The 69,290-nt window shown below is 50.2% G+C and overlaps 6 protein-coding genes, 1 long non-coding RNA gene and 1 pseudogene across 11 annotated transcripts; 4 read left to right on the forward strand and 4 right to left on the reverse strand.

Moving 5' to 3' along the window:
* Positions 1 to 2,848: 2,848 nt before the first annotated feature.
* Positions 2,849 to 4,080, forward strand: LOC120695557 (GDSL esterase/lipase At5g03610-like). Its single transcript, XM_039978776.1, has 3 exons — positions 2,849 to 2,900; positions 2,994 to 3,218; positions 3,326 to 4,080. The coding sequence occupies exons 1-3, from the start codon at positions 2,849 to 2,851 to the stop codon at positions 4,078 to 4,080; spliced, it is 1,032 nt and encodes a 343-aa protein (XP_039834710.1).
* A 1,355-nt stretch (positions 4,081 to 5,435) lies between these two features.
* LOC120692317 (protein YABBY 7-like) lies at positions 5,436 to 9,062 on the forward strand. The gene is made up of 6 exons (XM_039975588.1): positions 5,436 to 5,528; positions 5,639 to 5,779; positions 5,882 to 5,981; positions 6,075 to 6,123; positions 8,362 to 8,437; positions 8,574 to 9,062. Exons 1-6 carry the CDS (start codon positions 5,436 to 5,438, stop codon positions 8,610 to 8,612), a joined length of 498 nt encoding a protein of 165 aa, XP_039831522.1. The 3' UTR covers positions 8,613 to 9,062.
* LOC120692296 (pre-mRNA-splicing factor 18-like) lies at positions 8,939 to 12,346 on the reverse strand. The gene is made up of 2 exons (XM_039975567.1): positions 11,296 to 12,346; positions 8,939 to 9,556 (listed from the first exon to the last, which is right to left on the reverse strand). Exons 1-2 carry the CDS (start codon positions 12,202 to 12,204, stop codon positions 9,152 to 9,154), a joined length of 1,314 nt encoding a protein of 437 aa, XP_039831501.1. The 5' UTR covers positions 12,205 to 12,346; the 3' UTR covers positions 8,939 to 9,151.
* Positions 12,347 to 12,367: 21 nt separating this feature from the next.
* On the forward strand, positions 12,368 to 15,001 carry LOC120692307 (COMPASS-like H3K4 histone methylase component WDR5B). Its single transcript, XM_039975577.1, has 2 exons — positions 12,368 to 13,146; positions 14,514 to 15,001. The coding sequence occupies exons 1-2, from the start codon at positions 12,457 to 12,459 to the stop codon at positions 14,802 to 14,804; spliced, it is 981 nt and encodes a 326-aa protein (XP_039831511.1). The 5' UTR covers positions 12,368 to 12,456; the 3' UTR covers positions 14,805 to 15,001.
* A 436-nt stretch (positions 15,002 to 15,437) lies between these two features.
* LOC120695558 lies at positions 15,438 to 16,385 on the reverse strand. Its single transcript, XM_039978777.1, has one exon. The coding sequence runs from the start codon at positions 16,383 to 16,385 to the stop codon at positions 15,438 to 15,440; it is 948 nt and encodes a 315-aa protein (XP_039834711.1).
* Positions 16,386 to 16,849: 464 nt separating this feature from the next.
* Positions 16,850 to 22,454, forward strand: LOC120692322. Its single transcript, XR_005682575.1, has 3 exons — positions 16,850 to 16,966; positions 21,338 to 21,379; positions 21,491 to 22,454. It is a non-coding gene; the product is annotated as an uncharacterized LOC120692322 (long non-coding RNA).
* Positions 22,455 to 34,929: 12,475 nt separating this feature from the next.
* Positions 34,930 to 37,608, reverse strand: LOC120696203 (annotated as a pseudogene).
* Positions 37,609 to 38,756: 1,148 nt separating this feature from the next.
* Positions 38,757 to 42,933, reverse strand: LOC120692328. 5 transcript variants are annotated; one of them, XM_039975610.1, is made up of 6 exons: positions 42,184 to 42,683; positions 42,012 to 42,107; positions 41,518 to 41,636; positions 39,957 to 41,424; positions 39,684 to 39,874; positions 38,757 to 39,210 (listed from the first exon to the last, which is right to left on the reverse strand). In XM_039975610.1, the coding sequence occupies exons 4-6, from the start codon at positions 40,423 to 40,425 to the stop codon at positions 38,956 to 38,958; spliced, it is 915 nt and encodes a 304-aa protein (XP_039831544.1). In that variant the 5' UTR covers positions 40,426 to 41,424; positions 41,518 to 41,636; positions 42,012 to 42,107; positions 42,184 to 42,683; the 3' UTR covers positions 38,757 to 38,955. The 5 variants fall into 5 exon arrangements, with proteins under 5 accessions (XP_039831544.1, XP_039831538.1, XP_039831555.1 ...); XM_039975604.1 differs by having other exon boundaries at positions 41,518 to 41,732; XM_039975621.1 differs by lacking the exon at positions 42,012 to 42,107 and having other exon boundaries at positions 39,684 to 39,865; positions 41,518 to 41,732; positions 42,184 to 42,933.
* Between the last annotated feature and the right edge of the window lie 26,357 nt (positions 42,934 to 69,290).

The raw sequence follows: 69,290 nt of genomic DNA on the forward strand, positions 1-69,290 counted from the left end.
GCTGGACATGTTTTATGGTCTTGCTTCTTGCGGCATTGATAGCTGCAGGAGTAATGCGTGCTGCAAGGCAGAAGAAATGGGAATGACTACATATCACTCGAGTGATTTCTATTTGACCTTCAATCGAATTTTATTTGAATCAATCCAGCCATGCCATGTAGCTACCAGTGCCGGTAAGAAAAATTGAGTGAAAACCGAACCAGATTTAGTCTATTTTAATAAAGAGAGACCAGCTGATCGTAAAGACTACAAATCATTCGAGTGATTTCTGTTTCTATTGTGGGCCATGATGGGCTGTAGAACCAGTGACAAAATTCTTTAGGAACAGGTTATTGGGGGGATTGAGCGTGCCGGCCAGCAGCGGATGGTGTTCAGAAATCCTACTATTATTAATTGGACGTTCCTTTTAAAGCCTCCAGGCGAAGCCATCTAAGATTCTAGGTGGACAGTCTAAAAAATAGAGAAATCCTACAAAATCTCACAAAAATCAGAAACATCCGGCCATCAATTCGACAACTCTAATCATAATAGCCATTGGATCTGTTATCTTTTTTAATAAATTATCCACCTTTGCCATTATGAAAATAGACTAAAGTAACCCCCTAAACATGTATCTAAATTACCCACCTTTGTCATTATAAAAAATAATCTAAAATAACCCCCTAAACATGTATCTAAATTATCCATCTCTGCCATTATAAAAAATAATCTAAAGTAACCCCATAATCTACATGTAAATTACCCACTTATGACATTATAAAATAATATCAAATGACCACCTAAATTTTTATATATATTATCCAATGATAACATAATAAAAAGTTAAAATGAACCCCAAATATTAATCAAAATTATGTTAATATAATAAAATCTTAAAGCGCATCAATATAAAATTCTAAATTACTATTTCTATCATTAATAATAGTAAGATTTATGTTATTATTTATATAACCATACTACCTATAATGTGTTTGTCACCATATATTCGTGTATGAGAGAAGAGATAAGAATACAATTTTTATGTTGTTCACATAGTTCAAACAAAGTGTTCAGTTAAACACATATCAAACATATATGGAGGTGTCATGCAAAGTGAAAAAATTGTTAGTAACTAAACCTGTCACATTTATTGCAATTACATAATGATGAATATGTATTTTTGCAATATTGAATTAAAATATTTAATTGATTAAAGAGAGTGTGAGATAGATAATTATTATATATCTCTAACTAGCCCGTGCGGGGAGCACGGGTAGATAGACTAGTAAGTTCAAAAATAAGGGAGTGAGCGTTTTGGGGTGGTGTCTGCATTCAGCTTAGGCCATGGTGGCGTCTGCCGGCAACCACACGTCCACACATAGGCGGCTTTCACCAGCGTCGAGCACCCGGGGCCGTGCCAAGCGTGCTCGCCGCCTGCTCCATCCAGCGGTCATGCTGAGGGTGGAGGCTTTGGCGTTGGCGCGGCCGCCGGAACAGAGTGCTGTAGCTCTATCGTCGGAGGAGGCCCTTTTCCGCCGCCGGATTGCCCGTAGATTAGAAGCGGCCGGCGTTCGCAGCGGGAATGAGCGAGACGTAGGCCCATCCTGGAGGATCTCGCGGCGACGGCCGAGAGGTGAAGTGCGCCGCGAGCCCGGCATCCGCCACCGCCGCCGGCGAGACGAGCACCGCGCCGTGGCCCGTGGCCAACGGCAACATCGATAGGTGGGTGCGCTGCGCCGCACAGAGGCTGGTGGCCGTTGAGGCGTCGCGCGCGCTGACCAACCCCGCCGTGGTCTGCGTTGGACTCGATGCGAGGCGAGTGGAAGGCGGAAGGGACTCGCTACCTCGTGGTCGATCTAGGCCGTACAATTCCAATCCAATGGACAGTAGAGGTCCGGGGCGGACGGTATTTCATTTACCGTCCACCCGCGGACGGGAAATGAAACGACGTCCACCCCCGAGGTCGGGGCTGGGCGGCGCCATCGATGGCGACCACGCCGCGCTGAGCCGCTGACATCCACCGTGGGCGTTCGCGGCTTCCGCGCCGGACATGGAGGTCCCAGTGGCCGCTGAGCTGATGCCTGATCCACCGCAGCTGGCCGGTCGTTGCACACAGCCACGCGCGTGCCGGCGTGCGCGAGCGCGACACGGGGCACGCCCGGCTGGCCGGCGGCCGCCCTTCATACGCCGGCGGTGAATACGCCGAGATCCTACTGCTTCCATGGCTGCTCGGATGCACCACACCTACACACACATTGGGCATAGAGCGGCGCCGCTCGCCGTCCGCGCCGTGGTCATGCATGCACAGTACGGCTCGGCGCCTCTGCGGCGTTCATCGGTCGCGGGAACGTCCACGTCTGGAGAACCGCACGCGCGCTTGGTGCGCGATGCCGTCGATCATCTTCAATTCGCCGGCGAGTTGGGCACATACCGCAGTCGCCGCAGCGCGCGCGTTCGATAGCCAGCGCGGGCGCCGGCCGCCGGCCGCGAGGCGTTGCAGGCTTGAAGCTGCATCGCTTGCTAGTGGGGCTGCTTGCCCAGATGGACTGCACGGTCGAGCTCCCGCTGCTGTGCGGTAAGCAGATGTAGTTGGCGTCGTCCTAGGCAGTGTACCGGATTGGATTGCAATTTGCAAACGAGTTACAGTTGCCGCCGGATCGGACTGGGGGAAGTCCTGTTGCCATCGGACAATGCCAACAGCGCGCCTCCCAGCACGACTCGGAACTCCTTCCCGTCGATCTCCAATGATTTCGCGTGTATAAATTGCGACGGGCGTCGTCGTCTGGCACCACGAACGCAGCAATCGAAACTCTCCTTCGATCGAAATCGACGCAATCAGGCAAGCCCGCTCCTCGATCGGGCGCCCAACATGAAGAAGCTTCTTCTCGCCGCCGTCTGCGCCATCCTACTCCTGCTCAACGGTATGTTCTACTTGTTCTCGTTGATTTCACAACATCTTCTTTACTTTTTCTCCTTGGGCCATCCTGCTCAACAGTGCGCGTTGTCGTTAGCAGCTGGTCATGTGGAGTCCCGGCGCCATGGCGACAGCAGCTCCTCCGAGCGGCAGTACAAGCTGTTCGTGTTCGGCGACGAGTACGTCGATACCGGCAACTACCCGGTAGCAGACTTGACCAAGACGACGCGTGCGTGGTACTACCCGTACGGCAGCAACGACAAGGATCACGGCGCCACTCCGAGCGGCCGCTTCTCCAACGGCTTGGTCCTCCCTGATTTCGTCGGTGCGTAGTAATTAATAAGCTCAGATCGTGCAGTTACTCTACAAATTATTTATTAAATCTCTGGGGCTTTGAGCATTATTGATTCATATGTACGTGCACGCACGCAGCAAGGATTCTGGGGATGGACGAGTCCCCTCCGGCGGAAAGCAAGAGGGAGCAGGACGGCGTCGACCCGTCTGGCATGAACTTCGCCGTCGGCGGCGCCGGCGTGGTCGCGGGGACGAGCGAGGCTCCGAAGCTCGGCAGGCAGGTCGACAAGTTCAAGAGGATGGTCAGGCACGGCATCATCGACGACGACCTCACGGACTCCGTCGCGCTCATCGCCTTCTCCGGCAGACGCGACTACGAACGTTTCCACGACATGACCAACACCGACGTGAAGGCCGTGGCCCAGGACGTGACGGACAAGATCGCCGACGCCGTGGAGCAGCTGCTGGACCTGGGCGTGGAGAAGGTGGTGGTGACCACGCTGCCCCCGCTCGGCTGCACGCCGGGGCTGTCCAAGACCAAGGACGGCGTCTACGATGCCAAGTGTGACGGGCAGAAGGTCACAAGCATCCACAACGCGTACCTCGAAGAGAAGGTGTTCCAGTACAAGGACGTCTTCAACCTGGACCTGAAAGCCGCCTTCAACCGCCAGTCGCGGTCGAAGCGGTTTAAGTACAAGCTGGAGCCGTGCTGCGATAGCTTGGACCAGAGCGGGTACTGCGGGCAGATCACGGAGGACGGCGAGCCGCAGTACAACCTGGGCGCCAAGCCCGACAAGTTCTTCTACTGGGACGACATCAACCCGACCCATGCCGGCTGGAAGGCCGTTGTCAACGAGTTTGAAGAGTCCATCAAGAATTTCCTGCACATCTAGCTCCAGTCAGTTTGCATGCATATGCTTGCCAGTGACAATGCTCACAGTTAGGTTCTCAATTACTGGTTTCAGTCGAGTCTGTTACTCTGTTCTAGGTCTTTCTTTTTTTTCCGACGAACCAAGTCTGATCTAGGTTTAGGATGAGAGTTTTATGTCCAGCTGCTACAGTACAAATTTCTCGGTGAATTTTTGTTTCTATGGTCCCGGATTTCTTAATGTTTTTTTAGGCCAAGGTTTCTCTACAAGTGGTCTCGTGCGGATTTTGTTGTTTGAATAATGGTCACTACCAGCTCGTGGTTTCGTTTCTTTCATGGAGACAATAATAATTGTTCAGGCAGATGCTTCCTCCGATCGATCACAAATATGTCTATCATCAATCTAAATCAAACTTCTTTAACTTAGTTATCAATATCTGAAATTTCAGATAGATTGAACGCAAGATTGACTTTTCAATGGATATTGCTGCTGAAGGTTCAAAAAGTTTGACTTAGATTAACAAACTTTGTGACCAGAACTATGAGAAATTTTTTTCTACCGGGTAGAGTGAGATTTTGTATCTCCAACTCCAACGTTTATACTATAGCAAACTAGCAATACTAACATCTTCGGATCAGATTATTCGGTGTACGCATGCTTGAGGATCAGAACTAGTCATTCTGTCGAGGAATCTCCTTTTCAATAGACATACCAGGAATAGAGGAATCTTGAGAGTTGCAAAACACTGAAACCACGTAGTCGAGGAGCCCCTGCAAGGCAATCGAAATCTGAGGAGCAGTAACTGTTTTGCCAAACCTGCAGCACGAAGCAAACCGTGCCGTTTCCTCCATGACCCATTACGGCCGGGGGACCTCTTGCAGCGGCATGGATTTCTGAAGCAGAAGCTCGCCTGCACATCACAATGGTGTCCCGCCTTGTTAAAGCTTCTCTGCAGATCGACGGCGACTGCGAGATGGGCAGTATCGCACCGATTTTCACATGCCTGCTTCCGGTTCCCCTGATTAGATTTTACCTGAAAGGCTGAGACGATCTCATTGTGGCTTCTATAGTCTATGCAAACCTGGGCACTGTCTGGGACTCTTGCGTGAGACTGAAGAACTGAGAGCCACTTCACCTCATTGATTGCAAGCCCTGCCACTCACATGCTGCGAGCACATGTGTGCCTAATAACTTGCCCGGTTTTTGCAAAGATAATGTTGGATTACTGGCCGAGTTTATCCTCGTTTGGCGCTTACAAATTGAGACCCCCTTGTGCCTTGGTGACACACACCAGCAGGACAGAAGTAAGTAGCAGAGAGGTCACGCAGCCACTGCTGCCGCGCCACGCTCCGACGACGACGCTCGACGGCCGGCGAACCATGGCGTCGTCGGCGCGCCACCCTAGCTTCGTCGGCCTCCTCCCGGAGCGGCTCGGCTGCGTGCAGTGCAACTTCTGCGCCACCATCCTGCTGGTAAGTGGTAACAACAGCGACTTGGATCGCCTGCGTGCTCTGAAAATTAAAACTTGCCAGTGAGCGCACGATCTCTCACAGATACGGCCGTGCTTTGTCTAAACATGCAGGTGGGCGTGCCGTGCGGCGGCGGCCTGCAGCTGAGGACGGTGGCCGTGCAGTGCGGCAGCTGCGGCGGCATCCTCTCCGTCACGTTGCCGCCGCCCCCTCCGGCGGCGTACTCCGCCGAGCTACCACCGCAGGTCACCACCGTTTCTTTCGTGATCGACATGCATGAGCTCCCGTTGGGCGCCTGAAGATATAGTATACATCACAAACTCACAAACGCTGTCTGTGCCCGTCTGATGAAACAGGAGCCCGGCGTTGATCCGGCGCCAAGGGACTCGGACGAGAGCAGTGGAGAGGACAGGGAGATGGCTGCAGAGAACCATGCGTTCCCTGCGGTTATGAAACGTAGGTGACATGCAGTTTTTTTTTTCAGTCTTTTGCCTGCAGTCGTCTTTCGAGTCCACTGCACTTTAACCTTTATTTTGAAACATTTTGCAGCTCCAGAGAGGAAGCAGCGGACGCCGTCGGCCTACAACTGCTTCATCAAGTAAGAAATGCCCAGAATTTTTTTTTTGAACGAATGGCACTCGACGAGTGCGTTTCTATTGATATAGCAGAAAAATACAAAATTACGATTCTGGGAGAACATAACCAGGCAATAAAAAAAACCCGGCAGGTTGGATTGGGACATCAACACGCCGAACTCAACATACTCAACTAATCAGGCCGGTCGGATTGGAGCATCGACGCAGCCGCACAACTCAACACCACAGCAACTCCACGCGATAAATCAGCAGAAGCAGAGCTCGCGGCGCTCACCAAACCATCCACACTCATGTAGTTACCGAAAACTCCAGACGTGACCCCGCGTTGACAGAGAACCGAAAGATGCAGACCACACCGCACCGGGAAGACGGCCGCCATGCCGCTGCAACACCACCGACTACCTGACGGAGTGATACCACCGAAACCGGACCTCTTGTAGGCTGTCTCGCAGTCGCCACCACGATAACACAATGCGCGAGGGCCTCACCACTTCCGCCGTTGGACCTCACTCTCGTCACCTCGAAGAATCACCACGCGCGGGGGCCTTGCCACGCCGCCACAGTACTCCACGCCACAGTTTCGTTTTCTTTATTGCCGTCGAGGAGGTGAGCAATGTTGCCCCACATCCATGTCCCCATCAAAGCCGAGCCACCGCCGCAGGTCGGCCTCACCTACTTGCTTCACCCGCGCACGTAACCTCTGCCGCCATGCTAGGAAGCCGGAGATGTCGCTTGCGCCGTCTTACGACGATGTACCGCACCGGGAAACCCAGCCAAGCTGAGCAGCCCGCCGCGATCCGCTGCAAGCCAAGTCGTCCCATGATGCCGAAGCCGCCAGCGCCGTCCTTCGACGCAATCCCACACCATACTGACAGTTGCCAAGCAACGCCAGCCGCCGCGATCCGCTGCAAGCTGCCACAATCGACAACCATGTGACAACCACCGGCCGCCACCTTAGCTGCGAATGCCACCCACGAGAGCTCAGCAACACCCGTTCAACTCGCCACGCGGCAGAAAGGCCAACTCCGTCCGAAGCTACCGATGAATCAATGGGCCAGGAAAGTCAAGAGAGGCCTTAGAAGACGACGCCTACAAGGAGGACACGACGCCAAAGACGCCGCCTCCAAGGAGGACACGACGCCAAAGACGCCGCCGTCGCTCGTCTAGAAACTAGACCGGGTTGTCACCCCGAGAACCCCGTGTAACAAGGTTGTTACTTCAAGATGATGCTCCCAACAGGGAAACGACGCCCTAGGCGCCGCCGTCATCTCTACCGGCAAGAATGCCGGCAGAGGCTTTCGCCCGGAGCTTCCAAACCATCGCTGCACATTCATAGCTTGGCACTTCCGACCGTTGACACGGCAGCCCGTCCGGAGCGGCACCGCCGCCGCGTCTCCACGTACCATGCCGCTGACCTCCATCTCCGCTGCGCTCGTCGCCCGGACCTCCTCACTCGTGGCGACCACCCTTGCACGCACGCCGCAGCCCTCCACGGCGTGGCCCTCCACGGCCTAAACCGGCGCACCAACGCGTGCCTGCATAGGCCCCAGGGGCCGCACCACGCCGCCGGTGGGGCCCAGCCCGCCGCCGCCGCCGCCGGGCTCCTCTTGTTCCTCATGCGCAGCAGAAGAAGGCCTCGCCGCCGTCCCCAGGCCGGCCGGACAGCAGCCGCAGCTCTCCCGCCGGGACATTGGCCCCGTCAGCTCACCTGCCGCAGCACTCCCGCGGTTCGCAGCTCCTGCCGCAGACGGAGTTGCAGCAAGGCCGCCAACACGCCCGCTGCCGGACCGCGCCGCCACCCCACGCCATCGCCGCTCCGCGCCGCCCGTCGCGTGAGAGAGAGGGTCGGAGATAACAGATCCGGTGGTGGGAGAACCGGATCCGCCCGCAGCTGGCCGGAATCACGCCGATGTGGCTCCTGCCCGCCGCCCGGCCATGGCCGCAGACGCCGTCCCGCCCCGGCGCTGGAGGCCCCCACCGGCCTCCTGCACTTTCCACCAATTGCACAAGAGAAAGAGCAGCAGATCTAATGCTGTATAATACGTATAGATGCTTCTGATACACCGATATAGATGGCATGCATAAAAAGTATATATTTCACTGGAATTTGTCAGCGTATATAAACCAACAACTGGCAATATTTCTGATTGAAATTTTAGCATGGTATAAAGTATAAACTGCCTTTCAGGTGTGAGTGCGAGGCAATGGAAATGTTAACATGTGCTCAATCTGTTTCTCAGGGAGGAGATAAGGAGGATCAAGGCGACAGACCCTAACATCACCCACAAGGAGGCCTTCAGCGCTGCTTCTAAAAACGTAAGCATTCTTCAGCTGACTGCAAAGCTCCAAACTGTTTCTGCCTCACTAATTTCTGCTTTGTTCGTACATCATTATCCATCAAGGTTCCTTCATTTTTTGGGGGCAAATTATCATATGGATTGCTTCTATGCAGTGGGCTCACTTACCAAGAATCCAGCAGAAGGAAAACTGAAAGATCTGCTCCTGCTGCATACAGTTTCTAGATCTGCAAGCTGCAAAGAGGGATATCAAGACTAACTGCGACTGAATAAAGCAATGCTGTAGTCAGGTTTAGAGAAAGCAAGCATGATCCACGTTGTAGCTTCAGATGAGTTGAATCCCTGGACTTCAATGTTGTACATAAACCTATGCATGTGCTGCCAGAACTTACAACCATGTGATAAATGCAGTTTGTTTTGCATCTCTTATATCACCTTCAGTGTTGATATAATTAGGATATTATACCAAACCTATTGCCAGTAACACCACTGCAGCAGGACGAGCAATAGTTAAACACGGTTTTCTGAAATTAAGCTGGTTTATAAAACTTGCCCAACCAGCTCTAGTGGAAAACATGATATATTTGTAAGCAATTTGATTAACATCCATAATTCAGCTGCTGTTCCCTTCATGGAACAATACAGAAAAAAGAAAAGACAGGAGGAAAACTGAGGTTGATATTACACAAAGATCTCTAACTATATTTTTGATCCAAGCTAGCATATCAAAGCATCAGTCTTTCGATGCAGGCATCAACCGGAGCCTTTCCTCGGAAGCTTTACCCGAACCATTCTCCTCTGATAAAAGCGCCTGCAGGTCACTCCCATTTGCCAGGCTGTTGAACTCCACTGATTTCGAGGGTAGCGCAGGATAACGCCGCTGGCAAAGGGTCATTAGCCTCTTGATCGACTGAAGGTACTTGCGAGTGGTCTCATCGTTCATGATGTGGGCAACACTATTTGTGTAGATCTTTTCACGGGCAGAACGCTCATGGATACCAACCATAGTGACTCCAATGGGCCATGGTGCGTTCCCAATGGCCAGTTTGATGTATTGGTCCATTGCTGCTAAATAATCACGCTTCATACAGCATTCAACAATAACGAGCAATGCTTGACGGATGTCATCAGGAAGAACCTAAACACATTCAAGAATACCCAGTGTCAGAGTTGCCAAGCAGCTTAAGGAAAGACCTAGATAACATCAGTAGTAATCATAAAGATAATCAACATTCAGATGCGCATCAAGATTCTTTAGCTGATTGCAGAGCTATATCCTAGGTCAGAACCTATTTAACAAAAAAAATTTGGGACCAAAGTATGCCAGAATTAGAATCTGCACTAGTAAAGAACATATGTGAATGAATGAAAAACAAAGCTTTAAATATTTTAAGAAAAAGTGTGTGTGAAGGTAAGGCTTCAAATTTCACAAAACAATACTCCTGCATTCCAAAGAATTTATACTCACCAATTAGTAAATTTGACAGACAAAATGTGAGGACTCCAAATATTTGGGACACATCAACTGTCTTTGTTCGTTTGTAGGTACTCTTTACATCCATAAGAGGTCTACTAAACTTGCAAAGAATACATGCTGTAAAAGGAACTTAAAGTACACTCTTACAAGAAGTGTTTATTTTACTTATCCGACAAATAATGAGTAGCAGACAACTTCTGTAACGTCCCGCCTCCCAGAGGCCGGGCCCGCTTACATCTGGCAGCTTTCTAGGATATAGACTGCCCTCACAGACCAACACATGTCTTTTCTGCACACTTTGTCCTCACTCGTGCGCACCCGAGAAGTACTTCCCGGTCGGTCACCCATCCCGAAATTGCTCCAAGCCAAGCACGCTTAACCTCGGAGTTCTTTCGAGACCGGCTTCCTGAAAAGAAGTTGCAACTTGTTGGTATGAGTATCCTATTAATCCTATTAAGCCCTGGGCCGGAGTGTCACAACTTCACAACAAATGTAAATCAAAATTATTTTTCAAGAGATCATGAGATTAGTGTAAAAGTAACACACAGAATTTGTGGGAATGGCCAAATATAAATTGATCGAGAGTAAGTATCACACTGATTCAGAAAAAAACATGACTTTCTGGTAGTGGTATGTTTTGTGATGGCATAGATATTCCATTACTATATATCTCTTGCAGCTAGTAGTAGTGTAATCACACAAAGACACTGTTTTCATCTTTAGGTACAAGCCTACCAATCTTTATCTCAGTTACTTCCACGCAGTAAGTTTCATATACTAACAAAATACTAGTGGTGCAGACTGAGCTCGAATGGTTGTTGAAACCATGCAAATACAAAAAGTTTGTAATTGGTTGGCATCATCTTATCAGAAATTGTGGTTTTACAGAACACAAATTTTCATGTTACTGAAGAAATATCAGTTGAACATTTATATATTTGTCGGGGGTGGGGGTGGGGGGGGGGGTAGAGGCCAAACAAAATCATAGTATGTTTTAGGCTTTTAGCGTCATTATCTTAGTTCCCTCCAACATCTAAAAACTAGGTTGCTATATATGCTCTGAAATGCATTCCTGAAACAAGCAAGACATTTTGAAACACAAGAATCAAAATGATTTAAGCAACAGTTTCCAAATCTGATGACAACTATGCTGAAGGTTATCTATTCTTTCTAATCTAGCTTACAAGACCTAAAATTGAATTCATCAGTCATCACGCCAACTAGTTGCTCACAATCCTGAATTTTCCAGGTACACATCACTGAAATGAGCTTCGTTTTAAATTCTCATTCTAATTTACTAACTAGAATTCCGCATAATTGTTCCTATTTCAGGTGCGATCAAATTAATAGTACTACCGTCGAAGCAACCCACAAATGGGAACTCACATAAGAATTCATACCTTCTTCCTGCAGAACTCGAACAGGGGGCTGAGATACCGCGCACACTGCTTAAATGTTGCAACCATTGACTTCCCTTTTGCAGTCCGCTTCTCCAACTCTGACATCTCATCTAGCTCTTGGTTCCACTCGTTAAGCAGCTTCTTGAAGAACACCAAAATCTTGTCTTCGTTGCAAAGCTCCTCAAACTTGGTCCTCATCCTCTTGGAGTCCTTATCCGCATCTGCATCATCCCCGCTCCCCTTGCCGTCCCCATCATCTGCACTGTCTCCAGCAGCTCCGCCTTCACCACCATCACCGCCACCTACACGCTTCCCCTTGCCTTTGGCGTAGGTGTCTCTCCCTGACTTTTGCCGCTTGCGCATCTCGATCATGTCGCGGAGGAAATCGTTGGTCTGCCCCTCTGTCATGTCGATGTCATCGATGTCGTCTATGACGCCGGACTTGAGAATGAGCTTGAAGCGCGCGAGGCGGGCGGCGTCGTCCTCCCCGAAGAGCGTGACGGGCTCGCGTAGCACGCGGAGGCGCCGCACCACCTCCTGCCGCGGGAGGTCGAGCTCGTCGATGCGGCGCTCCTCGGAGAGCAGCGCCTCCTCCTGCGTGGTCTTCTTCGGCGCGAGGGCGGGCGGGACGGAGGCCGCCGCGGCGGAGGTGGAGGAGCTAGGGTTAGGGTTCCCCGCCGCCGCCTGGGCCGCGGCGTCGGGGTTGCTGGCGTCGGAGCCCGCTGCGCCCGCGGCGGAATCGGGGGACGGCGCAGATGCGCCGCCCTTGGCGAGCTGCTGGCGTTGCTCGTCGCGGCGCTTCTGGAGCTGCTTCTGCTCCAGCTCCGACCGCCGCACGAAGCTCTTCCCGCCGAAGTCGGCCGACGCCGCCTTCCGCTTCTTCTCCAGCTCCCGCTTCAGCAGATCCATCGCGCCCCGCCCAGACGGCTTCGATTCTCCGCGAGGCGGTGGCGCGGTGTTGCGCCGCCGTGCCGGGGCGGTCGGGCGGATATACTAGCCGAGGCCCGGTGTGTTTGACCGCAACCCGCCACCCCCAAATAAAGACGACTCCGACTTGTCTTCCGTAGCTTTGTGAGCTACTAATAACACGCCGCAGAGGATCCGGCCCGTTTCGCTTTCCCAATCGCGAGAGGAGGTCGGGGGCGTTCGCCGTTGCCGACCATGTCGCAGCAGCCGGCGCCGCCGCCACCGTATCGGCCGTACAGGCAGGTGCGGGCGGCGACGCCCCACACACGCGCGGTCTCCTGCGTGCGCTTCTCCCCCTGCGGGCGGCTCCTTGCGACGGCGTCCCTCGACGGGACGGTCGCGCTGCTCTCCCCGTCCTCGCTCGCCGTGGTCGCCGTCCTGCGCGGCCACACCGACGGCGTCTCCGACCTGTCCTGGGCCACGGAGTCGTTCTACCTCTGCACCGCCTCCGACGACCGCACCCTCCGCATCTGGGACATCCGCCCCGTCCTCGCCGGCGGCGCCCAGGCCGACCCCGCCGCCGACCGCTGCGTCCGCGTGCTCAGGGGGCACACCAACTTCGTCTTCAGCGCCAACTTCAACCCGCAGACCAGCTCGCAGGTCGCCTCCGGGGGGTTCGACTGCACCGTGCGCATCTGGGACGTCAAGAGCGGCCGATGTACCCGCGCCATCGACGCGCACTCCGAGCCCGTCACCTCCGTGCACTTCATTAGGGACGGCTCGATCATTGTGTCGGGAAGCCATGACGGGAGCTGCAAGATTTGGGACGCCAAGACTGGGGCTTGCCTCAAGACGGTCATCGACGACAAGAAGCCCGCCGTGTCATTCTCCATGTTCTCCCCCAATGGCAAGTTCATCCTCGTCGCCACGCTCGATGACTCACTGGTATGGCCAATTAATTCACTGCTGATTCACAATACTCATTTAGTGACCAACTCCTCATAATAGTATAAAGTCTTGTGATGAGATTGTCTTCATAAGCTCTAATCTTATTATAATCCAAGTTCAAAACCTTTAGCCTTTATGAATTGCAGATTGCTCATAGTCATTTACTCATTTAGGATGGGAGCTCCTGCTATTTTCTTGCAATATGCAAACCAAAATCCTACTTTTGGGTGTCTAGGTAACATTAATCCATTTTGATTTAGGTAACTGCGAATTCTAGATGGTTTTGTTCTGACTTCAGTTTCAATTGAATTTCTCTTGACTATGAACCAAAAGTTAGAACCCATCTCAACTATGCTGTTTGAAGCTACAGTGTAGATCTTCGCAAGCAGATAACAGATCTGCTCTGACTTCAAAGAGCAGCAATGCTATTTTATTCTTCCTAAAAGAAAATCTTCTTCGCAAGCAAAAAGTTACTTCCAGTCCTATAATTTACTATTACTGAGATGATCTTAGTGTATCTTTTTTTCTTCAATAGATGCCCAATTTTTTAAACCAACAAATACATCTACCAAATGAATAAGGCCGGCTCTTCAGGTGCATGACAAAATTTGTTTGTACTTCCATACTAGTTTCTGTTGATGTTATCTTTCTCTGTCCGTAATGTTTAGATGCTTTGAGTCTTTTTGAGCTGCAAGTAAACAAGGACACAATTGAAACCTTGGTTCTCCTGGTTGTTAAGGAGTTGATCAAATGGGTTGTATGTATAGCACATAACAGTGCTTGTATTGAAATTCCTCATACAACAATCATGCCTGCAATCTTGTTGGCATGGAAGCTGCATGTGCCTGCACCAGGGATGGGAAATTTAGATATTATTAAACTGCTACTGTCTGACATAATAAGTAAAAACTTTTTAGCCATAGCAAGAGAAAATTAATCCTAGGGTCATTGAATTTTAGGTTGATTCTAAAGCAATAATAGGAGGAGCAAGTTTTGAAATTTGCTTATTGTCTGGTTGTTCCCCTTCTTTGGTTTGCTAAATTTCGCCATTGTAACATATGTGCGCATTTAACATATTGCCATGAACATTTCAAGTGAAGCTTATGTGGAAAATTAGCACCTGTCCTTGATCTAATTTGATCCATGACAACTACAGCATATAAATGCCCCTTCGAGCTTCATGTATGCTGGTTAATCGCATTTTATTACATATTTTCATGTCATGTAGCTGAGAAACTTTATGTTATGTTTTATTCAAGATGGTAATTATGCATTTCATTCGATGCAATGTGATCAAAGTAATTTGTTCAAAGTTTTGGGTTGCTGGAAATGTGCTTCCTAACTTTGTTCTTGACACCCTGCAGAAACTATGCAACTTTGCTACCGGCAAGTTCTTGAAGGTATACAGTGGACATGTGAACAGAGTATACTGCATCCAGTCTGCGTTTTCCATTACAAATGGGAAGTACATTGTCAGTGGATCAGAAGACAACTGTGTGTACATTTGGGATCTGCAAGGGAGAAATATCCTTCAGAAACTGGAAGGCCATACTGACACGGTCATCTCTGTGTCCTGCCATCCAACAGAGAACAAGATTGCTTCCGGTGGCCTTGATAATGATAGGACTGTGAGACTATGGGTTCAAGACAGCTGATGAACTTGCAAAACAAAAATTGTAGGGATAAGTAGCTCGTGTGAACTTTGCTCAAACTGAAAGCAGCACTTGTCATCTCATTGAGAAATCTGTTGGCTTCCCTTGGGTCGGTATGATATATTTGTGTAGATTTATGAACATACATATCTTGACAAGTAACTAGCAATGTGCTCCTTGGGAAAATTAGGTTCTGAACATCTGCCCAAACTGTCAACTGCAACAACTTCTGATCGCCCAGTCTCCTTGTCATAGTTAGAGCAACTCCTGTAGGACTACTAAATGGGCTGTCATCTCCATATTTGCTCGGTGGCTGTAAAAAATGATCTCCAGCAGGCCTTCCAAATGGGCTGCTATTTTGGTAGGCATTCCAAATTTCTCCCCCCGCCTCCAAATTTGGAGGCCCTCTATTTGGGCTGCCAACTATGGGCCCTCTAGAAGCCAATTTACTCGGCCTGTTGGAGTGGAGTCCCATATTTAGGTGAGTACAATTTAGAAGTGGGCTTTTAAATAAATATTTGCTCACCCAAATTTAGAAGCCTTCTGAAGTTTTCTCTTAAACCGTGCTGGCGGCAACGGATGGCAAGACGGTAGAGATTGAGCGATCCATGCCCATGAACAAGGCGTGCCGCCCGCTTATCGCAAGCCGGGTATGGCCACCATGTCTCTCTTGTCCAGGTTCACCCGGTACGCCGTGTACCTTCCACAAAAGTTAGTGCTGGTAGGATTCAGCACGCAGTGGACAAGGACCAACTCTCCGTCCCTGTCGACGAGGTGTACCATGTCTGACCAAAGAAACCCGCGGGGCTTCAGATCGACGGCCGCCACCAGCCGCGGCGGCTGGCTCGCCGTGGCTTCCAGCACCGAGATGCTCTCGAAGGTGACGCAGTAGAAGCGGCCCGCGAAGGACGCGGCTGACTTGAAGTTTCCGATGGGTCCCAGCTGCGTCCAGCACTCGTCACCGGGCCTGGCGACGGCTACAGCGGCATTGCCGTAGTGGAGCGCGACCGTCGAGCCGCCGGCGAGGCCGGCGCTCCTCACGCGGAAGGCGTCCGTTATCCTGTAGGCATTGGACGCGCTCGTCGGGACGAGCAGCGAGGTCGCGCGCTGCCCCGTCAGCGGGTTGTGGAGCTGGACGACGAGGCCCTCGGCGGTGGGCCCGAAGAGGTAGTGGCCGTGGCGGAGGTCCGGGAGGCGCACGTGGATGCACTCGCCGGTCGAGGCGTTGAGGAAGGCCCGCTGGCTGCGGACGACGGCGTTGGAGGAGGAGCGCCGCGGGATCATGGCCCACCGCCGCGGGTGGAACCGGGGGTCGAAGACGTCGTGCGCGCTCGGGTCCGCGCAGGACGCGCGCCACGCGGCGCACACCGCGCGGAAGCGGACGTAGCCGGCGACGTCGTCGGAGAGGACGCGCTCGGCGATCAGCCCCGCCGGCCCGGGGCTCAGGTCGTTGGCCCAGTCCCTCCGCCTCCTGCAGTGGTGGGCGAGTCCGGGAGACCGGCAGAACGACTGTGAGCGCGCGCGTTTCGTTCGTCGGCGATCCTTGTCTAGCAGCTCCTGGTGGTGTGCGGCACTCGAGGCCATGTCCAGAAACCTATCCGTGTGCTGAGAGAGGCTTGTCGTACGCCGCGGGCTTGATGAGCCGTTTGGTCACCAATGGTGGTTTCGCTTCTACTATGTTACTGCCAGGGACTGTGTCCGTCAGAAAGTCGGATCAGAATCGGGGAAATAAACCGATGATGGAAGAGGAGACGGACGCGGCTACAAGCAAACATGAATACATGACTAAACCCTCGTGCACAACTCGATCTGATCTTTACACTCCTCGTCGTCAAGCAACCCAGAATAAGCTTTTATAATATCAGATTTACTCTGTGTCAATCAGTTGAAATTTTGTTTATCCGTCAATCGATGTTCTGGTGCGTCGGTTTTGAGGTCGGCGGCTCTGCTTGATTCACGCGATGCGTCTGTCTGTTTTGGTGTACCCGTTTGGGTGATAACGGGTGCGCAGTGCGCTTCGCTTGCCCCCCCCCCCTCCTTCCTATTCACTCTCTTTTGTCTCCCTCCCGTGAGATGCGAGTGCCGAGTGGCAACCGGGGGTGATGGTGAACCGGGGTCCCGGAGCAATCCCGTCGCAGCAACACCAGCGGAGGTGCACGGCGATGGTGCAGCCCCCCCCCCCCCTCTCTGTTCTCTCTTGTTGCTCTCTTTGTGGTTCTCTTTGGTTTTATGTGGATTCGTGCTGCGAAATTGATTCGACCTGTGGATGAAGGGGAAAGGTGGAGTCAATTGGCGCATGGTTGTGCTGTGGATTTGTGATGCGAAACTTGATCTCGTTCATGCTTGAGATTGATTAGGGTTAGGTTTTCACTGTGGATTCCTGGCTTGGGACTTGTTTGTTCGGTGGATTATTGATTTGGCGTTACATGCGTGTATGTGTGCAGAATCCAGGAGGTATGGGCAGGCATGTGCCAAATCTTCGATGGTTGAAATTTAGTAGCCTTCGAGGCTTGCTTCCCCCTGCCACCACTTCCTCACTATTACCCACAATCGGTCACTAGTTGTTCATGGCAATCCTATCCCATTTTCCTTGTTGAGTTCCTTGAAATTTCAAAAAAAAAAACAATGCTAACTTGTCTTGACGCCCTAATATCAGTGAAACTTATATTTTTGTGTTTTGTGAATTAGCAGTAAGAATCTATACATAGCAAGATTTTTGAGGTGGTTCATTGGATAGAGTCAGAAATGAGTATACCTCTTTTGTTGTGTGCTAAGAGCATGTCTGATAAGTGCACAGATAGAGAAGAGATGAGAGAGCTCTCCATTTCGCTAACAATTTGCTAACCCTTCTCTATACTTAAATAGATACAGATGCCAAGTTTGTTCTCCGGCGACCTTGATAAATGACAGCAGCATTATCACCACTTTAAGGGGAGCCCATTCATTTGTGTCATTTACTTTTTTATTTCCAATTTATTTAGACCTGGGCTCAGTTTTTTTAGTATTTGCATAACTGACCTGATTTTTTGAGAGGCATATGAGGGAGCTGGGTTTCTGATTATGTTCCATTTGTAGTGAAGTTAGGCTACTGCAATTGTGTGTCAATTAATTTTTGCATAAGAGTTCTTCCAACTCATTTTGGAATCTTTTCTTATACCTTTTATTTTTGTGTAAAGTGCCTTGTGCATAGTGTAAGATGTGTAGGTGACAATATAGACTGATTGGTCCCTGAATATTTTCTTTCATATTATAATGTCAAAACTTGAAAGATTAATTTGATTTATGTGTGAAGTGAGCTCCATATCAAGGAGAAAGACAGGTTGTCCGACAGCAAACTAACATGATATGTTTCATGTTATACTTCGATCCAATGCCTATTGAATTTTTTTTCTTTGAGAGGATCATCTGTCCAAGTCTGGCTCTCCTTTCCCCCAGATTTAACCTACCATTTTCATAATCTCTCTATTCTTTCTGTTTGTGCCTCTCAGTAGTTTGCATCACTACCACGTGTGTGTTCCAATTATAGCTCTTTTCATAATTGCAATATCATGTGTTTGGTTTATTTTAAACACATGATGTTAAACATCATGTATTTGACCTACTTATCTGGGATTTTAAACACACGATTTTTATTAAGTGGTGTTACTCAATCACACCAAGCATTATTAAAGTATAAGTTGTGCAATTTTTGGAGCCAGAGTGGTGTAAGTTTTATTCAATTAACATAGCTTTTTTGAATAATTATTACCATTATATTTTTCTATGATTATATCTCCATCGTTATTTCATTTTTAATATGAGTACTTTCTTCACCCCACATGTACGACCATCCTTTTTTTCTTGTAAACATTAGTTATATCTTTTCAAACATTGGGCTGCATGCTGATATATGCTAAAATTGTTAAGATCATGTCGATATCATTGCCTTCACTTGCATCTTGAATTATTTTTATCACTATTATTGTAGTTGGCAACTCAATTATTATTTTATATATTTTAGGTTCTCATAAGCTCTTTGTTTTCGACGGTCTTCTGGGCACTTGCTTTTTGTTTTTGCACCCGCAATACCATGGTGTTGGTGTGTGATTGTCTGATTGCTGATATACACTCTACAGTGGATTAATGACTAGGTATGAAATTTACATATTCTCCAAAGAGGCTAGCTCTCGAACTGATGTTTCAAGAAGACATTGAGATTACACACATGTATCTTATATGACAGTTTTTGTACTTTCAGATGGCCAATATTTTGCAGCTATGGTAACTGTTTTGGCCTCTCATTTTTTTTCTCTGTTCTTTTGTTTGATATTATACTCGCTCGATATAGATGTAGCTGCTGGAACTTTCAGTATAGAGCTGCTGAAATCTAAAATGTATGATGTATCTTCCTTACTTGCTATGAGTCTAGGAACAATCATCCCTATCCACCTGCTGTTTTCCCAGAAATGTGAACTGTAGTCAATACCAATGACCAGATATACTATGTTTAAAAAATACTGTGGCACAATGAGCTTCATTGTGTGATTGTGTGTATGTGTGATTTACAACCCCTTGTTCTCAAAGCCCTCATAAAGTGTGCATTACTGTGTTAGGTAGGGTCAGAGGGAGATTGCATTTCTGCTTGCTTTTAGCCTAGTGGCCAACAACAATTTTTATTTCTGTGTTTGCCATGTTAAGAATCTGTACTGTTCATACAAGTCATGTTAAGCAAGTAAGCAGCTAGGACATTGTTTTTGAAGAGAAAGTCCACCCCAATTGCCCCCCCCCCCTCAGACCGTACATGATGAGTTAAGCATTTCGATTGGTGGCAAAATAATCTCAATAACTTTGATCATTATTTGCTTGGATATTAAGTGTTTATAGGGATGTATTTGATTATTAGTTCACCCTGCAGTTTGAATATCTAAATTTTTATTTTTAACTATGATTTCGCACTGCAACTTTTCATAGTAATATATGCATCCTATAAGCTTTTAAGTAACAAAACATGTATATACTTCAGATATATACAAACCACAAATCTGAAGTTTGGGATTTTGTGCAGGCTAAAAGTGTGGGCTTCCTGAATTTTAATGTGATATTTTTTAATAATTTTGCAATTAAGTGCAACTAATCAGTTTTGTTACTATGAAATGTGCAGTTCCTTTTTTTTGTTACAAGCGATATAGTATAAAACTCTAAAATATTAAAATGATAATAACATGGTCCTTCTTTTTAATATATTAGGTATAGTGATGTAGTTCCTGGGACCATGATATAGTTTGTAACATATTGTATTACAAAGGAATGAGTAGTTCCCTATACAAGTGTTGCATCCTTCATATAGTCTGTAACATTATAATTTTTCATGTACATGTTTTCCATCATTATTAATAAGTGAACCAACATAATTATAGTGTTAAGATTCGAGGCAGGAACTCTTGCAGTTGGAGAAGCTATATATAGGTTTCGTGTTTGTGATAATGTCATTTTTCTTCTTGATGAGATTGGCAACATCCTAATGAACCCTTGGTTTGCTTATCAATTAAGCAGTATATTTTCAGTGGTGAATATTGATGTATGCTAGTTTTTTTGTTAATGACAATTTGTGCATAAAAAATTATAAGTATCTAGATCTCGATATTTCATGGTGTTATTTTTTTTATTTTTGTAATCTCTAAAGATAATGAATGTACCCCTTTATCTTCTGTGTACTGTATGTGGCCCCTTTACCTCGTGCTTCTTGTTAGAGTATATTGGGATATCTCCAGATATGGTAGATTAGGATTGTGTGTCCCGACTTGCCTTATCTCTAAGGGAGGCTTCTTGCCCCCTAAGCAATGTACTCCTATATAATCCGCCCATGAGGCTCAGCAATACAATCCATCCATTACACCAATTCTATTCTCCCACACTTCTACTTTCATGTTTCTTTTTGGTGCGGAGGCCAGAAGGGTTATAGTTTTTTTTCTCGTCAATTTTTTTTCATAATGGTGCGCATGATGTTACTAACCATACTTCCTTTTGTTTTTCTCCCCCTAAGCAGATAAAAAAAAATCACTCCACTGCAAGTCTGTGTGGGGTCCTTGTTCATGCAAGCAATGCATTTTTTAAATTATATTCCCAATTACATAAGCATGTTATGCTTACAGAGAGTGTTTTTGGTTTATCTCGTGCATGCTTGCTGTAAATTTTTATATCGACAAGGGTATAATCAATCTGCTTTGATTCAGTCTTTTGTAGTAGCCTCTGTTCATATATGCATCCTTATGAACTTTTATATAGTCTCATACTTTTTTTGTTGGTATGTGCATCTCCTTTTTGAATATTTATCTGCTATTTTGTTGTGATGATGCTACTTTCTAATACCTTTTTTTTTAACTGTCTACTTTCTAATACTTGGACGTCTTTTTGTTTAAAACGCAATTGCCTCCCAAAATTTCAGTGCATAATATGTGTAAGGTTACTTGTTAACAACCAGCAAACAAGTAGATTGTGTTAATTGCTACCTAGAGGCTTCCATCCAAGCTACTAATCCTTTTTTTTCCCAATTTAAGATCGCCAGCTCTATTTGGCGAGCTGTGGAGGAGGAAGCCAATGTAAGCAGCAAGTGGCTGCTCTTCTTTTCCCTAGTTTTGTGGTGTCTTGTATTTTGGGTATCAATTAACTATAATTTGGTTATTGTGTGATCAAATGCCTTTGTCAACCAGGAAAAGGAGATATTCAGCATTGGTCCGCTGTCAGTACTGATGATGAGTGTCACGGACAATACCCAGTTTTGTAGATTTCAGCTATTGAGATATCAGTTTTACCTCACAATATGGTCTCCACTTTCAACTGTATGTCCATCACTCCATCTGCATTTATTTTTTTCTACCAAGTGCACAAATGTCGGTATTCTTTTCATGTAGTTGTGTTAGCTAAAAGTTCAGTTAACCAAGGTGTGCACAGTAGGAATTCATTGTATCATTCGCAGTTGGCTTGCCCTAAAAATTATATCATTATTAACTATTAAGGTGTGTGACCATACTTTCTGTACTTCCTAGTGTGATAATTACTGACATATATCAACTTTTAATTAGCTTAGTCATCAGAGTGAGTTCAAGTGTTCAACTATGTGCAGCCTGATACTCACTTTAATAGAATCATAGGAGAGGCAGCTCTGTGTTTTCCCAACAAGTTACACCTCCAACCGGAAGTGATGTGAATTTTCCCACTCTGGACTCTAGCTTTCGCTTGTAAGCATATTTGTGTATTACTTTGTTGGAGCAACCCTATTTGGTAATGTTGTTTTTTTGCTTCCAGTAGCATTGCAATGATTTAGATTATTTTCTCATGTACAAGCTAGAATAAAGCAATAGATAAGATTTGGTGTTTCAGTCTGCAACCACATAACTGGGCCAATCCCAGCAGAAGCTCGGTCTCTTCAGCAACCACATTATAAGGTGCAATCTCTTAATCTGTGGCCCTCCTTGGAAGCCTCAAGCCTCCGATAATTGCGAGTGAAGGTGGAGGATACGCAAATTTGTACATTAAATGTTTGGATAGCTGTAGTAATTAAATTTTAATTGTAAGTTTTGTTGCAAGCCACAAAATTCAACAGTAATATTTTCATCTATCGTGTTCCAAAAAAATCAGGTAATGTTTTTTATTTATTGTGTTCCAAAAAGTTTACATGTAATTATATTGTCTTATATTGTCTGTTGTGCTCCAAAAAACTTACATGTATTTTTTTTGTTTGTTGTGTTCGTAAAAAAGTTGCATGTAACCTTTTTTTGTTGTGGTTTAAAATTATTTGTTATGTTTCAAAAAATATATACCTTTTCATTTGTTGTGTTCCAGAAAAAATAAAAAAATTTACTTGTAACTTTTTTTAGTGTTAGGGGAAAATCACAAACGAAACAGGTAACTGGGCTTTAATGTTCTGTAATGGGCCGGTAACAAACCCCTTAGCAGGCCTCCAACCGAATAAAGACCAGGATCATAAATATTAGGGAAAAAGTTAACAGGTCCACAAAACCACAAAAAAAAACCCACAAGTGCGTCCGATATAGCTGTGTTCTCCTAAGGGGTGTGCTACAGTAAATTAGGGGTCCGATAAACAAAAGCTAGCACAACAAAGTATGGGCGCTCGGTAGAGGCATTGCTTGACGATCCAATGGGTGATTGATGGTTAGCTAAATTTCAATCGATTGTTGTGGAGACGGATCCTTATAATATAGCACCGTAAAATGTTGAACTACTATTGCAGTAACAAATAGTAAATGCTCCTAGTAATAAATGCAAGCATATCTTTAACAATGTTTACTGAAAATATATGGAGTAAGCATTTCAAATCATGGGCTAGTTATAACGCACGTAGCTCCATAAAAGGTTGGCATTGTCGTCCTCGCCAAACCTGACTTCGGCGGCGCTTTCACCGAGGAGATCAAAGGTGAGGATCGTGTAGAAGTGGCACACGTCGTAGACGGTGTCGGTGCTGATGGACGAGGAAATCTTGGCGGACACCGACACTGAACGACCATGGGAAAGGAACAAGGCTTGTCCGCCCAGCCCGCGCATCGGCACCACGTCGCCCGTGTCCAGCTTCGCCTGGTACGTCGTGTACCTCTCCTCGGAAGGGTCCCGAGGGTAGCCTCCGGCGCGCGCGGCGTTCCGGTGGACAAGGATCAGGCCCCCGCCGTCGTCGTACACCGGGCACATCCAGTCCGCGTGACTCCATTGTCCGCCGGCCAGCCCGTGGTCGGCGACCGGCGCCAGCCGCGGCTGCCGGTCCGCCGCGGTCTCCACCACCGAGATGCTCTTGTGGGTGACGCAGTACAGGCGGCCCCCGTACGGCAGCACCGCCAACGGTGGCTCGATGTTACGGCACGTGAGATCGAGTTTGACCCGCGTCCATCGCTCGTCGCCAGGCTTGGCGACGGCTAGTTCAACGGCTAGTTCACCGGAATTGTACAGGAGCGCCACCGTCGAGTCGTCGGCGAGGCCCGCGCTGTGCAGAGTGATGAAGAACCTTACCCTGCCGTCTACCCAGTCGCAGCGTGTCAGCGGCATCGTGTCCGCTCTCGGGAAGTCGGTGAGCTGCCCCGTGAGCGGGTTGAGGAGCTGGACGACGTGGTCGCCCTTCCGGCACAGGGCGAGGAGGCCCTCGGCGGTGGGCCCGAGGAAGTAGTTGCGGCGGAGGTCCGGGATGCGCGCGTAGACGCACTCGCCGGTGGAGACGTTCAGGAAGCGCCGCCGGCCGCGGTGGTTGTTGGCAAGCGGGAGCATGATCCACCGCCGGGGGTGGAACCGGCGGTCGGCGACGCCCTGCGCGCGCGGGTCCGCGCAGGACGCGCGCCACGCGGCGCACGCCGCGCGGAAGCGGATGTAGCCGGCGACGTCGCTGGAGAGGACGCGCTCGGCGATCAGCCCCGCCGGCCCGGAGATCAGATCGTTGGCCCAGTCCCTGCTTCACGTACGCCGCCGCAACAGGTGCTCCGATTCAGATGAACATAACATCGATGGATAACGGAAGGCGATGAAGATTTTACGATCGACTAGTAGGGAAAGCAACGCGTACCGGTCCGAGTGGAGCGGCGGCGAGCCGGGGGGCGCCGCCGGCGGGTGGGCGAGCATGGTGCGAGCGCCCTTCGCAAGAGTATCCTCCGGTGCCATCGTATCCACAAGCGGTGGCGAGGCGTGGGCGTGGCGGCCCCGTGGTGCGCCGCCGCCTCCGGGCCTCGGCGTTGGAGTCGTTTGAGGTGAGTTCAATTGACATCATTCTACTTGTATACGAGACTAGGGGAGTATGGTCTTGTTTGGCAATCCTAGAATTCTAGCACGCACAAATCCCGAAAAAAGAATTTCGCATGCATGAATCACTAAATGAAGTCTATTTGCAAAACCTTTTTAGGGATGGGTGTAACTTTTCGCGACGAATCTAATGACGGTAATTAATCGATAATTAGCTATAGTGATGCTACAGTAACCATCTTCTAATCGCGCGGTCAAAGGTCTCATTAGATTCTTCAGGGTCACTAGCGCGGGGGTTCTGAAGTTGGTTTTGTAAACTGGCTTTGTTTGACACTGTAATTAGTGGTCAAAGTTTACTATTCATTACCAAACCACAAAACCAAACAAGGCCTATCTCACTCCTATCTCTGCTCCTAAAAAACCTGAACAGAATCTTTCAAAAAAAAAACTGAACAGACTACTCGTCCGTTGCGACCCTCGCTCCCCTCCCGCTCGTCAGTCCGCCGCGCAACATCCAGCCTTCCGATCCCAGACTGGCCATACTCGAATGAACGATGCTCCGGAACAATCGCCGGTAACCTCCCTCGCCCAACGGTTTGTCGTTCTGCCCATAAGCAACGAGAGCCCTCCGATTCGTTCTGCCCATAAACAACGAGAGCCCTCTGCTTCAGGGGGCAAAGCTAGAGTCTGCTGGCTCTCTAATTTATAAGGTGGAAATTTGATGATCACTGAGTTTTCTTTTTGATGTAGCACCACCGGAGTCTACGTAGCTCCACCCCTGCTCCGATTCCGTCGTTAAACCAATGAACGATATGCAGTAACACAACCGTCTCCCTTCATTTCGTTCCGGCCGCCCGTCGATTCCTCCGCTCCGCTTCGTACGCCCCCTCTCCGTTGCGCTCGCTCCTCGTTCCGATCCGCTGCCCTCCCTCTCACTCCACCCCGAAGCGCTCCCCCCTCTCCATGCCCTGGCCCTCGCGAAATTCAAGGCAAAATTAGGTCCTAAACACTGAAAAAAATGTGGCATTTGCCACTAACACATTAAGAAAACCAGCCATGACAGTTGAATGCCTCCGTTTTACATCATCTCAACTGAAAAGAAAGCTGGTTAGATTCTTCTAACTTCAATGACTCCATGAACCATATGATTTTCCTTTGACATATTGTATTCAAACAAGTGCTTTGAAATTCTTCTAACCTGAATTATGTGTCGTGCAGGTGCAATCGTAGATGACTTGAACAACACGCACCATGGTTGCTCTAAATCATACTATCTAATCTGATTAGCTGTATTCTGAATAAGTTACGAGCTTAGTTATGGGCAGTGCAGGTGCCATATAGATTACTTGAACTAAATGGAATAAAAGATTTGGTAGTGCTATCGTAGTGCATTTTATTCAGATTATATAGTGCTACTGTAGTGCATTTTATTTAGAATAGATAGTGCTATGGTAGTGCATTTCTGATAATCATTTAATGCTGCAGTGCATAGGAAATACACTAAATATGGGAATGTTGACAGTAAAAGAATTTGAGACTGGATATTAGTGTCGGTACCTCTGGACTAGGGTACCCCTCTTGCTGTATTAAGATTCGCGTAGTTATCCGTAACTACGCCCTAGGGAGCTGGGCAGCCGGACCCCTGGGGTCCGGCTCCATCTCACCGGACCTACGGTCCCGGACCCGCCCCTTGCTAGGAAGGGTCCGGTGACACCACGTGTCCCGGAGAAGGGAGCGCTCAGCCAAAAACAGCCGGGGGCCCCGGACCTCCCACGGGGTCCCGGACCCCCATATATACTATCCGGACCCCTCAGCGGGGAGGGAACAGACACCCCGCCTAAGGGGGTTCGGAACCGCCACATGTCCGCAGACGCAGGCATGCGCGCGCCCACCAAGCTTCCTCGGGAAGACTCGCCCACCTACCGCATTCAATGCGGGAGACGTTAAGTGTGCTCTGCCACAGCAGAGCCCGAGGAGACTCTTGCCAGGTTGTACTGTTGATCGTGCGTTACCAAGGCGCACAGTACAGCCGCTGGCGCCACCCACGCCACATGCGTCAGTCTGCTACGCCAGTTAGACACGACAGCTCGGCAACGGAGTATCATAACGCCTACGCGGTAGACCCAACAGTCTACGCCGCAACCTACACTGCCTCAACGGGCGCCTCGCCGATAGGACAAGTGAAGACTCACTTCGGTCAGAGAGTCTACAGTACGATGAGGCGTATCCGGGAAGAGATTCTCAACCACTGTAGCACCATTAGTGCCTTTTTTAATATAATATACATCCTTGTTGGGTCCACCTGTCGGGGTCCAACGCCTGTGTACACGTCTTCCTTGCGCTATAAAAGGGAGACGCCTGTTAGAGAAGAACTCAAGTCGAAGAAAAGACTTGGAGGCAGAGGATAGACTCATCTACAGACACAAGAGCAATACAACACACAGTGGATGTAGGGTGTTACGCTCCGGCGGCCCGAACCACTCTAAATCCTCGAGTGTTCTTGTGTCCTTGCTTCTTGAGTAGAACTGACGAATCGCTCGCGCTTTCCTGAGTACTCACCCTCTGGGATTAGTCGGGTGCATTCCGCCACCCGGCTGTGGCCCTCTTCTAGAGCCACGACAATTAGTTTTGACAGTAAAAAAGGAGCAACAACATTGCCACCCGAGTATAAGTTATAATCTGGAAACAAGGAGATTTTGCAATAAATGGTGTAATTGGATCAAACAGGTGGTCCCCGGGGGGGTGCAGTTTGTGTCAAAATCAACAACACTTGTGCAGCCATAAGGGGGTGAGGCAAGGAGATTCACTTTCTCCGGTCCTTTTCAATTTCGTAGCTGATTGTCTAGAAAGGATGGCGAGAAGGGCTACAGTGTCGATCTTCGCAAGCAGATAACATATCTGCTCTGTCTTCAAAGAGCAGCAATGCTATCATATTCTCCCTAAAAGAAAATCTTCTTCACAAGCAAAATGTTACTTCCAGTCCTATAATTTACTATTACTGAGGTGATTTAGTGTATCTTTTTTTTCTTCAATAGATGCCCAATTTTTTAAACCAACAAATACATCTACCAAATGACTAAGGCTCGACTCTTCATGTGCATTACAAAATTTGTTTATACTTCCATACTAGTTTCAATTGAAGTTATCTTTCTCTGTCCGTAATATGTTTAGATGCATTGAGTCATTTTGAGTATTAATAAGTAAACAAGGACACAAAAGATTTGAAACCTTGGTTCTCCTGGTTGTTAAGGAGTTGATCAAATGGGTTGTATGTATAGCACATAACAGTGCTTGTATTGAAATTCCTCGATACAACAATTATGGCTGCAATCTTGTTGGCATGGAAGCTGCATGTGCCCGCACCAGGGATGGGAAATTTAGATATTAAACTACTACTGTCTGACATAGTAAGTAAAAAAAATTTAGCCATAGCAAGAGAAAATTAATCCTAGGGTCATTGAATTTTAGGTTGATACTAAAGCAATAGGAGGAGCAAGTTTTGAAATTTGCTTATTTGCATATTGTCTGGTTGTTCCCCTTTTTTGGTTTGCTAAAATTTCGCCATTGTAACATATGTGCACATTTAACATATTGCCATGAAAAATTTACAAGAAAAATATTTTGAAAATGAGAAAAAGGAAAAAATTTGATAAGAAAAAGTTTAAAACAAAAAAGTTTGAGAATAATTGAAAAAAAAAATGAAGAAAAAATCTTGCATCAAAATCTAAACTAATGAAGTTTGAGAAAAAAGTTTTGTAAAAAAAATTACATCCAAAAGAAAAAGAAAGAAAAAGAACAAAACTACTGCCCCCAGGCTGAGCTCGCCGCCGCCGCTGGGGGCGAGAGCCGGGGGGGGGGGGGGGGGTTCTCGCCGCCGCCGCGTGCCGGGCCTCCCCCGGAAGCGTGCCGCCGCAGCTGCGCCTTCCCCCGCCGCGCTGTTCCCCGCCACCGTGCCGCGCCTATCCCCTTAGGGGCGGAGCCCGCCGCAGCGCCGCCGGCCTTTTCGTACCGCTCGCCCTGGGGGCGAAGCTCCCACAACTCCCCTTAGGGGCGGAGCCCACCGCCGCCGGCCTTTTCGTACCGCTCGCCCTGGGGGCGGAGCTCCCACAACCGGAGCCGGGATCTGCGAAAAAAGAAAGAAAAGAGAGAGAAGAGAGAGGGGAAGGGAACGGAGAGGGGCTGGCCGAGAGGGGTATTCATGTGGGTGTGGGTCCACCACATGGGTGGTCATCTACCGTGAGTTCGCATGCGTACAATCATAAAACCAGCATTGGGGTAGCGAACTCTATTCTTCTAATTAATACAAAAAGATGCGCAACTCTCCTGCGTATTCGAGAAAAAAAATATGGCACTCTAGAAAATTAAACTACTATAGCTGTGCAGTAATAAGTAAATACCCCGGTAAATGCAACCATATCTTTAACTATGTTTACTGCAAATATATAGAGTAGCAAATACAAAGCATTTCATCATCAAATTAAATCTATGCAGTATTGTCCGTACCTCTGGACTAGGGTACCCCCTCTTGCTGTGTTAAGACTCGTAGTTATCCGTAACTAAGCCCAAAGGAGCTGAGCAACCGGACCCCTGGGGTCCGACTCCATCTCACCGGACCAACGGGCTCGGACCCGCATCCCGCTCGGGGTCGGGTCCGGGGTCACCACGTGTCCCGGAGAAGGAAGCACTCAGACAAAACAGCCGGGGCCCCCCGGACCTCCCACGGGTCCCGGACCCCCATATACTATTCGGACCCCTCGGCAGGAAGGGAACAGACACCCCGCCTGGGGGTCCGGAGCCGCTGCGTGCCCGCATACGCCGATACGCGCACGGCTGCCAAGCTTTCTCGGGAAGACTTGGCCACCTACCGCATTCAATGCGGGAGGCGTTAAGAGCGCTCTGCCACAGCAGAGCCCGAGGAGACTTTCGCCAGGCTGTACTATTGACCGCGCGTTACCAAGGTACACTGTACAGCCGCTGGTGCCACTCACGCCACGCACGTCAGTCTGCTACACCAGTTAGACACGATAACTCGGCGACGGAGTATCATAACGCCTACACGATAGACCCAACAGTCTACGCCGCAACCTACACTGCCTCAACGGGCGCCTCGCCGATGAGACAGGAGAAGGCCCCCCTCGGCCAGAGAGTCTACAGGACGATGAAATGTATCCGGCATGAGATTCTCTATCACTGTAGCACCACTACTGTCTAGTAAAATATACATCTTTGTTGGGCCCACCTGTCGGGGTACGACGCCTGTGTATGCGTCCTCCTTGCTCTATAAAAGGGAGACATCTGTTAGAGAAAGGTCAAGTCCAAAAAGAGAGATTTGGGGGACAGAGGATAGACTCATTCATTCCTAGTGCAATACACCATACAGTGGATGTAGGGTATTACGCTCTGGCGGCCCGAACCACTCTAAATCCGTGTGTTTTTGTGTTCTTGCTCCGAAGCTAGATCGGCCTAATAGCTTAGCACTTCCCCGAGTACTCCCCCTCGGGGAATAGGCGGGTGCGTTCCGCCACCCGGCTGTGGGTACCCCCAAAAGCCCACGACATTTGACGCCGTCCGTGGGGAGTAGTGCTGGCTCCCTGGGCGGTTCAAGGTCCGAGCAGCCGCTTAGCTCGGTTCCGTACCCTAAGCCTGCACCTTCGCCGCCCTGCGGAGAGCGCTCTAGTACCTGAACCTGGCAACAAGTGCTACGGCCTTGAAGGGGTCCGGAGCACTCGCTCTCAACATGAGCACGCCAACGCAATCAGCATTGCGTCACAATAATGGCCCCACCTGCGGATTCGTACCTCTTCCGAGGTGGGCCCGGGGGCCACTGTCGGTACCTCTGGACTAGGGTACCCCCTCTTGCTGTGTCAAGACTCGTAGTTATCCGTAACTACGCCCAAAGGAGCTGAGCAACCGGACCCCTGGGGTCCGACTCCATCTCACCGGACCAACGGTCTCGGACCCGCATCCCGCTCGGGGTCGGGTCCGGAGTCACCACGTGTCCCGGAGAATGAAGCACTCAGACAAAACAGCCGGGGGCCCCGGACCTCCCACGGGGTCCCGGACCCCATATACTATCCGAACCCCTCGGCAGGGAGGGAACAGACACCCCGCCTGGGGGGTCCGGAGCCGCCGCGTGTCCGCAGACGCAGATAAGCGCGTGGCTGCCAAGCTTCCTAGGGAAGACTTGGCCACCTACCGCATTCAATGCGGGAGGCGTTAAGAGCGCTCTGTCACAGCAGAGCCCGATGAGACTTTCGCCAGGCTGTACTGTTGACCGCGCGTTACCAAGGTACACTGTACAGCCGATGGCGTCACTCACGCCACGCACGTCAGTCTGCTACACCAGTTAGACACGACAACTCGGCGACGGAGTATCATAACGCCTACACGGTAGACCCAACAGTCTACGCCGCAACCTACACTGCCTCAACGGGCGCCTCGCCGATGAGACAGGAGAAGACCCCCCCTCGGCCAGAGAGTCTACATGACGATGAAGTGTATCCGGTAAGAGATTCTTCATCACTGTAGCACCACTACTGTCTAGTAAAATATACATCCTTGTTGGGCCCATCTGTCGGGGTCCGACGCCTGTGTACGCGTCCTCCTTGCTCTATAAAAGGGAGACGCCCGTTAGAGAAAGGTCAAGTCCAAAAAGAGAGACTTGGGGGGCAGAGGATAGACTCGTTCATTTCTAGTGCAATACACCACACAGTGGATGTAGGGTATTACGCTCCGGCGGCCCGAACCACTCTAAATCCATGTGTTCTTGCCCCGAAGCTAGATCGGCCTAATAGCTTAGCACTTCCCCGAATACTCCCCCTCGGGGAATAGGCGAGTGCGTTCCGCCACCCGGCTGTGGGTACCCAAAAGCCCACGACAAGTATATTTCTGGACACACGTAACTACATAAAAGGTTGGCATTGTCTTCCTGGACAAAGCTGAGTTCGGCGGCGCTTGCACCCAGGAGATCAAAGGCGACGATCATGCCATGGTCGCACTCGTAGACGGTGTCGGTGCTGATGGACGAGGAAATCTTGGCGGACACCGACACTGAACGACCACCGGAAAGGAATAAGGCTTGTCCGCCCAGCCCGCGCGTCGGCACCACGGCGCCCGCGTCCAGCTTCGCCTGGTACGTCGTGTACCTCTCCCCTACGCCTACGCCTACGTGCGCGGTGTTCCGATGGACAAGGATCAGGTCCCCGCCGTCGTCGTACACCGGGTACATCCAGTCCGCGTAACTCCATCGTCCGCCGCCGGCCAGCCCGTGGTCGGCGACCGGCTCCAGCCGCGGCTGCCGGTCCGCCGCGGCCTCCACCACCGAGATGCTCTTGTCGGTGACGCAGTACAGGCGGCCCCCGTACGGCAGCACCGCCGCCGATGGCCTGATGTTACGGCACGTGAGATCGAGTTTTACTCGCGTCCATTGCTCGTCGCCGGGCTTGGCGACGGCTAGTTCACCGGAGTTGTACAGGAGCGCCGCCGTCGAGTCGTCGGCGAGGCCCGCGCTGTACAGAGTGATGAAGGACCTTAGCCTGAGGTCTACACAGCTTGTCAGCAGCATCGTGTCCGCGCTTGGGAAGTCGGTGAGCTGCCCCGTGAGTGGGTTGAGGAGCTGGACGACGTGGTCGCCCTCCTTCCGGCACAGGACGAGGAGGCCCTCGGCGGTGGGCCCGAGGACGTAGTAGCGGCGGAGGTCCGGGACGATGCGCGCGTGGACGCACTCGCCGGTGGAGACGTTCACGAAGCGCCGCGGGCCGCCGCTGCGAATGTTGTAGGCGCACGGGAGCATGATCCACCGCCGGGGGTGGAACCGGCGGTCGGCGACGCCCTGCGCGCGCGGGTCCGTGCAGGACGCGCGCCAGGCGGCGCACGCCGCGCGGAAGCGGACGTAGCCGGCGACGTCGCTGGAGAGGACGCGCTCGGCGATCAGCCCCGCCGGCCCGGACGTCAAGCTCGCTCAGTCCCTGCTTCACGTACGCGGCCGCACGCAACAGGTGCTCCGATTCAGATGAAGATCAATCGATAACGGAAGGCGAAGATGCGTACGCGTACCGGTCCGAGTGGAGCGGCGACGAGCCGTGGAGCGCCGCCGGGCGGTCGGCGAGCCCGGTGCGAGCGCGCTTCGCACGGGTATCCGGTGCCATCGTATCCACAAGTGGTGGCGCGGCGTGGCGGCCCCGTGCTGCGCCGCCGCCTCCGGGCCCTCGGCGTTGGAGTCGTTTCGACCCAGGGGTTTGAGGTGAGTTCAATTTGTTGACATCATTCTACTTGTATACGAGACTAGGAGAGTATCTGGATGCAAAAGGAGTCTATAATGCGATATGCTAGCAACAGAAAGGGCGTACTTGCTATGGAGAATCTCTTTGCGTGCATCTTATATGGGATCTAAACTGAACTAATGCTTGTAAATTCCATATAAAATCAAGGAAAAATGTGAAAAATATGAAATAAATTTTGTTGGATTTTTTAGAGTAAGATCTGTGGAGGAAAAATATCCACAGTGGCGAAATGACCTTTTTACCCCTGCAAGAACTTAAATTGTGTTTAGTCTTGCTTAATTAGTTTCTATAGATCTGTTAATCTAAAAATTGTGAAATTTTTGCAGTAGCTTACTTTAAGCATGAGTGATCCACCGTAAAATTTTCATATTCATAAGACCTAGTTTAGTATATGAATATAAAATGTAACCAAACTTAAATATGTGTATAGGAATAATAATATTTTTACATGTAAAATTTTATACAAATTATAAGAGGCAAGTAATAATGTCTTTGCTAGTCGTGTTTTATTTTATTGTAAATCATGCTCTAATTGATAATTTGACCTCTAATTGTTTCTAGCACTTAGGGTTAAAGTTAATTATCACCATACATGTGTCATTTTATGTAAATTGTTAATTTGTTAGTGTTTATCTTCTAATGGCAAATTCATGATGGCATTTACTCATTGTCTCATATGCATGACATTTACTCATTGTCTCATATGCATGCATATAGAAACCGCGACCGAGGAAGTCGTGTACGAGGTGATCGCGGAGCCGCAGGAGCAGACGGAGCCAGCCCCGCAGGAGTTTCGTGACGACCCGGCCCAAGGCCCAGTGGACACTAGCTCTGAGCAGCAGCCCGCAGGCAAGCCCCGGAGCATAACCTACTATTTTAACTTATGAAATGTTATATATATACACACACACACTTGATTATGCATTAAGTTTTTAGGCGTTGGATGAAACCTTAGTTGCATGATTCCTAGGTCCATTGGTCGGAATACTAGTATGTATATGTCGTTATCCTTGCCATGCTAAAATTTGGATTCGGTAGAAGTCGAGTAATGTCCTGTTACTCGCGAGATATAGGATGTCTTTATGATTTAATTATGGAATATTGGAATATGGAGGAAAGGAAAAGAATTGGAGACCGGACGGGAATTGCCTAGCCGTCTGTGTCGGTTAAGGACCGTACCGTTGTCGACCCTGCTGATCATGTATGAATTGTACTAACCGCATACCGGGAGTAGGAGGTAGTCGAAACCGGTAAGCCGAGTACTGCCTCATCTCGAAAGTACAGGACTCCAACTCACCTCCTAGGGTAGTCGAGTAGTCGCGGAGAAATGGGGGTGCATATGTTTACTTTTGGTGGTCTCACGTTGAGCTCGGCTGACCATATGATGGTGGGGCGGTCCTGTAGTTCGAGGCGGGGAGGGGAATGGTTGGTTTGTATTGTCCGACGGGGCAAATACGTGCCGTGTTGGCTAGGTCCACCTTGCAAGGTTAAATCGGATCGATTCGCCATCAGTCGCTCTCGGACATGAGCACCTTGATCCCCGAGTCACATCGTAGTAAGAATATGGAAGGGAATGAGATGATCAGTATAGTTGTACCTAATCAATTGTTTTTCCACACTGATTGGTATAGATATGCAAACCATAGAAAATAGATACCATTCCTAATCTTGAGCTAAAATATTGAAAGTAAGGACTCACTCTTAATTACTTTTCCGCAAAACAAACCACAGCCAGAAAGTCGTGCATGTCTACATAATGGGCTATGTATACCCATAGTCGGGTAAGTCTTGCGGAGTATTAGTATACTCAGGGTTGTGGCTCAAACTATTTCAGGTCAGGATGAGATAGACTTCTGCCCTTGTTGTGCTAAATTCATCCAGCTTGGCGCGGATGGTTGGGAGGTGGCAGGACCAGATGCTTAGTCCTTGCTAGTTACAAAATCACACACCCGTGGGCAGATTGTGTAATTCGATACTGTGCTTCATGTAGTATAGTCGTCAGGTTTCCTATATCGGACTTTGTTTTAAAATAAAGTTGCTCTTGTATATTGTTTATGTAATTAAACAAGGTTTGTAGAATTTAATGTATTCTACTCGGTATTGTAATCGTATTTATATGTACTCGTCATGTTTGTACTGCCTGCACTCACCTTCGCGTGGGACTACTGGTGTTTGTTTCGATCGGAAGGTCAGTGCCGAAAGGTCTGTCAAATTAAACCGTTAAGTCAAATGTGCTTGATGTGTTCAAATAATGGCCATTTAGCTTAATTTTGAGTTTTAATTTAGCGGTTCTGTCACATATGGGATCTAAACTGAACTAATGGTAGGGACAACCATGTTTCCAAGAAACCCATTTTACCTGAGTCCTACTCATACAGGACAGCAAGCATATCCCCTGGCATCACGTGCACGAGCAATTCCGGGAGGACCCGTGCCTGCTCGCCGGCCTGGCCCTGAGGACCGGGTTCCTCTCGAAGAAGTTGGACGGCCGGAGCTCGAACCCGCCGCTGAGCGTCGGCATCACCGGGAAGTCCTCCTGGTACGGGATGTGGTGGAGCCCCAGCGTGTACCACAGCACGATGTCCTCGTTCCTGATCCCCCTGTTCCTCCTGCTCCACGCGGCGAGGCCGTCCTCCCCGGTGCTCTGGTCCGCGTACAGCCCGGCCGCCCACTTCTCCGACTTGTTGTACGGCGTCACCCACACCTGCTTCTTGGTGTAGCTCGCCCGCCGCTGCGGGAAGTCGTCGTCGGCCAGCACGGACGCCGCCGTCGCGCCGGCCGGGATGAGCCGGTACCCGACCTCGTTGCCCAGCCGGGTCTTCTTGCCCGGGTTCACGAACGCCAGGTCGGCGGGCCCGGTGCCGACGTCCATCTGCCCGTCCGCCTCGGTCTCGGCCACCTCGCGCCGCACCGTCCAGTAGCTCCGCCTCGGCGTGTCGGCGCCGCCGGTGGCCGGGTTCCCCGTGTTGCGCTTGGCGGTGATGACGTTCTTGACGAAGGAGTTGTTGGTGCCGTCGATGTCGAGGTCCAGGTGGTACATGACGTAGTGGTCGTGGTAGATGGCGAGCGTGTTTTCGGAGACCAGCGTGCCGTGCGCGTCCGACGTGATCTCGTCGGCGTGCGTGTAGGACGTTGCCTTCACCTCGACGAGCCCGGTGAGCGACACCTGCGGCGCATCAATCGGTCAGTTTGTCTACACAAAAACATACGGTCAGAGTACATGGCCAGAGGCGAATCATATGTTTGGTTTGGGTTGGCATGATTTGTTTGTGCGCATGAGGCAAGAATCCATACCACGAACTTGATGGAGCCGCTCCTCTTGAACTCCCAATCCAAGATGTAGTCGTAGTTGCCGGCCGACACCACCATTCTCACCACCAAGCTCACGTCAGGCCGGACCTCCGCGATCTGCACGCACCTGGGATGAATGAGGTCAGAACTCAGAAGAACGTGTTTGCAGAGCCGGAGGGGTGCTTTCTCACCAGTTCGTCGGGGAGCCCGGACTCGGTGTGGCGCCACGCGACGTCGCCGGCGTAGCGCTCGAACACGCACATCATCTTCCCGGCCTTGACGGGATTGCCGTCCTGGTCGGCGTTGTAGCCGTCCAAGTACGCGGCATTGTCCGGGCAGTCGCCGCCGGGCTGGAGCGGGTAGGCCCACAGCCCCAGGTTGGTCTCGCCGGCGTCCAGGAACGTGCGGTAGTACTACTCCTCCGCCGGGTCCATGTACGGCACGAAGACCTCCGACACGAAGCCGCGGTAGAGCACCCGCCGCCGCGTGCCGGCGTCGGCGTCGTGGACCGAGGCCAGCGAGATGACCGCGCCGGCACGCATGTCGAAGCCCAAGTGGAACTCCCAGTTGGCCCACCTGCAGCAGCACGTTTCGTCACACGCTGTGAGTGAATTCAGAGTCCATTTCTTCAAAAAAAAAAAACAGAGTTCAGATGAGACAACCCAAAGTTGCATTTGATTAGGCAAGTCGATTGCTTACCTGACGACGTGGCCGTCTATGTGGAAGCCCCTGCCCTCCGGCTGCACCACGACGCCGGGCGCCGGCTCCGGCTCGGGGAGCGGCGGCCCGGCCTTGCCCGCCCGGTAGTCCGTGCCCTCGGCCTTGGGCACCGGGTACGCCTCCCTGTCCCTGAACCCGACGATGGCCATGCGGTCGAGGTCCACCACCATGGTGACGCCCTCGATCGGCCGCGCGTAGTAGTTGGCCGTGGCGCCGGCCACGAAGCACTGCATCTTGGCCACCCTCCTCGCGCCCGCGCCGCCGAACCAGCCGGCGGGGAGCACCGAGCAGACGACGTCGTCCATGCGCAGCCCGCGGCGCCGCACGGAGCGGGCGAACGGCGCGCAGGCCGGCGCCAGCGCCAGCGCCGCGAACTGTTCCTCGAGCGTGAGCGGCGGGAACCCCGCGCCGCGGTGGACGGCGTGGGAGAGCACGGATGGGCGGGAGGCGTCGGTGACGTCCACGCGGAGCTCGTGGGACTGGCCCCCCGCGCGGGCGATCACTAGCGCGCGCCGCGGGAGGAGGGGGCGGCGCCGGGACGGCGAGCCGGCCGTGCCGTAGGCGAACGCGAGGACGTCGGGCTTGTCGGGCTCGTCGAGGCCGACGTAGTGGAAGTGCAGCGGCCGGGCGGGGACGAGAGGGGAGGCCAGCACCGCGGCGCAGACGGCGGTGATCTCCGCGGCGGAGAGCGGGTCGAGTGGGTGGGGACGGGAGGAGGCCGCCGCCGCAGCCGCCGCGGCGGTGTTGACCATCGGCATACTGCCGAGGATGACAGCGGTGAGCATAACGAGGAGTGGCACCTGTGCCTTCATCATCTGACAGCAGTACTGATGAGAGGGGTGGCATGCCATCGCGAATGAGGAGACGGGGCTATGTGCATCTATATAGTAGCTGTGCCTGCGCGCGCGCCAAGAACAGTCACCGCCGAACGCCGATCACTTTTGTCAGCGATCCAGCAGGATGATTGTTGCAGGCCCGTGAACAAAGTTGCGATCCATCCAGGAACAGGCTCCCAGGATCTGAACAACAGGGCGACAGAAACAATGGAGAAGCTGGGGGATATGCCTTGTGCAGAGCCATCGCCAATGGAAAGCTTCTGTTCGCGCACGCGCTCAGGCCTGGCATCGCGCCAGCTCAGCCGGCGCTCAAGCACAAGGCCTCCCACGGCAGTTGGAAGGAGTGTGCCCGTCTCGGCCGCTCTAAACTCTGGGCGCATGATAGTTAACCATGTATTTTCTGATCTGCTGCAGACCCTCCTTGATAGTCGTTCGCCATGGTAGTTGTCAATATTCAATAATATAGGTTTGTCTGAACTAGACTTGCATGACTAAGTTTGAATTGTCCTGAATTGTTCCATTTCCCAGAAGTTTTGGTGTAGTGACAATCTCTGATGTATTAACCCAAACCAGAAGATCTAGAACTGAAGAGAATTATGTATCAACAAGCTCAATTACTTTTCATAAAAAAAACAAGCACAGTAACAACTGATAACTCTGTTGTGTTTGTTTTGTCCTAGTTTACACCCATTCCTGTGCCACTGAAATGTAGGATCTAATTTAAAACTTCTCCATGTAGCATAATGTAAAGCAATAAGGCAAATGAAAAAACTGAACTATCATGATAATTTTGGTATCCAACACAAATACCTCAGCACACATTCCATTTCACAGAAGTTTTAGCACCTGCAATATTACTTTGTTCATGTTCTCATGTATGTGTGTATATCAGGGTTCCAAGAGTTGGAGCAATAATCAGCAACATTGGCACTTCAACAGCGCTTTGTTTCATCCAACCTCCCACTCTTTTTGTAGCACACATTTAAAACTCAATCCCACGTCTTTGATGTCACATTTGTAAAGTTTTGGCATAGTGAGTGTCAGTTCACTTATGCTTCTCTATTCTAATGATTACGTTGCAATCTCAAGGCTAGATGTAAATGGTCGAAGTCTAAGAAGAAATACAGCAATGAGCCTTAATTGATCGGGGTTCAAATTTGAACTGAAGATGAATCCTAAAAATGACTGAAACATAAACCCTGCGCTTATTGTGCAAAAGCTAGTAAAGACCACATAATATTACATTTACCACACACCTGAAATTAGTCAACGAGTGCCAGCCTGCCCTTGCAGAACACAAGGAAATCAACTTTAACATTTGGATGACACATGACACATGCTACGGACCTTCTCACGTACTTCCTTGGGCCTACGACAATACTCGTCATTGATGAGCAACCTTTTAAGGACTCCTGCATTGCTGGATAGGAACTCCACAAATTCCATTTGTTCATGAGAACCTGAAAAACCGGTGATTTCTGCCACTTCAAGAGAACTGAGATCAATGCCATCAATCTTGCGATTCTCTTCCGAACGACAAAGGCAAAACGGCGGGCAAGAATGCATCTGGAAATAAAGAGAATGCAACAACATTGTAGTAGCTAGTGCAGAAGATTGATAATATTCATAAATCAACAAAGCTTACTTTTGATGGTGCGAGGTTTAGCTAGCTGTAATAAATCAAACATATCTGAAGAACACTGCAACACTACATAGTAAGGAGCCCCACACCTGCTAATACTGCTACCTGTGCAGTAACCCTTCATTTACAACTAGGTCAAGATAACACAAATTAAAACAAGCTAAGCAACCAAAAAAGAAATGTTCACTGGCTAAAGAATAAATCTTTAATTTGGTCGAATAATAGTTTGTATAGAATATCAACATTTAGAAAATGATAAATAAACATATTCAGAACCTCAACCACCGTATCCCACCTAAAAAACATATTATAAAACTCTAAATCGTCAAATAACAAGTCAAAGTTTTCAATCAACAATCTTATGGCATGTTATAAACCTAAAGGTCTTAGAAATTACCACTCCTAGGGACGACAGACCAAGTAAATGGACTTGAAGCTTCTTTGTATCATTGCAACTCCTCAAGAGATGCAACATGACAGGCACCAAGGCATGGGGTTCCCACGACAAGAATATGCAAAAGCTCTTACACTTGGGCAGCTTACTTGTTTCATTCAAGAAGCTTCCATACTTTGCTGCATCTGTCATAACTCATGAGTAGAAGAAACTAATCAGTTAGAGGGTCTGAAAATTAAAAACAACTTGTGATGAAATTTGTTAACGCCAACACACCTAGGAAATTTAGACCAATCTTCATATTCAACTCATCAACTTGATCGAACTGCTTAGTCAGGGACGACGCCTGTCTATAAATTTCCAGTAGCTGGATCCTACAGCCAACATCAACAAACCGATTGAGATGGGGATCATATGCATCACGCCAAGTGACCTTGACAAGTTTCGGAGCAGAGATCTGAGCCTCCATTGGCCGAATAGTTATTATGAGCTCTTCAAGTCTTGGGGCCAAAATCTCTAGACGCCTTGTGTGTAGGACGCATAGCATCAGTGTGTGCAACGAGTTTGAGTGAATGAAGACATCAAAGATGACAATGAGCGTCATGAAAAGATTCAGGTTCCTCAAGCACGGGCACTGCATGTTCACAAGAGCTGTGAGATCACTGCCTGCCATGCAGACATAGCCATCTATCTTCAGGGACGTCAGCGCTGCGAACAGGCCGGATGCCTGGGGGCGGAGCTCCATTGTATATGGATACGAGTACTTTGCGCGCGCCTTGGCGCGCCCTCATGTCATTTTTTAAATGAGATAAGCAGAGTTTAAGAGTAAATGCGTTTAACATCTGTGAAGGTCGAAACATGCATACGTATATATAGCAGCAATTTTTTTTAAAAAAAAACTTGTCTATGTGAAGTTGCATGATAATTGGCAAAGGCAATGGGAGCCAGCATCTGTTACATCGCATTGCATACTGAAGAAGTATGTGAATTATTGTATATATATGTACATAAAGGTTTAGAAATCAGCTGACCATGAGGGATCAGCAAGAGGGTTAAGCTATGGAGAGGTTTCATAGCACGGACATGTGCGCATATATTACATGAGTAGTTATAAGTAAGCGACATTCACCATTTTTACATTGCACTGGAAGTTCAGTTACATACGTATAGATAGTTTTAGGCAGATCAAACTACTGGATGCAGGAAAGTTCTAGTGACAATAGATATTCATGGCATACCTCCCTATGCATTTCACATAAAAAGCCTTTCTACACATTATTAGCTGAGATTTTGTTTGGAAATACTAAGCAAGAAAGCAGTTAAGAACTCAAGCAGAAGAGTACTGCCATCCCTACTTCTGGAAGTGTGTGTGTCATTCCTGCTCAAAAACTATATGACTTGCAGAAGCAGAGTTCTACAATTGAACTTAAGGAAGTCTTTTATCAAGGAGTAACTAAAAGAACAAATAAAAGATGAAGCAAAACAGAAGAAAATCAAAATGAGAATAAGAACATCGGAAAGGAATTGTCAGCTTGGTTGCCATTCTTTATTATTATAATAGTCAACATTGGAAAGGAAGTCTTTGACTTGCAGAAGCAGAGTTTAAATTTCATTTCAAATGTTACCATGGTTAGACAGATAATGCGTTGACTTTCAGAAGATGAGGCTTACCAGGTTCGGTTCTAGAAATGCAGGTTGACTTCAAGAAGTAGGTTTCAATGCAAATGTAGTGATGATTGGATTCCTGCAAAACCATTAGGAAATAATATTAGGAACATTCTTACAACCACCTATGTTGTATTATGATAAGACAAAACTGAGATTTATTAAGATTTACCAGATTCTCCAATGATGCTTTGGTGCACATTTTTATAACAGAATGTAGATATGATGATCTTCTTATTTCCCATTTGCCTTGTACTTATAGAATTAGTACAAAAGGGCATTGTAAATGTTCTGTGCAGGTACGAATAGAAGTAATCATATGTTTATTGTAAACAGTAAGTCAATTTAATAAATCCAAAGTTGTTCCTTTTGGTGCCATCTTGGTACCTGTAATTATTATTGAGAAGAGATAATTAGTTTGGATAACATAAATAGAATTCTTTTTTTGGATTCTCCATTTACTGCACATAAGAGGTCAACAGATGTATTGTTACGTGAACAATTAAATGATTGTGTTAGTAGTTTTTTTGGAGTCTTGGGACTCTTAGATGCTGTGGATGTTTCTTCGATTGGGAATCTGTATAGAAGTTTCTTTCAGTTTGGATGACTTCAGAAAATCATTCTATCATATTTTAAATGGAAATTGCAGATGATGATGATTAGCACCTTTTGGTTCCAATGTGAAGTGATGAATCACCTTCTAATGAGTTGTTTTTTCTTCCTTGTGTCATCTAAATCAGAATCATGATCTAAAATTTCATCCTATTGACACGAAGTAGACAGATTATATTTTCTAAATATAGTTCATGTTATAACGATTGAATTTGAGAAAACATACCTGGCTAGTACCTTCCCTGCTTGTGGAAAGCTGATTTGTTGCCTTGCTTTTTGTCGTTCCTTCATGGTTTTTTTTTGGGAAACAATTTAGAAATGTTATAGGTAAAAGGGGAGACACATAACAGTAACATAATGCTGCAAAGAGAAAAGGACAGAAAAAGTGGAAGAATGAAAGGAACAGGGCTGCAGAAACAAAAATCACAGATCACAGAATGAGCGATAGGAAGCGGAGCCGGCCTCTGTTGCTATCATTGCGCCTTCGACTTGAAGAGATACGCTGCTGCAGCGCAACCCTCTCCCTCTCACGCAGTGGCACGGTAGCGTTGGTGGCACTGGTAGCACAAGCAAGCAGGTAGGCAGCGAGTGTTGGCCGGCGGGCAGCAGATTGCACGCAGAGGGTGGCCTGCGGGCGCCGGGTGCGGATGCAGCAGCAGCAGCGGCAGCGCACAGGTGACGTCTCGGCTACCCTCTCCCTCTAACGCATTGGGACACTACCATTGGAGGCAGCAGCGGGACGCAGGTGGACGGCGGGCGGTGGGCCGCACATGGAAGGGCCGACGGCCAGCGGCCGGTCGCCGGCGGGCGCCCGACGCGGTTGCGGCTGCGGATCCTGCGGCCGCCGCTTGCAACTCCAGCAGCGGCAGCGGAGGCACCTGCGGCCCCCGCGCTCGAGCGGACCCTGAGGAGCACGGCGATGCGAGAGGTTGAGCGCCATCGGAGAGGTTGGGTGGAGCTTCGGCCTGCCGGATGCTTCGCAAAAGGAGATTTTTTTTACGGTAGCCGGTGAACTAGCGGAGGAGATAGCCACCGAAGGATGCAGATCAAACGGACGAAATTGTTTTTCTATCGTGGATGGACTGAGAGGTGGCCGAGCGGTGCACAATTAATATGCCGAGCGGTGCACAATTAATATATAGAAATTCAATATAGAGCTCGATTCGTTTCGCTCGTCCACACACCGGAAGCTCGAGCACCGCCTCATCCTCGACGAATTCCGGTGTCGAAAGGGCGAACGTCTGAGGCACACGGAGACAGAGATTGAGCTCGCCCACCACGTGCTCCGCTGCGAAGTGGAGCCACGGCGCAATGCGTCCGGCCGGGATGCGGAGGTCGCGGCCGTGTTGGTCTGTGATGTGGGAGACGCCGAGGTGCTCGAGGGTAGGGGCTAGGTAGCCACCGAGGGCGGCGTCGACGGCGGCCGGGAACGAGGCTGCCGCTGCCGCTCGTCGCGCGACGAGGTGAAGCTCGGGCAGGTGCGCCCAGACGTAGCGCCAGCGGCGGGACAGCACGCTGGTGCGCGCGGCGGCGGCGGCGGAGCGGAGGCGGACTAGGATCTCGTGCAGCAGCGCGTCGGGGAGGCCACTGATGCGGTCCTCGCCGGAGCCTGGGCGGTGGCGGCGTTGATGCTCACCCATAGGAGTCCGCGGCATAGGAGTCCAATCGATTGGAAATCTGGAGCGCGTTGCCGTGGATTTGGGGGCTAGGGTATGCGAGGGCTTTGCCGTGGTCTCCGTGGTCCAGAAGGGCCACTTTGGCAGATGGGCTTCCACTTTCAGTGCTTTTCGGCCCATCTGTTTGGCATGGCCAGTGCATACGTGAGCCAAAATAGGCAGCTTCCATTTGCATTGCAGGGCAAATAAAGAAAACTGCAGGGCTCAAGCAGGCCTGTTCTATCTTCGCCGGTTGCATTGGCAAGAAGCGAATTGGGCAGTCTGAAATGAAAATGACATGGTTGGCACGATGTGTGGGTTCTGGCAGAAGTCTCAAAATAATTGCAACATGCTAACTAGAGTCTTTTATGTGTATGCTCTTACGAAAGTTGGTGTCGACCTCTATGCCCCTAAAAAGTTTGTTCGCACTTATATGCCCTCGCATTTTTTTCGTGTGACCTCTCTACCCTTTTGGACGGAATCAAGGCTAACCGTTACTAACGGAGGTGGAGAAAGACGTCCTTGCCCTTCTGTGGAAGGCGCTGGACAGAGAGAGCCCCTCTGTCCTTTGCGCGCTCGTCACCAACCGCCCAGCTCCGTGCCATAGAGGAGGGCTGCGCCGTGCCACGGAGCTTGGCCGCCGGCACCATGGAGCCGCCCAGGCTGACGCCGCCATGGCGACGCACAGGAAAGGGCGGATCTCGGAGCGCCACGACGAGGAGGGAGGAGGGAGAATGGCCGGCGGAGCTTGAGCTCGAGGGAGACGACGCCGCGCCGGCCGCCCTCGCTCCTGCTCCACCGCCGCGCCCGGAGGGGCTGCCCCCGCCATAGCCCCGTGTGGGCACTCGCCATGGCCACCGGCCAGGAAGGGGGAGGAGGAGGGCGCGCCAAATCGGACCGCGACAGAGCTCGAGGACGGCACTGCAGCTGGAGGAAGCAAGGAGGGGGCGCGGCAGCCCGCACCGGGGGCAGGGAGTGGTGTGGTCCTGCAGCGCGCGGATCCAGCCGGCGGGGCGCCGCCGCGCCATGGCTTCCTCGTCGCGGGCCGCCGGCTGGGGCTGCCCCGCCATGGCCACCGCGTCCGTGTCGCGGGCCGCCGGCGGAGGCCGCCGCGCCATGGCTTCCTCGTTGTGGGCCGCCAGCTGGGGCTACCCCACCATGGCCACCGCGTCCGCTTCGCGGGCCGCCCCGCCATGGCCACCACGTCCGCGTCCGTGGCGGCCGCTCCTCCATGGCTGTGCGAGGGCGACGGACGAGTGCAGGGGCCGTGCGACGTGCGGCCATGGCCTACGCCGCAGCGCCTGCCTCCGCCACCCCGACGCGCGCTACTGCGCATGGGGCCAGGCGGGGCGCCGGCGCGGTGAACAGGCGGGGCTGGCCGGCGCAGCCGGAGGGGGTTGGCTTGAGGTGCAGGCCGGCGGCGGCGGGGGATTTAGGGGGAGGGGGTGCGCCACGGGCTGGTAAAGCAGCTTTTCCACTCACAAGGGCAACTTGGTCTTTTTTTCCTACTCAGTCCCACCTGTCAGAGCTTTTTTACCGTTAAGTTCTGACAGAAGAGCACACGGGTCAAGATAAAAAAAATGCGAGGGCATACAAGTGCGAATCTTTTTAGGGGCATAGAGGTCGACACCAACTTTGGTAAGGGCATACACGTAAAAGACTCTGCTAACTTTGACCTACCAACCATAATAGACAAGGCAATTTTCAAAACATTCTAAAAAAACAATAACTCCTCATCTACCCAACACAAAAGATAGAGGGTATTTTTGTAATTTTACATATATTATTGGTTTGCGTGTTAGATCTTAGAATTGCATTTATTTTGAGATGGAGAGAGTGTGTGGGATACAGGAGCTCTGCTGCCATCGGTGACGAATGCAACGCTTGGGAAGCACTGTTGATGTTGTAAAATGGATTTGACAACCATAGAGGACAAATAGATATGTTATCGAACCGAAACTAAAGGTCTCGTTTGGTTTTTTTCACTTTAAGTCATAAGCCCCATTACATCACATGTTTAAACACCAATTAGAAGCACTAAACATAGATTTATTATAAAACTAATTTTATAAGTCATGACTTAATCATGAGACGAATCTATTAAGCCTAATTAGTCCACAATTAGTCCACTAATTTCTACAGTAACCATCCGCTAAACGTGCATTAATTATACTTAATAGATTCGTCTAGAGCTCTAATTGCAACTTATGCAATTAGTTTTATATAAATTGGCATCCGAACATTGAAATTGACATTCAAATATTCTATGTATCTATTTGAAAACCAAACGAGACCTAAACAGGATGCGGTGAGATAGATGTACAAGTAGAAGAATGGAGAGTCAGATGTGCTATCTATCCCCGGTTCCAACAAACAATTTCTGTTAACTAAATCTGCATAAACTGTATGATAAACAGAGGGGGGAAAGATGTAGTGCGCAGCAGCGGTCTCAAAATTTATATGGAGCCGGAAAAGGATTGTCTTCGTGGAGGCCACAAGTTAAGTTGGAATAATTTAAGATCCAACTGAATGAGCTAAATGACTAAACCACCAAAATTTTGGAACCATTATCAGATATCAGTAAGTTGATTCTTCATAGGAAGAGGCATGTTGATTCTTGGCTCCAGAGGTAATGCTATCATTTCGATACAAGTGCGTAAGAGCCTCATTTCTACCATAGTAAGAGGCATGTTGATTCTTCATTATAAGATATCAGTAACTTTCCATGAGAAATTGATGACTTTAAGCATGGTTTCCACCCCTGGTATGGCAAGGGTGACCAAGGGTCTGATTGGTTACACGAATATGGGCTGGCTAGGCCAGTGGGTTGCAAGCGCGGCACGATTGGTTGTCTGGACCTCGGGTAGGACCTGACTGGTCAGATGCAAAAGGCCTCTCGGGGCATGGCTCGTGAGAGAAGGGAAAATCGGGCGTTTCCCGAGAGCCTGGCTCCACACGTACGTGCAAGTTGCGTGGGCACGTGGCGGTCCCCCCATGCGCCAGCCCGCCCCTCGACGAGCCGCCGCGCCTCCTTGTCGCCTGCACCTCCACCTCCGCCCAGCGCTCCCTCCCCCGTTGGCGAGCTGCGCCGCGAGCCCCCCCCCCCCCCCCCCCCAAAAACACCGGCGAGCCTCCATGGCGCAGGCGAGGCGCTGGGCCGGCCGTCCTTCCCCGTCACCTTCGCGCGCGGCCGGCCTCCTCCCCCCACCCCTGCTCGTGTGGCCGGGCTACCGCCCGCCGGGGAAGCTCCATCTTCCTCGCGGTGGTGGCTGGCCGGCCGGAAAGCAGCGCCCGCCGCAGGTCCATGGCGCGCCGGCCGCAGCGGAGCTCCAGCAAGGGGGGCGCGATGGAGGCCCGCGAGGGGGCGCGGCGGCCAGCTCCGACGGCCTCCTCGGGCGTCCCCGGCCGCGCCTCCCAGCCGCGCCCGGCCGCGCTTCCTCGCGGCGTCCGCGGCCTCCGTGTCACGGCGTCTCTGTCCGTGGCCGCTCGGGGAGCCCCTCCGCGCCGACGGCAGTAGCAGCGCGTCATCGCTCCGCGTCTCGCCCCGCGGCAGGCCGGCCAGTAGGGTGGCCGTCGTTCGGGCGTCATCTGCGCAGAGCCCGGCCACGGAGTGGGCGACCGCGGCGGCGCTGGTGCTGCTGGAGGTCGCGGAGGCCGCGCAGCCAGGGATCTCGCCCTCTCTCAAGAACTTCCTCCTCAGCATCGTCTCCGGCGGGGTCGTGCTCGTCGCCATCCTTGGCGCCGTCGTCGTCGTCTCCAACTTCGACCCCGTGAGGCGGGGCTGAGCTCCACCAGAAGCAGGAACGGCAGCGGCACCCGGCCGCCGTGCCGCGCAGCCACAGCGTAGCCGCCATGGCCATGGGCCCATGGCCAAGCCACAGCCTTGGCAGCACACTAAACAAACACTTTTTGATCCAAACAAATGGGCACCGAAGGTTCTTGATTTCTCTTGTTCTACCCACAGCTGCAAAGTTCATCAAACAGGTGCTGGGAAGAGGAGACGAAGGCGGTGCCGCCACCGTCGCAGCCGCAGACCGGCAGCTCCACCCTGCTCCTGCGTGCCGCCGCCGCCACAGACTGGGCCAGTAGCACCGCTCCTGCTCCGGCGTGCCGCCACTGCGGGCCGAGGCCGCCGAGGGCAGCGACTAGGCGAGGGAGCACTTGATCGAGCTCACCCACGCTCGCGCCATGCTGCGGGCCTCCGCGCTAGAGAGAGCACCTCAGCTCGGCCATGGAGCCTCGGCCTCGCCCAAGCAGCGCGTGCGAGCTCGATCATGGAGCCCCGCAGGCCTATCCCCAAGGGCCACCTGAGCTCGCCCAAGGAGCCTCGGGGGCCTCGCCCAGGCAGCGCGTCGAGCTCGGGCATGGAGCCAAGAGAGAGGAATTGAGGGGAGAGGGAGAGAGATGGAGAGAAAAATTGAGATCCTGATGTGTAGACCGAGAGAGATGCGAGAAGGAGAGGGATGCATCGGGAGGAAAAGAAATGGAGATATGCAGTAGCAAGATGGGCGGGCAAGGCGGTCGGAGGCGGGCCGTTTCCGCGGAGGGTGGGCGACGGTGACGAGCGGGCGCACGACGGCGGCCGTCGAGCGTGAATAGGGGAGAGCGAACTGACAGGTGAGTCCCACTTGAACAGGGGATTGAGTTGCAGGCTCGGCTGGAGTTGGGCCTCAAATTGAACCCCTATTTGTTGCAATCCGGCTTCCAAAATGGAATTTGAGGACTCAATTTTGCAGGTCTGGCTGGAGATGCTCTTAGCATGCATGTGCCGTCAGAGATGCATGCAACCGATCACTTTGAGGCTGGCTGACTGCATGAATAATATAAAGCTAGTAGAATAAATAGTATTCTATGAGAGAAAATAAGTTGAAATAAATCAAGACAAATCAAGATAAGACAAGCCGAACAGCCTCTTTCGGCCAGGCTGGAATGAACCAAGCAACCAAACACGGTGGAGATGCATGCTCCGGGCCTGGCGGACGGTGGCCTGGTTCCGTGGTGCGAGCTTGGCCCAACTGAGAAACGAACCAAGCTCTCTCTTCTGCTCAGCTGGCTGTAGCATTTTTTATTTTTAATACAAAATTATACTTTAATTATGAAATAATGCTCTAATCCTACGAAATACCAAAACTAGGTCTCGTCTGCTCAGGAGATGAAATTTAAATTTTGTCTACCCAGAAGATGAAAATACGATATTTTGTCTAATGAGCCAACACAATATTTTTGTCTAATCGTTGGACGAAATATAATTTCGTCAGACTAGTGGACGAAAAAGAAAATTTTCGTGGGGCTTGCATGGCGAAAACTAGATATATCTACCCATTGGACGGAATTACAGTTTTTATCCAAGGGGAAGACGAAATCTAGTTTTCGTCTACCGACTAAATTTAGTCTGCTCTGTAACCAGCAACTCTGAATTCATATTTTTGAATAGAAATTTGAACACATTTATGATGTTTTGCACAAAACAAATAGCGCATTTTTGTAGTCCAAGGTTCCCTATACATAGTAGTAAATTTTTTCCCAAAATTTTTACCTAGTGTAATATATATATATATATATATATATATATATATATATATATATATATATATATATATATATATATATATATAGGGTGTTGAATAGTATTCAACGCACTGGAGTAAAATTCTCATGATATTTACTGCTGCAACAGAAGGTCTTGCTACAATAAATACACAATAATATGTCACATCATAATTTTCTGCCACTTTCAGTGCACATTAATTACGCATTCTCTTCTCCCCTTATTTCTCTCACATACTTGGTTGTAACCTTCCTTATTTTTTTTATAAAAATTCTACATACAAGCGTAATTCTTGGTTTATGACGTGTGGTTGGAATACATTTTTTCCCGTTAATGCACTTGAAATATATGGAATATAACTTGTAAGATTAATTTACAGTTCTTTAGTACTAAAATTACTACAGTCAAGTTAATGTGCTTGAAGTATATGATACAAGTGCCGAGAAGTTTGAGCATGATATGTGGGAGCCTTTTATTTGAGTTGGTCCCATGTGACCGTACTTTGAATTCCAAGAACTGCAATTGAGTTTTGATATTAGTAGTAATATTATCAATATCAAAGAGTATTATCATAAAATTAGAGAAGTAATAACAACATAAATAGCTTCTCTATCATTGGGTCGATGTCATAATTAATTTTACTCCTCAAAATTTGGTAAATTACTCTTAGATATTATATGTCTAAATTTTCTAAGAACAAAGGAATATTTTGTAAAAGAATAATTTCTAAAATTGTATTTATATAGATGAATGGATTAAATGTCAAGTAAGGAATAATATTGTGGAACAAGGAATAATTGGCTATATACACAAGAAATAAAAATTGAGACCAAAGGAATTTGTGTGTTGTATACTCATCATGTGGTTTTTACACATTCTGTAATCATGTTACAAAATTTTACGATTGCAGTACAGAGCATGAAGGTTTTTACGGTCCTAGAGGCTTGCTGGACCTCCGGCTAGAAGCGCCGTCACAGACGAACCACTAGGTTTACTTTCACAATGCTATCACTGGTGAACCACTACTTTTTATTTCCACACCATCCACTTTATACTCCATCCACATATTTCCCACAGCTTGCGCCCTTTTTACTAGTCAATCAGTGCTTTATTAATGTGCGAGCAGTCAAACGTGCATTAAAACAGTACACAACCCTGACAAAATCATTGGCTCTAGGACCATGTATGCATTAAAAGTACACACTTAAAACCAAAATTTACTACCCTCACATTGTGGCACCGTAATTTTGCCTTACTGGAGTGCTGACTCCCCCATGGGCGTTAAATAACTATTCAATACCCCGGTGGCGCTGGACATACTCCGGCGAGTAAAATCGTGATGCGATAATTACTACCCACACCAGATAATTACTACCCACACCAGATGATTCCATATTTATTGTCTACTTAGTACCCAGTGAGTTAAATAATATTCAAGGCACTAGCTCCATCCCACTCTCACCCCCTAATTACTACACCTAATTACTACACCCCCTAATTACTACACCTTGAACACTGCAATCAACGCAAGAAAGTGTAACATCCCAAAAATTTACCACGTTAAATCACGCGCTAAAATTTTTCTTTCAAACCTTTTCATCGTTGAGCTCATTTTACCCTAACTTTAATTCCTTTCCCAGAAAATTCCGCTGTCCCGATCATCGTTCCATCTTTTCTTCTCTTTTTTTCCGCCAACCGTACCCTCCCTCTTTTTCCTCGCCGCCGTCCCATCCCGCGTCGCGCTGCTGCCGGTCGCCCACGCGCGACCGCCCGTCGCGATCGCCACCGAATTTTCCGCCAGCTCTCTCTCTCTTCCTCTTTTTCTTTTTCTTCTTTCTCTTTTTCCTTTTTTCTCTTTTCTTTTTTCCCTCTCTCTCCCCTTCTCCTCTCTGCCGCGCGAGCACCGCTCGGCCCGCCATCGCCCGACCCCAGCTCCCTCTCCTCTGCTGCGCCAAGCAGCTTGCTCGCCTCACGTCCCTCCTTGGCCGTGCACCCTGCCGCGCTGGGTGCTCCGAGCCGCGCACGCCGCGACGCCGCGCTACGCCACGCACAGCACGCATTCCACGCACCCCCGAGACTCGCCGCGCCGCCCGTCGTCCAGCACCACCACCGCCTTCCTGTGTCCGCCCTCGCCGCCGGCCGCCCTGTGTCCTGCACACGCACACGCGCGCACCACGCCGCCGCCTCGCCGCTCGAGCACGCGCGGCGACACACACAGCACCCGGGGCCCCTCCACGTGCCTGCGCGCCTGCCCGAGCCATCACTTCGCCCTGGTCCGCCGCGAATCGCGCCGCCGCTGCGTCGCGACACCAAACGCCATTAATGGCGTCCGCGCCGCTCGCCGGCCGCCACCACCGCCTCGCTCCCTCTCCACCGCCTCTCCTGGCCTATAAGTAGCACCCCCGCACAGCTCACCTCACCCATGAGCTCCACCGCCACCCCTAGCCCCTTTCCTGCCCTTGCAACGCCGCCGCCGCAAGCGTCTCCGTCCGCCGCTGCCGGCCCTCGTGGTCCCGCCGCCTCGCTCCACCCCAGCCCGAGCAAGGTGGGGGAATCAAACCACCTCCTCCTCCTCTCCCTTTCCCCCTATTCCGGGCCGCCAACGAGCCCCGGGCCGCCGGAATCGGCCGGCGCAGAGGCTCCCCCCTCCCCTCCTCTGTTTCCCGTGGACGGAGGAGGAATAGGGTGGCTTTTTGCCACAAAACCCCCTAGCCTTCCCTCTATTTCCTAAAAGAACCCTCCCCTTTGTGTCACTTTTGTTTAAAGGCCCTTCTACTTTTAGCTATTTAGGAAACTGACCCTCCACCATGTAAACTTAATATTAATTAGATCCCTACACCTTTCTAGTATGCCCCAAATATTTTCTAAAATTATAACCAAGCCCTTGCCATCTCAAAAATAATTACAAACAAGTCCCTGACCCCTTGTTTAACCCCTAAACCTCTCCGTAACCTATCATTTTATGCGCCAAACAATCTTCGATCGACCTGAAACTTTACCACGCCATTCCTATTATAGTTTTGGTCATGCCATTAGGAAACCGTCCAGAGATATTACACCTATCTTCATATTGTAATTGTTTCCGATTCGAGCTCAACGATAAAACTTTTATTTCTTTTCTTGATTATGTGTTTGTTTGTACGTGTCGTAGATCACGGTGTGAACGAGGGAGAGCCCGTCGACGAGCAGTACTGCGAGCAAGCGAACGGGGACCAGTTCTGCGACCCCGAGCCCGAAGGATAGTATTTCGATCAGGACCTCCCGGAAGGCTTTGTAGACGGCAAGTTCAATCCCGCCCTTTGATGCATATTTTGTCCTAGTTTTTATAAACACAACATATTGGCCTATTTTATAAAATTGCATATGTTTTGCCTACTGAAAACATGGTTGGATAGTCACCCCTTGATTTGTTATAACCATTCCTTGACCACCTAGATTAATGTCTGAATGTGATTTGTTTGGATGTTAATCGCTGCTAGAGCGCTTAGGACCTTAAACACGATACAACTTGTTTTATAAATGGAAAATGCGTGAGTGTGTGGGAATGAAGGGAAAAATGTGGAATTTTCGAAAGATAAGTTTAGACAGGATGGATGACACTTCTGTGTGATTTGCCAAATGGTGTGCTCGTGCCTGTGTGGTTGAGCAAGGAAGGGAGATATCCATCTTGTCACAATTAAGGACCGAGTTGGTGTGTCATCTCACCTAACTCCACTATCGTGCAAACCACTCGACCGTTGAATGGGCAACGGCTTAGCATAAACCCCACTAGTTAGTCTGATAGCCATCAGGAGAGCTGAGAGCAACGGGTGATCAAGGAGAAGGGATTACCTCTGTGTGACTTATGCCCCAGTTAGAACCTCTGTGATAGGTCAATGACCCCTTGATGGATCCCGTGATGGCTAGTCAGGTCTAGCTAAGGTAGGTAATGACTTTGTTGGGATCTGCACCGACACTAAGGTGATCGAGTTGCGGTACCCCGCTTGTGGGTAAAGTTGCACACCACTGTAGAGTTAAAATCTATTCGAATAGTCGTGCCCACGGTACTGGGTGAGTTACGGTGTGGTCACATAACTAGTGTTTATTTTGGGATGGGTTGGCGCGAGTTGTTTTGGGAATGTGTTCGGCAGTTGTGCCATGTGCTACGGCGGATGAGGAGTCCGGTAGTAGCTTAAAATTTGGGTCCTTTGTGGGCCAACATTATGTGTTATTCGGTACAAAGAAAACTTGCTTTGAAAATTCTTTCTTTCAAATGAACCCTTGCATAAAAATCGGCTTTCCGCAAATTAAACCCTAGCCTTATCCTTGATTTATCATGTGCATTATATTCTGTTTATACCCTTCCATGGGTGTGGTTGGACTTGCTGAGTACGTTTGTACTCACCCCATTCTTAATTGTTACAGAGGAAGATCCAGACTTCGTTCCCGAAGACGTCGAGTAGAGGTTCCGTCCTGCACCCAACCTTTCCTGTGAATAGGGTCACCCACAGGAAGTTCCGTATGGCGCAAGACTCTGATGACCCCCTCTTCGTAGTTAATATCGTTGTGTGGGTGTTAGTTGTTTTCCTCGCGATAGTGGCGCTTCACTGTCCACTTCCGCGTAGAGTTGTACGGTAATGTACTATCTGATGTAATAAAAGTGTTATCAGCCTCCTGGGATTGATATTGTATCACTTTTAAGTCTTCTCTTATGAGGGGACGCTTCAGAAAGCAAACCAAAAGAGTCAAAAGCACATCACATTTTACGGTCCATGTTTCTTTTACTCCCACACACTCTACTTTATACTTCAGCTAGACACGGACAAAGGACAGCCCTGAATACACACATGCATGGAAGAAAATTTTTTCTTGAAGCCACAACCCACGTAACTGTAACTTAGCCTTTTACTTTCACATATTGTAGTTTATACTCCATCGGATATTTCGAGCAAAAGCACCTCGCTATGACACAGTGATGGCGCCTCTGTTTTACCGATCAAACAATGCTAAAATAACATGACATTCAAGCTGTATTAAATATTTTAGGCCCGCGTCAAATGACGATATTATGACCAGACCACAACAAACCACATTAAAAGCCAATCAAACACTATATTTTACTACCGTCTCAATCAAACACTAAATCTTACTACCAACTTAAGCATTAACCGTAATTTGAGTTGGTGGGTGTTGAATATTATTCAACACCTGGGAATGCTAAATAGACCAGTTATATATATATATATATATATATATATATATATATATATATATATATATATATATATATATATATATATATATATAGCCACTTGTAATGGCAAGACTCAGAATTTTTCCAAGTCTACATTGTGGGACCTTTATAGCTTCAGAGAGAGAGAAGAGCGGCTACTAGCTACAGAACGAAATAGTAGAGCACATTAAGACTACCCGCAGTGGGGCTCTGTAAAACGCGCGCTACCCCGTTTGCAGTACGCTTTTGTTTTTTTTTTCCGCAGCGGGGCGCGCTAAGAGGCTCTGGAAAGTGGAGTTTGAGCTCCCGCGCGGCACATCCAGCGCGATACGGACAACTCTGGAAACTGACACGTGCGGGCCCCCTCGTCCTTCTCGCAGCCGTCCCCAACCGCCGCCGCCACAGGAGGGCCGCCGGAGCTCGCCCCTGCTCGCGGCCGCCACCGCACGCCGTTGGTCCGCTGCGGTGGAAGGAGGCCGGAGGGAGGGAGGCCGGGCGGTCAAGGGAGGACGAAGAGCTGCCGGAGCGGAGGGAGATGCGGCGGCGGCGAGCTCGAGGCGCAGGGGGCAGGGTCATGGCGTGCGGCCGAGCTCGCATGGCGGAGGGAGCAGGGCAACGCCGAGCTCGGGGAGGCCCAACATGGCGGCGGCGGCGAGCTCCATGGGCGAACGGCGGAGCGCAGTGGAGCAGGGCCGCGAGTAAGGGAGCCGCCGCCGGCCACCACCGCCCGCCGCGCGTGCTGCCCACGCCGTGCGTGCTCCCCCGCCACGGGTTGTGGGCGGAGCTCGAGCAGCGGCCGCGCCGCGGCTGTCCCACCGCGGAGCAGGGGCCGCGCGCCGTGGAGCCGTTGTGCGCACCACCACCCCATCGTGGCGCGTGCCCACCGCCCCGCGCTCGGCCCGCGCCGCCGGGGGCGGGGCCATGCCGGGCCGCGCATAGGCCGCCCGCTGCGGGCCTCCACCGCCGCCGCCCCTGCTTGAGCTCCCGCCACCAGGATGGGTCGGCGGGAGGCACGGGAGAAGGGAGGGAGGGAGGACAGGCGCCGGCGGCCTGGGACGCGGCGGCCAGCGGGGGCCGTGCCGAGCTCTGCCGCGGCGACGCAGGGGACCGCGGTCGAGCTCCACCCGCCCCGCGCCGCCGAGGGCCGCGGCGAGCTCGGCCTCCCCGTGCCGCCGAGGGCCGCGGCGTGCTCCGCCCGCCCCGCGCCAGGGAGCCGCCGCCGGTGATGAGTGGGGAGGGAGGCCGCGCCGCCTGTGGCAGTCCCGCCTAAATTAATCTGGCTTAAGTGCGCTAACCATCACCGAAATGGTAACTAGGGTTAACACGCACTTAAAGTGGAGTAATCCGGCGGTGCTGTCGGGTAAAATCCCGATTGAACCACTTGAAACAGGATCGACAAAGCAGTCCAGAGAATGCAACATTCCACAAATTTTATAGTATAGAGTATGAAAACTGATTGTTATTATTACAAACCGAGTTTGAATTTATAAAAGTACAACAGAGTTCAAGTTTGACGAAAAACGAACGATAGTCTAGTGTCGAAACCAGACGTCATGATGAAGCCCGTACATGACGTCAACCGTAATCTCCGATGTACCACCTGAAAAACAAAGCCACAAGCAAGGCTGAGTATACTAATACTTAGCAAGGCTTACCCGACTAAGGGTATACTTAGCCCTTAATCTAGACATGCAAGGCTTTTGGCTTGAGGGGTTTGTTTTGCCAAAAAGCAGTAAAGAGTAGATCCTTAATTTCAGGTTTTAGCTTCCAAATTCTAGTTCAATTAACCATTCTAGGTGACCATCTATCCAATAGCATGCATGGTGGGAAAAAAATTATCTTTCATCATCCAACCAACCATATTCATCATCATCATCTTTCACTTCTTACTCTATGTGGAAAAAGGGTTAAGCAGTCCCAAACCGTGAGAAGCGGACGATTCGAATCGAATTTGTTAACCTGGCCAGGCAGACCTAACGCACACTCATGGGGATCGACATCTCGCTTTGCCCACGCGACTTTTCTCCTTTCTTTCCGGGTTGTGGATCAGGGTCAACCACCTCGACTACAAGAATCCACGCCACAGTATGTCGGGTCGTGAGCCTTCTTGCACCCGCATGTGGCCGCATGAGAACAACGTTCAAAGAGGGTGAGGGAGAAGTCCACTCGCCGGGCCGATCAGGTACTTAAGGTTACCGATTACCATATTTCTCGGCATGTGGTTAGTACGTTCAAAAGCTTAACCACTACTACCACACACTGCGGCCTTATCATCTTTCACTAAACAGACGGGGCATCACAAGTACCACAGCCCCACCCGTAAGCCTTATAGTTGCAGTATGTAGTAGACATTCAACTCCTATAATTCTCGCGAGTGACAGGAAATCACTCGACTTCTACCGAACCATTAGCCTAGCCAACTAGCGACCTACACATACTAGTGTTCAAGCATAGGTACCTAGGATCATGCAGCTAAGGTTCCAAGCAACTCCTGTAAACTTAAATGCGCAAGTAGATAGAAATAATAATAAGTTGCTTAAATTTAAAATAGATAGGACATGCTCCGGGGCTTGCCTGAGAATTACACCAGGTCAGTGTTAGTTAGAGAATAACTGCTCAGCGAGCATCTTCCTTCGGTCGTGCACATCGGGATCCATCCGTCCATCTTCTAGACGTGTCCACCATTCACCGTCTTCTGGCTCGGTTCCAACATCACATCCTTCACGTGGTACATCTATCGTACCTAAATGAAATGCAACAATGCATATGTATGAATGCAAAGTTTCGAGTTGCTCAACAATATAGATGTTATTATTTTTCCTTCACGATAAAGTTGTAGTCTAACATAAAGTGAGTTGGATGTGAAACTTCTTAATTAACATTTCCTGGGCAGTCATTTATAGAGTATGAATTTTATCTATACTAACTCATAAAAGAGCTGGGTGTGTTGCTTTTCTTTTATATTAGTACAGAAAAAGCATTTCTACACAAAAATAATTCTCCAAGCTAGGGAATGTAAGTGCTGGTAATTAAAGTTTACCAGTAGGTTAGATTCCTTAAGATGAGCTTGTGGTAAAGTTTTCATAATTTATTGAGCTATACAGCAAGCATAGGAATTTAGATTCCTTTCCTAGGCATTTACCAAACTAAAAATATACTGAGTAAACTACTTAGTTTCAGTTGCTAAAATTTTACAGGCATGTTCATGTTCTGAAAACCAAGCTCTAGTAAAAATATGAGATTTTTCTAATGAAGGAAACTCGGGCTTTTGATTTACAAATTTTATTCATGAATAAATCAAAAGGACTAGTTATACATCACTAAAAATTCCTAAAAATTTTCTATAGCATCTAGAAACTAAGGTAAGGCTTCTTTAAAAAATTTCAGCTCAACAAAAAAACTAGTATAGCACCCTATGGATTTAACTCTATTTATCATAGGCATAAAACAAGATCTAATGAAACCTATAGCTAGAGTTGTCAAAAAGTCCTCAAATTTTTACAGTAAGCTACTCATCTAGGTTGCAGTACACTATCTAAAAATAAACTAAAGATCATGGTTAGAACATGAGATACATATAAATGTGGATTAAACTAATATTTAATCTAAAGATAAAACTATTGGTCAAAAGTAAAAGTGGATGTAACAAAAGTTGTAGATCTAGTTTCAAGGATTCCAAAACACTTGAGTTTGCATTTTTCATATTTTTCTACGAATTGTTATTGAATTTAAAAGTTTGCAGCTTAATGTTCATGTCTATTTTGCAGTTTAAACCCTGGAAGTTTTGTTTTCTTTGCAGGGAGGTCCCTGGCCGGACTTGCAGAGCAGAGGAGGGTCGGGCGGCCGGATTCCAGTGAGGAAACTCGCCGGCGGCGTGGGGTAGGTGGGGGAAAAGGAAGAGGGCGTCGAGGCGCACCTGTGGGTAGTCTCGGGGCTCGTGGGGATGGCCGGACGGGGCTCGCCGGCGTGAAGCAAGGGGCGGCGGCGGGTCTGGCCGGCGGCGACGGCGCTCTGGCGGCCATGGGCGGCGGTGGCTGGGCTTGGGAGCTCCGTTGGGGTGAGGTGAAGCCGTTCCCGAGGTCGGTTGGAGCCGAGGGATGGCGGAGGAGGGGTCTCTGTGGCAGAACCACCTGAATTATCTCGGCTCAAGTGCGCAGACCATCACCATAAAGGCAACACCAGTTCAAACGCACTTCAAACGGAACTATTCTTGGTCTGTCGGGTAACATCCCGATACAACCACCGGTTCTCAGATTGAACAAGCATACCCCGCACGAAGGCGAGTCCAGAGATATTACAACCACAATTTTACAACACAGACAAAGTAGAGATTACAAACCAGTTCAAACCATTATTACAAAACCAACTTTAGTAAAACAGTTATACAAGCCTTAAGTGTAAAACTTCAGAGTTAAAACAACGGAAGATAAAACATGACGGCTACAACACGTCGCAAAAGTATACCAAGCTAGCCCAAGCAAGGTATCACTCGTCAAGGTCATTGCCGGCCGAAGACTTATCCCACTTTACGGACTAGCCAGGAGGCAAGGAGCAGGGCCAAGACAAACTAGCGACCTGGTCCTCAAAACTTATACCTGAAAAAGGGTTTCAACAGCAAGGCTGAGTATTCTAATACTCAGCAAGACTTAACCGTCAACGGGTATACGTAGCCCACTTTAGCTAGACTATGCAAGGTTCTGTGAGGCTCTGGTTTTCCTTTTGCTGAAAAGCAATAAAGAGTAGGTCCTTACTTTCAAGTTTTAGCTTTCAAGATTCTAATTGATTAACCATTCTATGTAAGCAACTACTATTCAACCATAGTAGAACTTCAAACAAACATCAAGATTGATCATAATAATGTTGCTCTTGTTACTCTGTGTGGCAAAGAGATCAAGCAGTCCCAAACTGTGGGAAGCAGACGATTCGAATCGAGTTTGTTAACCTGGCCAGGCAGACCTAACACACACGTTTGGAACACCGTCGGGTCGTTCCCAAACAACCGTTTGCCTTTCTTTCCGGCTTGTGGATAGGAACACTCTCCCCGACTACAGGGCTCCAAGGTCCAACCTTGTCCCTCCTAGTCGTGGTGTTGATCAACATAAACATAAAAACCTATCTCTAAAGAGAGAGTGTCAATATATCCACTCCCCGGTCCAATCAGTTACTAGGCTTACCGTGTACCATATTTACGGCATGTGGCTAGTACGTTCAAAAACTTAACCAGCACTACCACACACCGCGACCTTAGCAAGTTCATCAACACAGACGGGGTCTCACAAAAGGTCATGATATTGAACACAACCCCGTCCGTCGTCCTTATATTGATAACAGAAAGTAAACAAGCAGTTCCTATAAAGCTCGCGAGTGACAGGCAATCACTCGACTTTTACCGGTCCTATAAGCTTAGCAATTATTCGAACTCAGGTCTAGTGTTCAGTACATAGCTTCCTAGGATCATGCATCTAGGGTTTCAATTCAAATCCTAAGAACTGTAAATGCATAAGCAGGTAATAACAGTAAATGATAATAATTTGAAATATAGGTTATGTCCGGGGCTTTTGCCTTCTTGGTAGTCACTAACTATTTCAGCCCTGGGCTCTTCCGAACTTTGGTTCGGGGCTTCAGTTAGTACGACAGTATTCACTTGGACTTCTGGATCACCTCCCTCAGGCCTCAGACTCCTGGATCAGCTCGTACGTCCCGTCCAACAAAGCAGTCGTATCTATATGTAATGCAAGAACAGTATTATAAACACACTCACGATGTGGTGAAGCTAAACAAACAGAATTAACACACACATGGGCAATCATTTATAGAGTAGTAACTCAACATAACTAACTACACAACGCATCATGATCAACAGCACAAGAAAGCTATACTAACTTCATAAAGTAACTGGTGGTTGTTTCCTATAGCAAATAAATCATGGTTTGCTAATAAATTAACAACTCAGAGCACAAACAATAATAAATTTAGAAAAAAATTACCCTAAACAGAATACGAACAGAGTAAGCTATCCTGTAAATTTCATGCCAAAACATGTAGCCATTTATTCATAACAAATCAATCATTCAGACCACACCTAGAAAAAAATTGAATTACACAAGTTAAGCTAGAGCAAAACAGAAGCTCAAAATTGAACAGTAGGTCTACACAGGGATGAATTAGCTACTGTGAATTTTTCATGATTTTATCTATACATAATTAATTCTGAGAAAATAAACAAAACAGACATCAGATTAACAAGATTCATTTTTAGCTCCTGTTATAGTCATGAACTAGGGTCAAACTTCATGTACAAGCTAAACTATTCAAAATGATCACTCAGAAGTATTTTCATGATTTATAATCAGCATAAACTATTTATCATAATTAAAGTCTACTAAACAAGGATTAAAACAAAGAAATAGCTACACATGAGAACTAACCACAAAATATTTATAGAAACACTAGTGTCACATGAGCAAACCACCATAAAAATTTCACTGCAAGACATGGCTTCAATCATCAGTTAAGAAAAAGATAAAACAACTAGTCTTTATTTACCTAGTGACACAAATCAACTGTACAGCAAAAACTTTCAACTAACACCCAGCATATTATGATTCTACTGCATAGAGATTTTCACAAGGATTCCTGATCAACTGGATTTGCTAATTTACAAATTTTCTACGAATTTCTACTGAATTTCAAAGTTCACTGCAAAAAATTACAAAGGAGCCCTTGCTGCTACTATTCATCTGAGTCACGGCCTATTCAAATAACCCCCTGGGGTTTTGATTCTTCTCAACCCGAGGTCCTTGGCCGGGTCAGGGGGGCGGTGGTTGACCGGCCAAATCCCGGCGAGGGGATCACCGGCGGCGAGGGGAAACAGTAGTGGGAGCTACAGCAGTCCAAGGCGCACCTCTGGGTGGTCTTGGGGTGCGGGGAGGGGCTCGGAGGTGGAGGCTCGACGGAGCAGGGCGGCGGCGGTGAAGGTTTAACGGCGGCGGGGTGACTCCGGTGAGGGTTGGGCGACGAGAAGTGGTCGACTTGCTGCGCGAGGGCGAGGCGGATCTAGTGGCGGGGTCAGCGCGGGCGGAGGAGGGGCGGAGCTACGAGTTCCACTGCGGACAGGCGGCGGCGGAGCTCGGGCTACGACGTCGAGGAGGCTCCGGTGGGTTCTGGGCTAGAAGGAGTTGCCCGAGAGTTGCGCGGGAGTGAGGCGAAGCGATTGGCGGGGTTAATTGAGGGCGGGGAAGTGCGGAGGAGTGGGTTGGATGGTGGCTTGAGCTCGCCGGCGTTCGGGGTGGAGCGGCGGCGGCGTTCTGAAGCGTCAGAGCGAGGAGAGGAGGGGAAACTGATGCGGGACTCCTCCCGGTGTTGGGGCGTGCGCGAGTTGGCGGTCCGGGGTGCTGCAGCGGGCTCGCCACCGCGGCGGCGAGGTGGCGACCGCGCGGATGGGTCTGGGTGGCGTGGTGAAGCGGGGAGGGCACAACGCGAGGAAAGGAGGGCGGCGAGGAGCTTCTGTGCGACGCGTGAAAGCTAGCAGGCAGGAGGTGGCGCGGGGAGGCGGCCCAGAGCGGCGGCAGAGCGCCGCTTTGCCGGCGGTGAGAGAGAGCAGAGAGGCAGGCAGGGGAAGGAGAAACTGGGTCTATTTGAAATTTCAAAAATTTCCAGGGACCTGAATTTTTAAACTAAAGCTCAAATGGAAAAGTGCCCAACATGAAAGTTGTTCAATTTTTCAAGATCTACAACTTTGATGTTGTGCAAAATTTATTTGATCAAAGATTCATGAGCTATTTTTGAAAACGTAGGAGGGATTTTGAATTCCAAGGAATTTTGTCTTTTTCAAGGTAATTTCACTTTAAATTTAGACTTAAAAGCAAAATTCGCTGCCATGTAATAAATGCACTGAATTTTGCAAAAACACCCTCCACAAAAGCAATATATACACATTCAATTCAAATAAAACTCTAAGAATGACCCTACATAAATTCAAAATTACACAAAGGCCATTACAAATTTAAATTAAGCCCTTGTTCAAACAATTCACACATGAAGCATAGCAAACAAATGCAGTTTTTATTGTGCAGACACCTAGGGTGTCACAGTCTCCACGGTGGGGTGGCATTCGGCGGCGGCAATGGCGAGCGGCGGCCGTGGCTAGCGGCGTTCCCGGCGAGGTGGTGGGTTGGGTGGTGATGGCTGGGCCGAGGAGCTGCGGAACGTCGAGAAGAAGCTCGCTAGGGGTTTGTTTGGGGGCGAAGATGAGCGGAGGAGGGGGCTCCGTGTGGAGGTGGCTCGACGGCGAGCAACGGCGAGCGGCGGCGTTGCTGAGCGACGGGGAGAAGAGGAGCTCGGCTCTGAGGTGCGATGGTGGAGAGGCGAAAACGAAATCGGCCTCGACGGATGGCTTTAGCGGTGGTGAATGGAACGGCGACACGTGGAATTGCCGATGAAAAGATTGGTGCCGGCGGCCTCTGCTCGACAGGCAAGAACAGGGGAGAGAGAGAGGGTAGAGAGGAAATTTTGACCGCGTTTGACTCCGATTTTTCTCCAAAAATTTGAACTGTGCTCCAAAAATTTTGAATACCAAAGTTGTTCAAAATTTTGAGATCTTCAACTTTTGTTTCTACCACTTTTTCGGTTGAGGCTTAGTTTTTTAATTATAAGTCAGATTCTACTAGTAAAGTTTGAAGTCCTTTTTGCAAATTCAATTTTTTCTTAAAAATGCACGCAACAACTTGAAAATTGCCCAACATTAAAGTTGCTCTATTTTCGAAACCCTACAACTTTTGTTTTAGGCAAAACCTTATTTGATCCATATTTTGAAGTTATGCCCTTGTTCCATTTATTTGTATTTTGAAATTATTATTATTTCATGCATTAATTATGATAAGAATTATATACAAATGCATATTCAAACCAACACATTTATTATTTCCCAAGAGAAATGCATAATTTTAATTGCTCTTGTTTATTAAGCATGATTCTATGTTTAGTATCTTTTGCTTAGCATTTTAAAACTCTGGGATGTCACACCGCCCATGGCCGCCAGGAGGAAGAGGCGCCTCCCGGAGAGGGATGAAGCACCGCGGCCCGCTCATCCCCTGGCGCCGCCGTGAGGGAGGAGAATGGGAGGGCCATGCCGAGCTCTGCCGCCGGCCCACCTGAGCGTCCACACCGCGCCGAGCTCTGCCGCCGCCCCGTGCGGTCATCCCGCGCTCGCCGAGGGGCAAGGGCGGGCCCCGGCGTGGTGAGGACGGGCAGAGGAGGCCGGGGAGGGAAGGTGGCCAGCCGGAGATCCCGCCGCCGTGTTGAATCGAGGGAGCCGGAGCTCGAGGCCGCCGGAGAGGCCCCCCTGCTAGGCGCACTGGAGCCGAGTCTGCTGCGCGTGCCCCGCCTCGCTGCCTCGCCGCGGCCCCGCGCGCTGCCCCGCCTCGCTGCCTTACCGCCGCTGCGCGCAGCCCGCCCGCCCCGGTGCGGCGGCGCAAGCCCGAGCGCGGAAGAGGAGATGCAGAGGGCAGCGGGGAGGAGGAGAGAGAGAATGGGAGGAGGGGATAAAAAAATTTGATACATGGAACCCACGGTTGGTAGTTGGTATAGAGTAAAGATATAGAGAATGAATGGGTGCAGTGAAACTGGAAATAGAGAAGAGAAATTTGATGACCAGGCAAGAATATTCCTTTTAGAGAGGGAATTTAGAGTACGACGAGTACGGATAGCCTAAGGCTGCCCACAGTGGGGCTCTGTAAAACGCGTGCTACCCCGTTTGCAGTACGCTTTTGCGTTTTTTTCCCGCAGCGGGGCACACTAAACGGCTCTGGAAAGTGGAGTTTGAGCTCCCACGTGGCACATCCAGCGCAGTACGGACGACTCTGGAAACTGACGCATGCGGCCCCCTCATCCTTCCCGCAATCGTCCCCAACTGCCGCTGCGACAGGAGGGCCGCCGGAGCTCGCCCCTGCTCGCGGCCGCCACCGCACGCCGTTGATCTGCTGCGGTGGAAGGAGGCCGGAGGGAGGGAGGCCGGGCAGTCAAGGGAGGACGAGGAGCTGCCGGAGCGGAGGGAGATGCGGCGGCGGCGAGCTCGAGGCGCAGGGGGCTGGGCCATGGCGCGCGGTGGAGGGAGCAGGGCCACGCCGAGCTCGGGGAGGCCCACCATGGCGGCGGTGGCGAGCTCCATGGGCGAACGATGGAGAACGGTGGAGCAGGGCCGCGAGTAAGGCAGCCGCCGCCGGCCACCACCGCCCGCCGCGCGTGCTGCCCACGGCGCGCGTGCTCCCCCGCCGCGGGGGGCGGAGCTCAAGTAGGGGCCGTGCCGCGGCCGCCCTACCGCGGAGCCGGGGCCGTGCGCTGCGGAGCCGTGGCGCGCACCGGCCACCCAATCGTGGCGCGTTCCCACCGCCCCCCGCTCGATCCGCGCCACCGGGGGTGGAGCCTCGCCGGGCTGCGCGTAGGCCGTCCGCCGCGGGCCTCCACCGCCGCCGCTCCTGCTCGAGCTCGTCGCCGCCAGGATGGGTTGGCGGGAGGCACGGGAGCAGGGAGGGAGGGAGGGCCGGCACCGGCGGCCGGGGACGCGGCGGCCAGCGGGGGCCGCGGTTGAGCTCCGCCCGCCCCGCGCCACCTGGGGCCGCAGCAAGCCCCGCCCGCCCCGCGCCAGGGAGCCGCCGTCGGCAATGAGGAGGGAGGGAGGCCGCGCCGCCCATGGCCGCCTGGAGGAGGAGGCGCCTCCAGGAGAGGGATGAGCCACCGCGGCCCGCTCGTCCCCTGGCGCCGCCGCGAGGGAGGAGCATGGGAGGGCCATGCCAAGTTCTGCCGCTGGCCCGCCCGAGCGTCCACGCCGCGCCGAGCTCAGCCACCGCCCCGTGCGGCCGTCCCGCGCTCGCCGAGGGGCAGGGGCGGGCCCTGGCGAGGCGAGGACAGGCAGAGGAGGCCGGGGAGGGAAGGTGGCCGGCCGGAGATCCCGCCGCCGCGTCGAATCGAGGGAGCCGGAGCTTGAGGCCGCCGGAGAGGGCCCCCTGCTGGGCGCATTGGAGCCGAGCCTGCTGCGCGTGCCCCGCCTCGCTGCCTCGCCGCGGCCCCGCGCGCTGCCCCGCCTCGCTGCCTTGCCGCCACTGCGCGCACCCCGCCCCGCCGCCTCGCCCCGGTGCGGCGGCGCAAGCCCGAGCGCGGAAGAGGAGATGCAGAGGGTGGCGAGGAGGAGGAGAGAGAGAATGGGAGGTGGGGATAAAAAAATCTGATACGTGGGACCCGCGGTTGGTAGTTGGTATAGAGTAGAGATATAGAGAATGAATGGGAGCAGCGAAACTGGATATAGAGAAGAGAAATTTGATGACCAGATAAGAATATTCCTTTTAGAGAGGGAATTTAGAGTATGACGAGTGCGGATAGCCTAATGCATGAGCTGATGAAGCCGCTGTAGGAGGAGTCCTGGCAAAAGGCTCCAAGTGGCCATCGGCATCGTAGTATACATGCATCATGCATGACACCAAAACACTAGACCCGTCTGAGAGACAAATTTGCACATCAAAGACATGGACGCTGAAAAGCAAAGGATTGAATTGGTCCTTGTAGGTGTTCATGTACACATGCCTAAACGGCTAAACCCTATTATCTCGAGTTCAATTTCCCTGAGCTTCCGTCCATAAGCTAGCTGACCTGTTAAGCCGGATGGCGGCGTCGAGGCCAGCGAAGCGGCTTGCAGGGATGACAGACGGGATGGAGCTACTCAATCAACTGGAAATCGGGAGCTCGCCGGACGGCGGCGGCAAGAACGGCAGGATGAAGGGAGCCAGCACTGAAGTATATTAATCCAGTGTGTGTTTGCACGGCTACACGCCCACACAGCCTGGGATCGGAGTTCGGCGGAGGGCGCGACGCTAGCGAAGCAGCGCGGCTGGACGAAGACGAGAGGTCGGGTCGGCGAAGCGCTCGTTCCAGTCAAAGTCTACGCTTAATCTCGACCGCCCGTTGAGGATTGAACGGCTCACAGCTACCTGGGGTGGACGGTAAATGAAATACCGTCCACCCGGTCGTTAGACTAAATACCGTCCACGTCCAGCGTCCACCCCTCGTTGCCAGCGACGGGGAGGCCAGCGCCGCGCCGCCGCCCGCCAGCCATCTGCAGCGAATGAAGCCACAGAGAGGAGCCGAGAACCTCCGCCAGCGCCAGCCACCTCGGAGCTTAGCGTTGCGCGGTAAGCCGGTAAGCCAGCCGGCCTCGCCGCCGCCCGGTGATTGATCCTGGCTGCTCCGAGTCCGAGTAGCGCAGGCGGCCAGCCGTTGCTACTGCCGCGCGGCCAGCGAGGTAGGAGGCGACGTCGGTGGGGTGCGCCGTGCGCGCACATGGCCGAGGTCCATTTCCAAAGGCGAGCCGCGTGGATTAAGGCTGGTGTGCCCAAATGCTGACACCGCCGGCCGGCCAAGCGGAACTGCGGAAGCCATGAGATGCGCTGAAGCGGAAGCAGACGTAGCCGGCGACGTCGTTCACAAGCGGATGCGCTCGGCGATTGGTACCGCCGGCCCGGCCGTCAGGTCAGTTCGCCCAGTCTCTTCCGCTGAGTTCCTGGGGAGCACTCGACGCAACGCCACGGTTGAGCTGATCGTGGCGTACGTTCGACGCTGCCCCCTCCGGCCCTCCCCCTCCGGGCTGCGAGGCTTGCGGATGATGGATGCAGGCTTGAACATATCGTTAGTCAGCCGGCACGATCGGGCCGGCACATCCATGCATCAGTATTTGATGATGCTTTGTGTAGGCTGTGACAAGGGACAGAAAATAGAATCCCCGGATCGTACAAAATATAGGGGACTTTACTGAGTTTAAAAGGAAACTCAAGAATCTACGTGCCACACAATAGCGGCAACCGGATCAACTTTTTCCAAAGAAGAGGGAAAAGGAGGCAACTGATGAATACTCCCACCATCCTGAAATGTAAGGAATTAGAGAGTTTATTTTAGACTACCCTCTATAAAGATGCAGGTGCATAAGTTTTATGAAAAATAGAATAGAAACATCGGCTATAATGCCAATGATTATTAGATTCTTGCTTTCAAAAAAATGATTATTAGAGTCTTTGGTGCTGATATCATGTTGTTTTTGCTTTTCTGAATGTCTGCTAAGGATAAAAATGGAGGCTCCAAAATCGATCTCTAGACAGCAAGCAGTAAACAGAGGAACTCTTTATTAAAAATAATAAATAACATGGTTTTCTATAAGCTAGACTTCTCACTATTACTATAATTGGAGGCTTCTTTTAAAGCCTCCATGTGAAGCTACCTAGAATCATAGATGGACACTATAAAAATATAGAAAAATTCTAGAAATTCTCATAAAAATTAGAAACATCCGGCCATTTTGTCAACTCTGATTATAGTAGTCATTGGAATGTTATCTTTCCTAATAAATTACCCACCCCTGCCATTATAAAAATAGACTAAAGTAACCCCCTAAACATCTATCTAAATTACCTCTGCCATTATAAAAAAATAACCATCTAATCTTCTTGTAAATTATCCACGTATGTCATTATAAAAATAATGCGAATAACCCCCTAAATTTGCATATAAATTATCCAATTATATCATTATTAAAAGTTAAAATAACCCCTAAATTTGAATCTAAAGTATATAATTATAGAAAAACATTGAAGTGCGTCAATATACAATTCTAAATTACTATTTCTATTGTTATTTATGTTATTATTTATATAAAAATACTACCCACAATATGTGTCACCATGTATTCATGTACGATCGAAGAGATAAGAATACCAATTCATAAATAAATAGTTCAACTAAATATATATCAAACACACATTGATGTGTGATGCAAAATAAAACCTATTAGAACTAGATAATGATAAATACGTATTGTAGAGTATGTGTTAGAATATTTAATAGATAAAAGAGGATAAGAGATAGATAATTATAATTATTAACTATAAGTTTTATTTTTTATATTGATTATAATTAGCTCGTGCGGGCACAGGTTGATAGGCTAGTCGAAAGATGAATCACCGTAGAAGATAGAGGAAGCATGATGTATGGGTACAAAAACGGTGCTCTAGTTTACGGATTACAGACATATTGTGACAAAAAGTAAGCAGCATCCTCCTTGTCAAAATTGACTTGAACGACACTTGTACCCACAAGATCACATGCCATAACTTTTAGCTGGCGAGTCACCTCGTTGTAGGTGCACACGTACACGGTGTCGTCGTCGATGGACGACGATACCGCGGCCGACACCAAGACCGCACGCCTCGTGCCGGTGAACAAGGCCTTGCCCTGCAGCGTTGCTAAGCTCGCCATGTCTCGCGAGCCGAGCTTCACCCGGTACACGATGCACCTCCTGTGATTACAGGGTTCATCGATGGGGCGAACATGGTAGCAGAGGATCAGCTCGCCGTCGTTGTCCACCAGGAACATGCGGTTTCGCAGGCAAGCCTCCGCGCCTCGCCCGTGCACGGCGGCCACCGCCCGCCGCGGCGGTTGCGCCTGGCTCCCCGCGCCGACCACCGAGATGTTCTTCGAGTTGACGAGGCAGATGCGGCCCTGGAACGGCAGCGCCGAGATGATCCCGTCGTGGAACGTGAGGTGCGCCCAAAACAGGTCCCCGGGTTTGGCTACGGACAGGTAGGAGCTCCGGATGTGGAGCGCGACCATGGAGTGGTCGGCGAGGCCCGCGCCACGCAGCTCGAGGTTCCTTAGCTGCCCCGTCATCGGGTTGAGGAGCTGCACGGCGTGGGTGCCCTTCCGGCACAGGACGAGGAGGCCCTCGGCGGTGTGCCCCAGGAGGTAGCAGCTGCGGAGGTCGCGGAGGACCAGGTGGACGGACTCGCCGGTGACGACGTTCAGGAAGAGCCGCCGGGTCGGGCTGGTGGCGAAGGTGCACGGGAGTAGGATCCACCGCCGGGGGTGGAACCGGCGGTCCA

This window comes from Panicum virgatum, chromosome 2K, assembly GCF_016808335.1.
Source record: "Panicum virgatum strain AP13 chromosome 2K, P.virgatum_v5, whole genome shotgun sequence".
NCBI classification, from domain to species: Eukaryota; Viridiplantae; Streptophyta; class Magnoliopsida; order Poales; family Poaceae; genus Panicum; species Panicum virgatum.

Bases quoted from the DNA above. Each gene is read 5' to 3' on its own strand.
- LOC120695557 (XM_039978776.1), top strand. From the start codon at position 2,849: ATGAAGAAGCTTCTTCTCGCCGCCGTCTGCGCCATCCTACTCCTGCTC. The intron at 2,901-2,993 runs GTATGTTCTACT...TGTCGTTAGCAG, and splicing joins CATCCTACTCCTGCTCAACG to CTGGTCATGTGGAGTCCCGG. The intron at 3,219-3,325 runs GTGCGTAGTAAT...GCACGCACGCAG, and splicing joins GGTCCTCCCTGATTTCGTCG to CAAGGATTCTGGGGATGGAC.
- LOC120692317 (XM_039975588.1), top strand. From the start codon at position 5,436: ATGGCGTCGTCGGCGCGCCACCCTAGCTTCGTCGGCCTCCTCCCGGAG. The intron at 5,780-5,881 runs GTTTCTTTCGTG...CTGATGAAACAG, and splicing joins TACCACCGCAGGTCACCACC to GAGCCCGGCGTTGATCCGGC. The intron at 8,438-8,573 runs GTAAGCATTCTT...GCTTCTATGCAG, and splicing joins TCAGCGCTGCTTCTAAAAAC to TGGGCTCACTTACCAAGAAT.
- LOC120692296 (XM_039975567.1), bottom strand. From the start codon at position 12,204: ATGGATCTGCTGAAGCGGGAGCTGGAGAAGAAGCGGAAGGCGGCGTCG. The intron at 9,557-11,295 runs GTATGAATTCTT...GAATGTGTTTAG, and splicing joins TCGAGTTCTGCAGGAAGAAG to GTTCTTCCTGATGACATCCG.
- LOC120692307 (XM_039975577.1), top strand. From the start codon at position 12,457: ATGTCGCAGCAGCCGGCGCCGCCGCCACCGTATCGGCCGTACAGGCAG. The intron at 13,147-14,513 runs GTATGGCCAATT...GACACCCTGCAG, and splicing joins CCACGCTCGATGACTCACTG to AAACTATGCAACTTTGCTAC.
- LOC120695558 (XM_039978777.1), bottom strand. From the start codon at position 16,385: ATGGCCTCGAGTGCCGCACACCACCAGGAGCTGCTAGACAAGGATCGC.
- LOC120692328 (XM_039975614.1), bottom strand. From the start codon at position 40,425: ATGGAGCTCCGCCCCCAGGCATCCGGCCTGTTCGCAGCGCTGACGTCC. The intron at 39,875-39,956 runs GTGTGTTGGCGT...TCTACTCATGAG, and splicing joins GATTGGTCTAAATTTCCTAG to TTATGACAGATGCAGCAAAG. The intron at 39,211-39,683 runs GTAATTTCTAAG...CTTTATTTCCAG, and splicing joins GTCTGTCGTCCCTAGGAGTG to ATGCATTCTTGCCCGCCGTT.